This window comes from Spermophilus citellus, assembly GCF_964194105.1.
Source record: "Spermophilus citellus genome assembly, chromosome: 10".
In the NCBI taxonomy this organism is placed as follows: domain Eukaryota; kingdom Metazoa; phylum Chordata; class Mammalia; order Rodentia; family Sciuridae; genus Spermophilus; species Spermophilus citellus.
In genome coordinates, this window is record NC_138197.1 from 40,529,434 (window position 1) to 40,601,522 (window position 72,089).

The 72,089-nt window shown below is 40.1% G+C and overlaps 1 pseudogene across 1 annotated transcript; it reads right to left on the reverse strand.

Annotated features, from left to right (window-relative positions):
* Window positions 1–27,185: 27,185 nt before the first annotated feature.
* On the reverse strand, window positions 27,186–32,832 carry LOC308658195 (U2 small nuclear ribonucleoprotein A'-like; annotated as a pseudogene). The gene is made up of 4 exons: window positions 32,656–32,832; window positions 28,472–28,751; window positions 27,733–27,804; window positions 27,186–27,542 (listed from the first exon to the last, which is right to left on the reverse strand). The product of its transcript is annotated as a U2 small nuclear ribonucleoprotein A'-like (transcript).
* Window positions 32,833–72,089: the final 39,257 nt, after the last annotated feature.

A 72,089-nucleotide genomic window follows, 5' to 3' on the forward strand; every position in this document is an offset into this window, starting at 1 on the left:
ACACTGATTTAAATTCTAGGGAGGGGAGTACTGTTGAGAGCCACAGCAATTGCAATGGTACCAACCTAAGACAGGAGGCTGACGCCCTGAGGTCAGCTCATCCGATGACGGGTAAGAACCATATGTAGTATTGGACAACCTAAGACAGGCACGGTCCCTAAGCCACATGCTTGTTGTTTAATTAAACAGAATGGGGGAGATGTTGAGAGCCACAGCCGAGTGGGAATGGCCCCTGTCATTTTGCCAGAAGGAATGGTTGAGAGGTGACACCAGCAAGCCATTAAGATGATGATAATTAAATTAAGCTGTGTATAATTGCTGTGACTGGATGATGCTGGATTGAAACAGGCTGTGTATTCAATTGTAGATAGACCCCTGCTGTCCGGCAATAGGGCGGCTCCTGCTGCCTCGGCACCCGCTACTTTTGAGTTCTCCCGGGGTTCCCGGGGTTCCTGTGGAGTTCCTGTGGAGTTCCTTGAGTTCGGGTTGAGCTCTCACGGGGATTCCTGGAGAGTTCGTGTTGGTTTAGTGAAGTTCCGGTGGAGGGAGTTCCAGTTGGTGTGTGGTGTTCCTGGAAGGGCCGCATGGGTAGCATTACGGAGTTCGGGCAATAAAGGAGTTCCTGTTTGAACCTACAAGTGCGTCATGGCGGCTCGGTCATTTTGTGCCCAGCCAGACTGTGGCAGAGTACCAAGTCAGAGAAGGTTTTACTGGGCTGAGATCTGAAATGTGAGAAGCAGCTAACTAACCAAGGGGAAGGGGCAGGGAGAAGGGAAGCATTTCAGACAGAAGGAACTGCAGTATTGTAGGGCCTAGTAGTTTAATGAAGCTACCTATGAAAGCAGCCTATGAAAGGTGAGTGGAGTGACAGCCACATCATTCAGGTTGTTAGAGACCAAGATACGAAGTTTGATCTTTATCTTAAGAACAAGAGTAAGGGGGCTGAAGCTGTGGCTCAGCAGTAGAGCACTCACCTAGCATGTGTGAGGCGCTGGGTTCGATCCTCAGCACCACATATAAATAAATAAAATAAAGGTATAAAAAAATCACATCAATCATAAAAAAAAAAAGAACAAGAGTAAGTCTTGGTATTTTAAGCAGAGACCTGAGTAATCAGATTGTCATTTTAAAACATCATTTGGGCTGTAGTCTGAAATTATTGTTCAGAGAGAGGGACAGATGTTGGAAGAATGGATGCAAGAAAATGAGATAATATCCTGAAGATACCAACAAAGTTCCTAAAATATAATAAATAACAGAAAATTAAGCTAATATTAAGTAAATATTTGCTATATGCCAGCTATTTTATATGCTGGAATGTTAAGTTGATAATATGTTCTTTCTATCATGCACCCTCAGCAAGTATTATATGAATCCAATTTTTAAATAAGGATCAAATGGCCAGCATACTCATCAATTAAGTATTATAATATACTAAATTTTAATTTTAAAAAATTACTTATTTATTTTGGCACTGGGGATTGAACCTGGGGCACTTTACCACTGAGTTAGGTCTTCAGCTCCCCCTCTTTGTTTTTTACTTTGAGTCGGGGTCTTGCCAAGGTCTTGCCCAGGCTGGCCTTGAACTTGCAATCCTCCTGAGCCTTCAGAGTTGCTGGGATTGCAGGTGTGTGCCTCCATGACTGGCTATTATAATATACTAAATTTTGACATAACATAGGGAAGAGACAGGAAAAAAGTTTTCTAGTTGGGGTTTTCTAAAGAAAATAATTATTAACTCACTTTATTTGAATGAGGTAATGGTTCAAAAATACTTTGTGAAATAGTGATATACTTGTAATTTGTTAAACATGCTTTTAATTTAAGACAGAATAATTAAATAGAAAATTATAACTCAGTTTTTTGAAAGGAAGTTAAAATGGCCAGATTTGTCCCACATTGGACTAAAAAGCCAAGCCTTTATACTCCACCTCCATCAGAGGATATGGGTTCCCCTCAGTGGAGTGTGACCCGGGTCACACATACAGCTGAAGTGGTTCTTGGAGACACTGCTGTCTGGGAACCTTTCACTCACAGTACTCCCAGGATTTGGAGCAATAAGTCCTTCAACAAAGAAGAGTCACTATGCTCACTGTGTTTCCACAAAATATGATATCCTTTTAGATTTCTTTGTTGTTGGCTCTTTCTGTTTGGAGAGAGCCATTAATAAAGAAATTAAAAGGCACAGTGGGGCAACTCTGTAGTCCCCAAAACTCCAGAGGCTGAGGTGCGAGGATCCCAAGTTTGAGATCAGCCTTAGCAACTTAGCAAGGCCCAGTCTCAAAGAACAAAAAATAAAAAGAGATAGGGATGTAGCTCAGTGGTAAAGTGCCTCTGGGTTCAATTCTTAATACCAAAAATAAAATTAAATAAGTTTAAAGAAGAATGAGCTGAGGATGTAACTCAGTGGTAGAGCATTTGCCTAGCATTTATTAAGCCTAGGTACAATTCCTGGCATCACAATAAATATAATAAAAAATACCTATGCATGTGTGTGTGTAATAATAAATTAAAGAAGACTTAAGGACAAATTCAAAAGAAAAAGATGACAGACTCAACAAGCTGAATGTCTACAGTGTTAGAAAAGATACAAATGTGTAAAATATACAGAGTATATTTTATAAACATTGATAACAAAAAGTAGTATAATGATGTAAAGTGAGTGGTACTGAGCACTATAAAAATGGAAAGAATTCGGGGAGGAATCATAAGGAGGGAGCAGAGAAACCAAAATAAGGCTTTTCTGAAGCACTGGGAAAAGGTGAAAGAAAAAAGAACTTAGTGGTAGAATGCACTAAGTGTATTCTCTCTTATATCTAAATCCCCAGCATCAATCCCCTCTCTGAGGCTGTTCAAATAAATTCTAGAAATAGGGACTCCTCTAAAATAACCTTTACATATATAGGATCTCAAAAAAGGCTTTCTCCAGTCAAAACACTTTTAGGTTCTATTTTCCTAAATCCACAGCAATAACATTATTCTATAGAGGCCATGCCACCAATTATTACTGCTAAAAGTATATTAGAAAGAAAAGAATGAGGGTTATGAAGTTAGAGAAACTTGGGATTAATCTTCATAGTTGGTCACTTGCTGAATAAATTATACACTCTATGTGCTATAAAATTGCAATCATTTTACCTATCTTGTATCCAAAATGTATTATAAAATACATGAAAATATTCAATATCTAAACATAGGAACTCAATAGAAATGTGTTCCCTTTCTTCCTTTATTTTACAAATTATACCCACAATTCAGGAAGATGTAGCCTATGACTAACTACAGTCTCCGAAGACCCCAGTTTCCACAAATTCACCATATGTATAGATTCTATTTTCACATACCCTGCTAATGCCAAGTACTGGGTGCTGGAAATGCAAAGTTAAATAACACACAATCCTGACCCAGAGAAGCTTACAGTTTGGTGGGACACAGGTTGGAAGGGACGGGGTGTAGGCGCCAACCAGAACATCATTAGTTTAAACAGAGTATGGCTGGTGTTAGAAGTAAGCCCAGAGAGGGGTTCAGAAGAGGAAAGGCAGAGACTAGAGGTGCTGAAAAGCACTAGAGTGTCACCAGCTGGCCAGGCTGGAACTAAAAGAAAACACACAAATACAGAAATACCTTTTTGGGGTGTCAGGGATGGCTCTGAGACCTCAGGTGTCAGCTCCCATGCGGAAGGCAAGGGGAGCAAGAGAGGCAAGAGGCAAGAGAGAGAACACACCTGAACCCCCTCCCCCCCCCCCCGTTTATTGGGGGAAAGCCATTCATAGAATATTCCACTCAAATAAGGCAAGGGATTGGATTTCCAAGCGTGGAGTCTTGCTTGGTGATGCCTTGATGTCAGCAGGTTGATTGACATCTTGGAAAGCCACACCCATCTCAGGTGCTGTGTGGTATCACAGGCAGAGCTAGAAAAAAGTCACACATATGTGGCACACCCAATCAGGAAGCAATGTCAGGCCAGTCCCTTCTTCCAGCTGAAATGAGCATATCTCACACACAGCCCGTGGATGGCTCGAGACCCTAGAGAGCATTTAATTCATCACATCTTTTGGTTTTTATTTACTTATTATAATTATTAATATATTGTTTAAATTAATAGGATTTACTGTGGTATTTTCATTCGTGCATGTATCATACATAAAAAAATACATCCATCCACCCTTCTTCTACCCTCTTCCTACCTCTCCTATCTTCTCTCTCCCCTGATTCTGCGAATAGTCCCTCTTTTTCTTTTAGGTCATCTTTTTTTCTTTCTTTTTAGACTCCACATATATGAGAAAACATGAGGGCTGGGGATATAGCTCATTTGGTAGAGTGCCTGCCTTGTGTGCACAAGGCCCTGGGTTCAATCCCTAGGACCACAAAAAAAAAAAAAAAGAAAAGAAATTTCACCTATAAGAGAAAAACATGTGATACTTGTCTTTCTGCATTTGACTTACTTTGTTTAACATGATGTCTTTCAGTTCCATCCATTTCTCTGCAAATGACAGGATTTCATTCTTCTTTATGGCCGAATAATACTCCATTGTGTGTGTGTGTGTGTGTGTGTGTGTGTGTATAAGACATTTTCTGTATTCAGTGGGAGAGTTGAATCATACGGTAATTCTATTTTTAGGTTTTTGAAGACCATCTATGCCATTCTCCATAGTTATTGTATTAATTTACACTTCCACCAACAATATGTAAGCGTTCCTTTTTTCCTCACCAACATTTTTTTGTTTGTTTGGTCATAGCCATTCTAACTGGGGTGAGGTGGAATCTCATTAAAGCTTTGATTTACATTTTCCTGTTGGATAAAGGTGTTGAGCATTTTTTCATATATTTTTGGCCATTTGTGTTTCTTTTTTTTTTTTTTGAGAAGTGTTTGTTCAGATCATTTACCCATTTTTAAATTGGATTACTTATTTTTTGTCAAGTTCTTTCAGTTCTTTATATATTCTGGATATTAATACTCTGTCAGATGAATATCTGGCAAAGACTTTCTCTCACTCTGCAGGTTGTATCTTCACTCTGTGGATTGCTTTCTTGGCTGTGAAGAAGCTTTTTAGTTTGATATAATCCCTTTGGTTAATTCCTGTTTATGTTTCCTGTGCTTTTGGAATCCTATCCAGGAACTGGTGGCAAAAGTGTTTCTCCTACATTTTCCTCTAGTAGTTTCTAAGTTTCAGGTCTTATATTAAGGCCTTTTATCCATTTTGTTTTGTACAGGATGAGAAATAGGAATCTAATTTCAATCTTTTGCATGTGGATAACCAGTATTCCCGGCATCATTTGTTGAAGAGGCTATAAATTTTTGGTGTGTTTGTCAAAAATCAGTTGGCTCAAGATGTGTGGATTTATTTCTGGATCCTCTACTGTGTGCCATTGGTCTGTGCATCTATTTTTACAACCATACCGAGTTGTTACTACAACTCTGTATTATGTCTTGAAATTGGGTATTGTTTGTTTGTTTGGTACTGGGGATTGAACCCATGGGCACTTAACCACCAAGCCACATTCTCAGCCCTTTTTTGTTTTTTATTTTGAGACAGGTTCTCATTAAGTTGCTTAGGACCTTGCTAACTTTCTTGGACTGTCCTCAAACTTTCAATTCTCCTGCCTCAGCCTCCTGACTCACTGGGATAACAGGCCTGCACCACTCTGCCCAGCCAAAATTAGGTATCATTATGCCTCCAACTATGCTTTCTTTACTCAGGATTGCTTTGGCTATTGGGATCTTTCAGCTTTCCATATGGATTGTAAGATCCTCCCCCCCTCAATGAAGAATGTCATTGGTATTTTGATGAGGATTGCATTGAATCTGTAGATTGCTTTGAGTAGTGTGGCCATTGTTAAGAATATTAATCGTCCCAATCCATGAACATTGGAAATCATTCCACATTTTATTGTCTTCACTTTCTTTCTTCAGTGTTTCATAATTTACATTGTAGTTAGTTTTATATATGATTGTGTGTGTGTGTATGTGTGTGTGTATCTTTTTCAGCAAATTTATTATTGGCAAATAGAAAAGTTACTGATTTTTGTGTGTTGATTTTGTATCCTGATACATACTCAATTTAATAGTTCTAATAGTCTTTTGGTAGAGTCTTTAGGATATTCTATGTATACAATCATATCTACAAGCAGGGAAAATTTGACTTCCTCCTTTTCTATTTATATGCCCTCTATTTCTTTTCCTTGCCTAATTCTGGCTAAAATTCCTAGTACTATACTGAATCAAAGTGTGAGAGTTTGCTCCCATGCTTTGACACAGAAAAGCTGATGAAAAATAAAGTTAAGTGATAATGCAAAGTAACACATTTATTTATTAGTAGAGTCTAATTGAAACCAAGGACACATAAGCCCCAACGAGTGCTCCCTTTTCTGTTTATACACACTTTCTCAAGAATTGTGGGAGAAATTTTGACTTTTCTAAGTCAGATAATTTGTGTCTAAGGCCCTGTCATTGCAGATGGTCAAAGTCTTTCCCTGAATTTAACCTCCTCAACACACTTGCTTTCATTCCCACTGTGGACAGCAGTCAATATACCAAAGTAAGAAAAGTCTTCCAACATTTGCACTAGAAAGAAAATACATATTGGAAGCCTTTATGCTTTTGGCATTGAATTCTCTATGCTGAAAAGAAATAAAATTATCAGGACTATAAGAATGAACTATGATTTTTCAAGCCTAAATTTTAAGGCTTCAGAAGACAGAGGCTTAAGGAAACTTTAAAGAAGGCAAACAAGCATTCATGATCTTTTCCCTCTGCCTCCAATAAACTCTAAGTTATGGTAGTGATAAAATAGGTGTCTAGGTCATCAGTGGCAGTCACTATTAATGAGTATTTATATAAACTGTGCCTCACCTCAACAAGACAGTGGCAAACCATCTTCCTTTATAACAGTAGTTCAATATAGCATTCATGAATTGTCTAGTTAGCTTAGTGTTATATATTTCATATTTATTAAGACTAGTTTAGGAAGCACTGACAAACAGGTTCTGTATTAGCTTTCTGTTATTAATTATAATAAAATACCTATGACAATTAACTTACAAAGAGGAAAAGTTTATTTTAGCTCATAGTTTGAAGGTTCTGGTCCCTTGCTTTGAGCAGAACAAACCACACACCTCATGAGCCAGGAAGCAGAAAAAGAGGGAAGAAATGGATAACACAATCCTTTTTGAGAGCATGCCCACAATGATCTAAGGACCTCTCTTTAGGCCCCACCTATTAAGGTCCTGCCACCTTCAAAGAGCACACTCCTGGAACCAACCATTTAATATATTAACCTTTGAAGGACACTCATCCAAACCATAGCATTCCACCCCTTGTCCCCAAAGATTCATGTCCATTTCACAATGACAGATGTGTTAAGTCCATCTTCAAGAGTCCCAAAGTCTTAACTGTTCCAGTATTTCTCAAAAATTAAGTCCAAATTCTCCCCTGAGACTCAAGGCAATCACCTGTGAGCCTCTGTAAGATTTTAAAACAAATGGCAGGTGTGGTGACACATGCCCGTTATTCCAGCAACTTGGGAGGTTGAAGTAGGTAGGACACAAGTTGGAGACCAGTCTTGGCAATTTAATGAAGCCCTAAGAAACTTAGCAAAACAATGTCTCCAAATAAAAAAGGGCTGGAGAGGTTGTCCCATGGTCAAGCACGCTTGGGTTGAATCCCTAGTATCAAAAAACTAAAATTAAAAAAATGATTGGCTCAAGGCAAGACCTATACACATCAGGGCAAGCATTACATTCCAAAACTCCATGTCTGCATCTCGAATCCAGGGCACACTGTGGCAGAGTGCGGGCTCCCAAGGGTTTGGGCAGCCCTGCTCCTAAGGCTTTGCTAATAGCAGCCCATATGGCCTCTCTTTGGGCAGGTTTTGCACATGGCCTACAGCTTCCCTAGGAAGGTGTTGTACGTTACTGGCACTTCCATCTTCCTGGCATTTCCATTGTCACTTTAGTTTCACTCCCATGGCTGCACTACACATCACCCTGTCAAGGACAGCCTGAAGGATGCTCACCCCATAGCACTGTCTGGCTTTCTAGACTTTCCTTTGAAACCAACATGGAAACTGCCATGACCTCATAACACTTATTATTATTATTATTATTATTATTATTATTATTATTAGTTTGGTACTGGGGATTGAACCCCAGTAAGAATGGCTAGTAATAAAAAAGAAAGATAGCTGGTCACGGTGGTACACACCTATAATCCCAGTGACTCAGGAGGCTGAAGCAGGAGGATCAAAAGTTCAAAGCCAGCCACAGCAACTTAGTGAGACCCTGTCCCAAAATAAAAAAATAAAAGGGCTGGGATGTGGCTCGGTGGTTAAGGGCCCCTGGGTTCAATTCCTGGTACCCTTCCCCTTCAAAAGACTGAGGATAACAAATGTGGAGGATATAGAGAAAGGGAAATCCTTGTACAATGTTGGTAGGAATGTATATTATGTAAAGCTATTATGCAAAACAGTATGAAAGTTCCTCAAAAAATTAAAAATAGAGCTACCATATAATCCAGCAATCCCACTGCTAGGTATATATCCTGAGCAAATGAAATCAGTCTGTCCATCAAAGAGACATTGGCACTCCCTTGTTTATAACAGAACTATTCACGACAATCAAGATATGGAAACAACCTAAGTACTAATCAACTGTCTCGTGGATGAGGTGTACACACACACCATGGAATCCTAGTCAGCCATAAAAAGAATGAAATCCCATCATTTGTGACAACATGGATGGATCTGGAGATCAGTGTTAAGTGAAGTAAGCCAGGTACAGAAAGACAAGTACCATGTGATCTCACATGTGAAATCTAAAAAAGTTGATCTCATAGAAGTTGAAAGTAGAATGGTGATGACTGAGGCTGGGAAGGGGAGAGAGGAGGAGCTTATTAATGGTACTAAGTTCTGGGGTACTTTTGCACAGTAGTATGATTATAGATAATAATATTAATAATGTACTCTGTTTCAGAACTTTAGAAGAAAGAAATTTGAATAAATCACAATAAATAAATGATAAATATTGAGGAGATACACATGTTTAACTTGACTTAAACATCATACAATGTACACATGTATCAAAAAAACACATGGTACTCCACAATATGTACAGATTTAATGTTTTACATATTAATTATAAAATAAAATTTTAAATTTTTTAAATAATAAGAAATAAATTTTTAAATGTTTACTTCACACAATATTTCTAGAAAAAAAGTATATTTCAATATAAATATTCCATGTTGGAGGACTTGTAACCCCTAAAGGAATAGCAATTATCCCAGGACTGGGTTGTCCTTGTCCTCCATCACTCATTTTTTCCCCACTGTTTTTATCTCTCTCTCTCTTTTGTTAGTCATTGTTTCAGCAATAGTCAAGTTTTACTCTATTTATGACAAGGCTATGTGTCAGGAGCTGCTCTGGACAGAAGCTGTGTACACCCCGGTAAGTCCTGCTGAACAGTTATTGCACCCCGGTGGGGTTGAATTCCACCCACCTGTTCCTTGGTAATCCTACCCCTTTGCCCTTTGGGGGATAGAATGTTCCATGGAAACTCCCCTTGTGTGTCCCCTGTACAAGAATAAAGAATTCCAGTGGCTCTCTCTTTTTCCACAAACCCCTAAGTTCACAGAGCTGTCCCTAGATTTTGAAGAGGTACTTCTGTGTTTGCATGCTTTCCTCGTTGTTTTCTTAAGTTATTGTAATAGTCAGATTTTGTGAACCCCGCATTAGGTCGCCAGCTCGGATAGATGACAATAGCTATGTGTTGTTAGGTGACTTTCTGTCCCTGTAATAAAATACCTAAGACAATCAACTTAAAAAGGGAAAGGTTTATGTTGGCTCATGATTTCAGAAGTTTCAGCTCATGGTCACTTGACTGTGTTGCTTTTGGGCCTCTGGTGAGGCAGAAGATCATGGCATAAGCATATGGTGGAGCAAAACTCTTCAATTCATGGAAGCTAGGAAGCAGAAGGAGGGAGGAAAAGGGCCAGGGACCTAGGATCCCCTTTAAAGACACACCCTACAATGACCTAACTTCCTTACACTAGGCCTCACTTCTTAAGGGTTCCACCACTTTCCAATAGCACCAGCACGAGACAGAGAACAGAGAGACGTGATTGATGGGAATATGAGGTTAAGAGAATAATTCCATAAAATGGGCCCACTTTGCTGACCCTCACATGATTTCTAAAAGCAATTTACCTGAAGCCCTGCCTGACTTATATCCACAGGATATTTTACATTTCAGAGAAAACTACCTGTTTCCTATAGGGGAAATGCAGGCCCAAAATGTCAATGATAATAAGAACACAAATTACCCTGAAGGGGAGACATTTTTGATCCTTACACAGACAATAACCTGAAACTCAGAGAAATAAGGATAACTCCCCCTATCCATAAAATATGCAAGAACAGGTCCTAATTAGAACCAGTTGGCATTGGCCAAAGTGACCTAGAGTTGTCATGTCAGTAGGGACTTGAAAGTCTGATATCATCCTGCTGTCAGCCAAAAGTCAAGAGGTGGACCCAGGAAGAACTCTCTGGAAACTTCCCTAGGATCCCCAATAACACTAGAGGGCAGGAGGCCTATTGTCTCTCTCCTCTCTTTTGGAAAGGGAGTTTTGCTCCCCATTCCCCTTCCCTATTCCTTTTTATAATAAACTCATGTCTGTTACTCTGAGCAACATGTCTGAAATCTTTCTGGCCTGATCCCAAGAATCAGGGTGGAGGAGGTATTCATACTGACTCAGTATGGAGCATGAGCCCCATAACAACAAGAAGGATTTGGAAGAATGTTATCTTTTTTTTTTTTTTAAGAGAGAGTGAGAGAGAGAGAGAGAGAGAGAATTTTTTTTAATATTTATTTTTTAGTTCTCGGCGGACACAACATCTTTGTTGGTATGTGGTGCTGAGGATCGAACCCGGTCGCACGCATGCCAGGCGAGCAGCTTGAGCCACATCCCCAGCCCGGAAGAATGTTATCTTGAGTTGGGGGAGGGAGACTAACCACTTTCATCATCTAAAATCTTTAAGTGGGAATCAAAGCAGAACAACCTTGATTGTGAAGTAAAGGAAAGTATTCATAAAACATCTGCAGGAATCCATCAGTGCACTAGGCACACAACCCATCCTGTATACATTCTGCCTCCTTGTAGACTCGGTGCACACTCCATATTATCCTGGTCTGCTGCTGCTGAGGAACATGTGGGTAATGAAATGTCCAAACGCCCTTCACTGAGTCCTCCAAGTTCTTTCTTTGGGATTGGTAAACTATATGCTAGAAATTGAACAGAGGGGGACCTATAGGAAATATACTCAAGCTGGTTGATTTAAGAAGTATTTAATAAAATAAAAGGCTCATTTACACATGTATGAGCAGAATATAGGATAATCCCAGGGGACAGTGAAGTGCTCTAGGTTTCTTAACAATTTGGTACTGTACCACCCATAGCCCTTAAGGATATAGGGGGGAAGTGATTGCTACTTTTCTGAGATAGTGAGTTATTTTGGTAAGGACCTTGATTGGAAGATAAGACTTTAAGTTGAGGAATGGTGTCCTGTGATCAAATAGAAAGGGAGCTAGGGGAATAAGTACTCTAGCTCTACTCTTTTCTCCCTTTGATTTTCTTTGAATGCTTCCTATTGTCCTGATTCAATTTGAAGTGAATTGCCAGTGCACTCCATGTGGGCTGACTTCTGTCTCCTAAAGCATAAAATAGAGTAGAAAAGAGTGGCCGTAGATTTAAAGGGGCAAAATGGAGATATTTAATCTACCCATTTCACTCTCTTAGTGGTTCTGTACCGTTCCGTATTCAGCTGTAGGTGGGTAGAAAGGCACAAGCATAGTCAAGCACTTTACCAAAATAGAAAAAAATATAGCCAGGCCTTTTTCAAGCTAAACAAACAAAAAAGAATAGAAAAGAAAACAAAAGTTTTTCATAGACATATATCACATTACTTTTGGAAACCACAATATAAAGACTTGTAAGCTTCTTTGATTGTTACAGTGCTTAATAGCATCCAGGAGATGGCAGCATTGCTAAGGCATATCATTTAGAAATCAAATGTTCAAAATATTTTTCACAATAATCACTGATAGATAATAAACTTCCTAAATGGAAATAACTTGGTCTTAAGTAACTAAATGAAATACAGAATTATTAAATTGTTTTCAAATAATAGTAGGGTCTATGAAGTGGTTATTCAAGAGTACATATATCCTAATATTTGCCTGATAATGTACTTAAATCAGAGACTTAACACCTATAAATATGTATAGTTATATAAATTTGAATAAATCATAAAGTTTTAATATATTTTGTTATAGTTATGTAAGATATAATCTATGAATTGTATTCAAAAGTAAGTTGAGTAGAGGCAACTATTCACAAACAAATACAGAAAACCATGTCTCAGATGCAGTTACTAATTAAAACCTAGATATCAGCTATGAGAAAAAAAATCTATTTTTAAACTTATAAATTATCTAATTTCTAATTTCTAAACTAAACTTATTAACTGTCTTTTTTTGTTGTTGTTGGCAGTTCTGGAATTGAACCCAGCGCACCCTACCACTGAGCCACATCCCCAGCCCTTTTCATTTTGAGACAGGTCTTGATAAATTGCTGAGGCTGACATTGAGCTTCCCATTCTCCTGCTTTAACCTCGGCCTGACGTTACAGGTGTGCACCACCAAGCCCAACTTCTAAACTACTTTAATCATATCCAACATTAAAACTTGTAAAAATTTTAAATATGCACATAGATATTGTCAATATTCTGCACCCAAATGTTAGCTAGGTACAGAGGGTAAAATGTTAACCAACAAAATAGCTGCCCCTCTAAGCTTTCAGGGAGACAGACAAATCCAATCCATTGGAATACAATTGAATCTTATACGTATAAGGCAAGGCGTGGTGTAACTGGAAGAACCAGCTTGCCTAATGGCACCTTAGGAGTCACAGAAGGCTTCACCCAGGAAGAAGGATTTAGTAGAGACTTTGAGAAATGAGCAGGTGTTTGCCAGGATAACCTCAGGAAAAAGGTCACTCAGTGAAAAAAGAAAAGAAGAGCAGGCAGAAAGTGAGGGCAGGCATGAAATAGCATACTCCATCCCAGTGGGTAACCACAGGCAGTTTTGACCCTCTGGGAGATTTTTGCAATGTCTGAAAACAGTTTTTGGTTGTCACAACCGGAGGAGTGATAATGGCAGCTAGTGGGTGGAGGTCAGAGAAGCAGCTAACATTCTACAGTGCAGACATCCTCCCACCACAAATAAATTATCTGACCCAAAATAGTGTCACTGTGAGAAAATGCTCTAACCACAAAGTGCATGTCTTAGAATGACAAGGCTACAGAGACAGACAGGAAAAAGACAAGAGATGAAGCAACAAAGAAAAAGAGGGACAAAAATTAGGGAAGCTTCACTGACTCCCCTTGCCCCCCCCCAAAAAAAAAGAGGCGGGGATTTAGATTTTATTCTAAATATGAAAGAAAGCCTGAACATGGTCAGATTTTTCATAGTAGAAAAGTCTCTATGGCTGAAGAAGAAGATGAATTGGAGATAGCCAGATTGAGAAATGACAAAGAAAATGGTGTTTTAACAATTTCATTTCTGTTTTTTTTTTATCAAGGGAAATATCTTCAGAATGAAAAAATAGAAGAAAAACTCGGTAAAAGGAAATTGAAACCCAAGATCAATGACAAGATTGTAAGAGTGCAAGTAGCTGCTGTAGTGATTTAAATATTTGTGACAAAGATAAATTAGGATGCCGTGTCTATAGTTCATTTCCTGAATCCCTCCCTCCCACTGGCCTGTGTTGTATCCCCTCCTTCTTGCTTGGACTGGTGCCTCATTTGGCTCCATACCGTGGTTCCCATTCTGTATTTATCCTATTAGACTGGCAACCCAGATTCAACTTGTTCTTCCAGTTTTGTGTTGAAAAACAACCACTAGCCCTTTGTGCCAATGAGGAGGTTTAGAGATGCCCCACCCCTTAGCCTCAAGCATAGTCAGGGTGGTGGTAAGAGGACTGGGGAGAGCTCCACAAATTACCTTCTAGGTCTTTTTGTAGAGGGAAGTTATATTTTTTCTTCTTAGTTTGGCTCTCCTTTCTTCTTTCTTTCCTACCTCTATCAGCTCCTCCACCATACACCCTTGTCAACAATCTAATATGACCTGTCAAATTTTCTCCATGCTTGCCAAGTGCAGGGGTGCTGTAATCCCAGAGCTTGGGAGGCTGAGGCCAGAGGATGGCAAGTTCAAAGCCAGCCTCAGCAAGTTAGCAAGGCCCTAAGCAGCTCAGCGAGACCCTGTCTCTAAATAAAATATAAAAAAGGGCTGGGGATGTGCCTCAGTGGTTAAACACCTGTAGGTTCAATCAATTAAATTTTTAAAATTTATTTATTTATTTATTTGTCTTGCTTATTGTTATGATTTAGATATCAGATGTCTCCCAAAAACTTATGTGGTAGACAATGCAGGACAGTTCAGAGGTGAAGTTATTGGATGATGAGAGCCTTAACCTATCAGTGCATCATTCCCTTGATAGGGACTTAATCACGGAGTAACTACAGGCAACTAGGGTACGCCTGGATAAGGTGGGTCTCTGGGGGCATGTCTTTGGAGTATATATTTGTCCTTGCTGAGCAGAGCTCTATCTCTCTCTGCTTCCTAGTGCCATATCCACAGTTGCTTTCCTCTACCACACTCTACGCCATGATGTTCTGCCACATCTTGGGCCCAGAGCAATGGAGCTGGCTATCTGTGGAATGAGACATCTGAAACTGTGAGTCTCAAAATAAAACTTTCCTCCTCTAAAATTGTTCTTGTCCAGTCTTTTGGTCACAGCAGCAAAAAAGCTGACTGAAACACTTATGTAGACTCTTTAAGTAAATAAGAGAACACTAAGCAATAAATAGGATGTGCCTCAGTGGTAGAGCACTTGCCTAGCATGTGTGAGACCCTGGGTTAGAGCCCAAGCATCCAAAACAAAACAAAAACAAACAAACAAATAAAAACTAAGCAAAGTAAAAATGTAAGGATGATACAGTTTTATTCTTCATATTTTCATCATTTATATGTTTTTTATTCTTTATGCTTTATTCTTCTCCTCCCCTGCCCCATCTCCTTTGGCTACTCCCCACTAGCTAGACCTATTTGCAAACCTAGACAGCAAGTAACTCATGGATGCAGTTCATATAGATGAGCCTCTGACTCGTAGGAAGCAAGAGGAGAGAACTTTGAATCTAGGGAGAAAAAAAAATGAGCAAAACTTTTTTTCTAACCACTGTATCTGTGTTCCACCATAAAACTTAATAAAAAAAAAAATACTGATATAATTGAAGCTCCCAACAGAATCTTCTCAGATCTCCTTTCACTCTTTCTCTCTAAAAACAAATATCTTGAAGTATGTGCTCTCTTTCTCAAGAGTATTTTCTATTTCTACTACCCACACATATCTAGAAATTTACAAGATGTATGTTTATAAACTTTATATAAATGGTTGTAAACAATATGAATTATTCTTCTACTTCCAGTTTTGCTTCTTTATATGAGATTTATCATTTTATTCCTATAGCTACAGACCCCTCATTTTCAATGGGGTATATTATCTCTTGGTAAATATTACCACAGTAAGATCTAATTTGCCGCAGTCTGGCTGGGCAAAATAACGGGGGGTGGGGGGGGTGGGGGGGGTGGGGGGGGGTGTGTGACGAGCAACTTGTGAAGATTGATACAGCAGGAGTGGGAGCCGCTTTATTGCAGGACAGCAGAGGTATATATACTTAACTAATTACACACAGCTTAACTTAATTAACATAAACTAGATATAGCAGTCAACCAATAAGGAATCATCATCTTAATGATTACACATAGCTTAACTTAATTGACATAATCTAGACACAGCAGTCAGTCATTAAGGAATCTCTATCATCTAAATGGCTCGCTGGTGTTACTTCTCAAACCACTCCTCTTGGCAAAGTGCCAGGTGCCATCTTGACTGGTTTACGGACCTTAACACTAATTGTTCACAAATTTTCACTATTATAAATGAGACTATAACGAACATTCTTACAAATATCTCCTTATGTATATGTTAAGAGTCTATTTATGGCTTAGGAGTAGAGTAGTAAGTAAGAACTCTTAGCCTGAGTCCTCTAGGGGGAAAAATACCCTGAGGCAAGGTTAATATGCTGACACATTATTTAGAAGGCACAAGTTCAGGACAGCAAACATAAGGAAAAAGGGAACTAAGGCAAGAAAATCTACAAAGAAATATAATGCACCACATTACCGTGATGGCCACTGAATCCCAGCAAGCCACAAAATGATAGTAGGTCACTTGGAGAGAGGTTCACACAATGTGTAAATAATTTACAAGAATGTTTTAAAAAGAAAACACACTACAGCACAATCTACAGAATGCAAAAGGGATAGTGTATTTCTGCCATTTCTCTTCCTCTCTCTCTCTCTCTTTGCATATATCAGACTTCACCGCACAAAAGCTGAATTCCTTTCCTACCCTTACAACTCAGAGTTGCATCAGTTGGCTTCTTAGCAACTATTCAGGGTAGCCAAATCTCATACACTCTGTACAGGATGTGAGGGTGATCTGGCTGTGACATCTGTCACTCCACTTATAGCCAGGGTTGATTCAGCTAACCTGGCTGTCTTGGTGGGTGTCCAGTTCCTCCCTCACTGCTCTATGTGTGTCCCTCCTGAAGCTGGAAGCTGAGAGCTCAGTTGAAGAGGATGACCTTCCCCAAAAGAGGAGGACCCTACTTTGATCAAGGGCATATGAGTAGCTGCATTCCCCTGCTAGAACCTCCAAACAAGTTCTCAAACGGTGATAACATGATTTCCAAGTCTGAGAGTGGAAAGAACATTTCATAAGAACAGGGCTTGACCTAGACAGTATGAGAGCTTTGAAAGTACAGCTTTCAATTCAGATTCCAGCCAGCTCAGGGAGTTTGGCAAAGTCACCAGCAAAGAGAGCAATATCAGTGCATAATAGGAAGTAGGCAGTGAGTTCAGGAAGGAGGTCACAAGAATCTGAGGAACTGGTTTGTACCCAATACAGTTTGCATATTTTCAGGTTTACCGGGTGCTGCAAAACTGTTCTCCAAATAATTGTATTCTCACCAAAAAGCTAGAATTCCAGTTGTTCCATATTTTTGTCAAAACTAAATATTATTGTGCTAATGTAAATAATCTGATGGCTATGTAATGATATTTCATATTATCTTAATTTGCATTTAATTTATTATCAATGAGATTGAATTTTTTTTAAGAGAGAGAGAGAGAGAGAGAGAGAGAATCTTTTTTGTAGATGGACACAACACAATGCCTTTATTTTTATGTGGTGCTGAGAATCGGACCCAGGTCCCGCTCGTGCTAGGCAAGCACTCTACCGCTGAGCCACAATCCCAGACCCCAGACTGAATATTTTTCATTGGGTGAATTATCTACTCAAATATTTTCCAATCTTCTTTTAAATTATTTTCTTTTTGCATACTGATTGGTAGATATTCTTTAAATCCTCTAAATATAAAAATAATATAAATATTTTTCATTCTACAAACTTTTTCTTAGTATGTAGATTATATTTTACTTTGCATATAGTATCTTGATGAAGAGAAGTTAATTTAACACAACAAATGTATCCATTATTCCCTTTTATTTCATAGTCTTATTAGGAATAACAAATGAAATTTATCAATCACCTCTTCAAAATCTACTGATATTTTTTAAAACTTGTTAATATAGTTAGTTATATTGATAGTTTTCCTGATATTGAACTATCCTTGAATTCTTACATTAAATCCTAATTATTTTCTATTTTTGATACCTAATTATTAACTACTGGATTCTATTTGTTAATGTTTTATATAATTTCCACCTAAATTAATAAGTAATCATATTTCCTGGTTTGTTTTATATATGTCTTTATCTGGTGTTGGTATTAAAATCATCTGGATTCATAAAAATAGAGATTTCCAAATTTTACCTGTCTGAAACTTAACTGAATTTAACTGTATACAAACTACCTTCCTAGAATTATGTCCCTTTTCTGTAAATTTCCTTCCTCTCCCTTCATATTCCTCAGCTCTAAAAAAATGCTCTGTCCAGGACATACTTTGGAGACATCTTTGTGGCCCTAGTATAAAACATATCTACTAAGACCACATCCCTTCACCAGTAGCCTATGCAATTATACATGGCTGTTTGACTGGCTTTCAAAAACAAACAAACAAACAAACAAACAAAGCAGGATTTGTGGCATTTACTAGAAAGCCATCATGGCAAATTTTCAAGCTACCAATGTTATATCACTAAACATAGAATGGAGGAAAAACTCCCCCTGTTGGCTCCAGCATACTACTGAATCTAGATTCTTCTTTCATATCTGTTAGAAATCTATGCCAGATTGGGAGGAATTCTTTTTTCTTTTCTTTTCTTTTTTAAGGAATTAAAGTGTTTAAGAAGATTGACTTGACCCTGAAGGTAATAGGAAAACCAATACTGCTCTTAGACTATAGCAAATAGGGTTCCTTTCTGGAGCCCTGAGCCTCAGGGCCTTCCCTTTCCACACCCCATCTCAGTAATCCTTTCTCAAATTTCTCCAAGTTCCCATCCAGTTCTCAGGATCAGTCAACTGACAGGTCCATTTATTTTCTTTAGAGTACTTTTCAACATATTACCTATTATTTCTTCCCTCTCCTGCCCTCCTCCAACTGAGGTTGATCAGAGGTTGTGATATATATTTTTTTAAAAAATTTCATCCGTGGTTCATGGCTCTTAATTCCCTCTCCAAGGCAGGATATGAAAACTAAAATTTCTCTTCCACAAAACATGTCATAGAAACTCTAATCTTTCCCTGCTTTTCTCTCTTGAGGCTGGCCACAATGAAATTCTTTGACCAACCCTTATCTGACAGTAGGTCAGACCCTCCTCATTCCTGAGGCTTCTTGCCTCATACCACAGAGGGAGGAATGCTACATAAACAGGCCAAGAATGCTGAAGCAGACCGGCCTTGCTGTTTTCCCTGTTCAGTCTATTACCACTAGTTGAGACCATTTTTGCCCAATAACATTTTGACAGTTTCCCATACTTAAATCATGCTTATGAAATGAAGCCTCCATAAACTCCAAAGGGCAGGGTCCAAAGAGATTCTAGACAGCTGAACACATGGAGGTCCCTGGAGGTTGACACACCCAGAAAGAGCACGGAAGCTCCATGCTCCTTCCCACATACTTTGCCCTATACAACTCTTTTTCTGTGTCCTTTCTAACAATATTCTTTAGGGCTGAGAATGTAACCAATAGTAGAATGTTTGCGTAGCATGTGTGAGGCCTAGGATTTTATCCCCAGTATTACAAAAAAGAAAAAAAAAACAACAACAAAGTAACCATGTTTAAAAACAACAACAATAATAAGATCCCTTATAACAAACCAATAAACAAAAGTTTGCCTGAGTTATGTAAGCCTCTTAATTGAACCTGAGGAAGGAGTTGTGGGAATCCCAATTTATAGTCAGTGAGTCAAAAAGCACAGGTAAAAGAAGCTGTTTGCAATTGGCTTGCAATGGGGGTAGTCTTGAAAACAAAGCCCTCAACCTGTGGGTTATGATACTGGCACATAGTGTCAGAACTGAATTGGATTAAAGGACACTGGAGTGACATCTGCCACAGAACTGATTGCTTGCTCAATGTGGAGGAAAGAGGACCCCCACACATATGATTTCAGTGTTGACTGTTGTATGAGAGTATAGGAATATAGGCATTTTGTTTTTCCTGACCCACAAAGACATCCAGAGGAGTTCCTAGACTCAGATTTATAGAATTATTCAGGGGTCTCATGACAATGGCCATGGTCAGCCCACTTCTGGTAAGGTGCCCAGTATTATTTTGTGGGATACAAGACTGAGCTGCCAGAATAAGGTATACATGATGATTTTGAATCAAATTATTTATATGGATAGGAGACTTTGCATTTTTAAAATGTGCCTTTTACAATTAAACTAGGTATAAAGTCATAGTTTTAGAGCTAGCCTAGTAGTATAAAAGAAAGGAAAGAGAATGACTGAAATAAAATGTAGAGTTTAAAGATTGAAAACAAATAGAGTTTGAAAGCTGGAGTGTGGAGGGACCCTGACTAGTCATCTATGTAGAAGCAACATGAGACAGCTACACAGCAATAAGGAGCTTGTGGAGACAGGTTAAGGCTTAGCCTTAAAGTACAAACATACTTGAGAAGTGGGAAAGAGAGAAATTCAGAAAGGTTATGAAGAGTGGATAGTCAAAGATTAAGAACTGTTAAGGATATTGTTATGGTCTAGATCTTTAATGTCCCCCCAAAAGCTCATGTAGCATTGAAGGAATGTTCAACAGTGAAATGATCAGATCATGAGAGCTGTAACCTAATCAATAGATTAACACATTTGATGAATTAACAATTTGAATAGACTACTGGATGGTAACTGTAGTCAGATGGAGAAATAGGTCACTGGGGGTATGTACTGGACTATATCTATTCCTGGCCCCTTCTTTTTTCTCTCTGTTCCCTGCCTGCCATGAGCTGAGCTGCTTTCCTCCATGCTTTTCCACCATGATGTTCTGCCTCACCTCAGGCCCAGAGCAATGGAGGGCGCTATGCTGTCGGCTGACCATGAACTGGATCTCTGAAACCATGAACTCAAAATAAACTTTTCATCTTCTAAGTTATTCTTGTCGATTATTTTGGTCATATTGACTAAAACCTAACCAACACAGATATAGAGCAACCCTCATCAATGACTATTTTATCTTGCTTTGTTTTAACCAGATTTTCTTCATGGTTTAAATAAAATTATACAGCATATAAATGGTAAATAACGATAAACAGTTTCTAGGAGCATTGTTTGCAAAATCTAAAATCTGAAAAAAAATAAAATAACATTTAAAAAATAAGAAAAAAATAAAAAGTAAAACCTGGAAACAGTGAAAAAATGAATTGTGGTTATAATGCAAAATCATATAGCAATTAATATAAAAGTATATATAATAAGATAATTCTCAGAAATATAATGCTGAGTAAAAAAGGCCAGACACAAGGAATAAAAATCACATAAAGTTCCAAAATAGGCCAAATTGATCTATAATGTTAATATACAAGCTAGTTGTTTACTATTGGGAAAGAGGTAGCAGTGACTAGGAGGGGTGCAAGAGGAACTGGGGATGTTAATGTCCTATTTCCTAACTTAGGGTAGTCAGAGGAGTATGTTCCCTTGTGAAAATTCGTAAAATCATGTTTCTATATACTTAAAATGCATGGATTTAGGGGAGTATAAATTATATTTTAAAGTTTAATCCTAAATTTTATTTTATTTTTGGTGCTGGGAATAGAACTAAAGGCTTCTTATATGCTACACATGTACTATACCACTACACCTCCAGCCATAAAATTGTGTTTTTAAATTTTATATATTTATTTACTTTGTTTGTTTTCCAGTTTTGGAGATTGAATAGTAGAGAAAATCCTATTACTGAGCTACATCCCCACCCCATTTTTATTTTTATTTTGAGATAGGATCTTGCCAAGTTGCCCAGACTGATCTAGTGTGCACCAACAAACCCAGATAAAGTTTATTTTTTAATGTAAATGGTACCACCAATTGTTGGGTATGGAGATGCATGACTAATTCCAGTGACTCAGGAGGCTGAGGCAGGGGGATCACAAGTTTAAGGCCAGCCTCAACAACTTAGTGAGACTCTGTCTCAAAATAAATTAAAAATGGTTGAGGATGTAGGTCAGTGTTAAAGTACTGCTGGGTTCAATCCCAGTACTAAAAAAAAACAAAACAACAACAACAACAACAAACCACCACCCCCACCAATTTTCTAGATGACAGGAAGTCCTATATTCTATAAGGTTTTTTCAAAGATGTGTAACCCTCCATATAACTTATGGTCCTCAAAACTATTTAACTTCTATCTCATGGTTTACCCTGGTGAAAAGAATACTATATCATATATATATATATCCTAAATTCTGGATTTTAATAAACATTTCCCTACTGCCATGAAGTGTTAAAAAAAAAAAAAGTAAGCATCATGCAATAGGGAACATTTTTGCAAAACAAAAAAAATATAGTAGCAAATATCCATGGAACCTAAAACCAGAAGCTGGAGCTGGGAAAAAAAAAAAAAGTATATGTGCACACACACACACACACATACACACACATACACACACACACAATGACATTTACCTACAGAAATGAGCACAGAGATTTTTCAGAAAAATAGAGAAATCATTTTAATAGACCATCTGTGAATATAGGAGATAGCATTTTATTCAGGTGGCTATTTCTTTGTTTATATAATTCTATTTTTATGGCTGAAAACAGAGAACCATTTTAGAAAATAATCCTCTTTAAGTGGGGATCCTTTATAGTTAAGTCCAACTTTGTACTTCTTAGGTGGCAGCTGATGCATGGTACCTCTAAGAGTCTAATTTATCTTTTTTAGTAGAGGAAGTTACTTCAATATACTTCTGTAGTTTTAAATTCACTACATGTTTTCTTTACTCTTGCAAAGATTATGGAAAGAATCCTTAATTTTTTAAACAATAGCAGCAAGGTCATATAAAACAATGGATTAGTACGATTCAAAATACTCAGCAACTCAGGATTCATATTGAATTTGATATTCAAAGAAAATTCAGATATTATGGAGTGTATTTGCTGGATTTTACCTACCATCACCTGTTCCTCATTCTCTCCATAACAATTCGGAAAAATATCTTCTTCCCTACACTCCGTTCCTGTGATATAAGTAGGGGCACTTCATCCCTATCCTGGATCCAGGAGTGGGCACATGACCCTGGATTGGACGCTCAACATATCCCATTGTTCTGGATCTAATAATTGTTCCAAAGTCGTACACATTTTCCACCCTACGCCATAGAAAGCAACTGCAGAGTTTTTTGCTAGAAGTGTTGATAAAAAGATGTTATCTTTCCCCTGGAGTTATTAAATAATAAAAATGTAATCTAGAGTTGTGAAGGGCTAGCACATGAAGGTCTGCTTGAGCATGAAACCAATTTGTTTGTTTGTTTGTTTTAGTACTGGGGATTGTACCAGTACTCTAATACTGGGACACTACCACTGAGCTACATTCCTAGTCTTTTATTTTTGACTTTTATTTCTGTTTTAAGATGGTCTCATTAAATTGCTGAGAGTCTTGATAAATTTGCTGAGCCTGGCCTTGAACTTGTGATCCTCCTGCCTCAGGCACCCTAGTCTTTGGGTTTACAGGTGTGTAGCATGAATCTGGCTGGACAGAATCATTTTGGCTCTTAATTCAAATGCACCTGAAGATAATGTTGTTACAGACTAAATTGTTCCTCTCCCAAATTCATATGTTGAAGCCTTAGTCCCCATTGTGAGTGTATTTAGAGATAGAGCCTTTAAAAAGATAGTTAAGGTTAAACCAGGCACCATGGGTCTTGCCTATATTCTCAGCACTTCCAGAGATTGAGGCAGGAGGATTGCAAGTTCAAGGCCAAACTCAGCAATTTAGCAAGGTTAATGGTTAAGAGGCCCTGGGTTCAATCCCTTGTATCAAAAACAGAAAAGGGACTGGGGATATAGCTCAATTGGTAGAGTACTTGCCTCACATGCAAAAGGCCCTGGATTCAATCCCCAGCCCAACAAAAAAAAAAAAAAAAAGAAAAGAAAAGAAAGACAGAAAAGAAAGAGAGAGGGAGAGAAAGAAAGAAAGAAAGAAAGAAAGAAAGAAAGAAAGAAAGAAAGAAAGAAAGAAAGAAAGAAAGAAAGAGTTAAATGAGGTCACAAGGATGGGGCCCTAATCCCATGTGACTGTTTTCATAAGAAAGAACACTAGGGATGCACACGCACAAAGAATATGTGAAGGTACAGAGAAAAGATGATCCTCTGTGAGCCAAGAAGAGAAGCCTCAGAGGAAACAAAAGGTGCTGACACCTTGATCTGCAGAATTGTAAGAAATAAATTTCTTTTATGTTACCCAGTCTGTGGTATTCTGTTATGTCAGCACTAGCAGGGTAAGACAAATGCCATCCCTGGACATTTTGGTTACAAGAGTCAATTTTTTTCTTTTGGTACTGAGGATTGAACCCACTGAGCTACCCACTTTTATTTTTTAATAAAAACCCACTCATTTTTATTTTTTATTTTGAAAAATAAGTTGCGGCAGGTCTGGTTAACTTGCTGAGGCTGGCTTTGATCTTATGATTGCCCTGCCTCAACTTCCCAAGTGGGATTATAGGCATATGTCACCACACCCAGACTTTTGTTGTTGTTGTAGATGGACAAAATATCTTTTTTTTTTTTAGAGAGAGAGAGAGAGAGAGAGAGAGAATTTTTTAATATTTATTTCTTAGTTTTCGGCAAACACAACATCTTTGTTTGTATGTGGTGCTGAGGATGGAACCTGGGCCGCACGCATGCCAGGCGAGCACGCTACCGCTTGAGCCACATCCCCAGCCCCTGGACAAAAATATCTTTATTTATTTATTTATTTATTTTTATGTGGTGCTGAGGATTGAACCCAGGGTCTCACACCTGCAAGGCAAATGCTCTACCACTGAGCTATAGCCCCAGCCCAATTTATTACTTTTGTATACCATAATTTGAGTTGGAATATTGACTCTCCTAAAACTGATATAAATGTCAGACTTGGTATCAGAACATAGTATTAAAAATAATGCATCCCAAATGTGGAAATGACTATGAGGTAAAAAAATTCCTCATAGTTAAGAAATAGTGAAAAATTCCCTTATTCCCTAAATAGAAATGATTATCAATTCCTCTTTCTCAGTAGAAAATACCTGGTTAAATTGTTGTCCATTTTATCCTAGGACTTTCCATATATCAAACATATAAGGCCCCCCCAGGGTATAGCTCGGTAGTGGTAGAGCAATGCTTAGCCTACACAAGACCCTGGGTTTAATCTCCAGCACCAAAACATCAAAAACAAAAATGAAACAAACACACCAAGTCTAGATGTTTAGAGACTTAACACAAAATTCTTTATGTTGGAATGTTTACCTTTGGTTGGGCAGGGGGCAAGTTCCAACAAGAAAGAGGAAAACTTTGTTTGAAGCTGTTTTTCTAAAAACAGAAAGATAAAATACAACTTTGCCTGTGGTTAATAATCTAAGATGGCTGAAAGTCAGTCTTGGCTTTCCAGAGTGTTCAAATTCTGCACCCTCCGCTAAAGGGAATGATAACAAAGTCAGAAGACTGATACCCACAGATCATTCCCAGTCACTTCCTGTTATTCATTCCTGGCTGACAAAGGGGGTAATTGTTCTAACTGCAAAGAGCCAGTCATTGGAATAGAGCCAAAAAAAATTCACACTAGCTCCCTACCTCTGATAAAGCCAGGGTAGAAGTCAATGAGCTACCAGGTGGTAGTTGGTCCTAGCAGTCAGCAAGGTTTGTTGTTGTTGTTTCTTCTTCTTCTTCTTTGTAGTGGGGATTGAACCAAAGGGTGCTTTACCACTTAGCTACATTTACCTCAGCCGTTTTTATTTTTTATTTTAAGACACAGTGTTGCTAAGTTGCTTAGTATCTCACTAAATTGTGCAGGCTGGCCTTGAACTTGCCATCCTTGGATTACACACGTGTGCCACTGCACCCAGCTAAAGTCTGTTTCAAAGATAAGGAGGGAAAATGAAAAAGAAAAAAGAATTCTGATTTTGGTCACAACCTCAGGGGAAAAAATGCTAATATTACAGGTGAGTTGTATTACCATAGAAACCCTTAGGCCTAGCAAAGCCCTGTGATTATTCAACATCTTAGGCAATAAATACTCAATCCCCCAAATCTACCAAAAGAAATTTGACTGCTAAAGCACACACACACACACAAAAAAAAAAAAAAAAAAAAGAAAGAAAAGAAAAGAAAAGAAAAAGAAAGAAAGAAGAAAATTTACTCTTCCATAATATAGCAGGGAAGATTTTTTTTTTTCAGATAGTAGAGCCCATGGAAATAAAACTAGCTGACCAAGGAACTCTTGCCAGGGTAAGGATTTCTGCTATTCTTTTCCTTCAGGGTGTTATACCATGGACCAATGATCATTATATATGATCTCCTTTCCATTTCCTCATTTCCTCTCATAATTATTCGAGTGATGTGTCAGGATGATCAAATGTATTATTTAGCTTTAGGATCCAAAAATCACAAAGGGATAGATACCTCCAAGTCCAAATAAGAGGAATTTTTGTTGTTGTTGTTGTTGTTACTAGGGATGAATTCAAGGGCACTCAACCACTAAGCCACATCCCCAGCCCATTTTTGTATTTTATTTATTTTTTAAAATTTTTAGATGTTGATGGACCTTTACTTTATTCATTTATTTGTATGTAGTGCTGAGAATTGAACCCAGTGCCTCACAAGTTCTAGGCAATCACTCTACCACTGAGCCAAAATACCTGCCCCTTGTATTTTGAGACAGGGTCTCACTAAGTTGCTTAGTACCTCTGTGTTGCTGAGGTTAGCTTTGAACTCATGATCATCCTGGCTCAGCCTCCCCAGTGGCAAGAGGAATTTATGGTACCTAGATACCATGAACTTTGAGTAACTGGAATGGCAATTATTCCTTGGAGATAATTTGCTTTTTATTTGCATGAATATCGTATTAAATGTGGAAACTGCAATATGCATGATGGTGAGCACCCGAGGAGTTGATTATTGTGTGTGGGTTTTTTTTGGTTTTTTTTTTTTTTTTTTGCTTTTGTGCCTGTCAGGAAAGCATACCTCCACTCTGCCTTCAGGCAGAACCAAGAGTTCCATGATCTTGATTCCTAATAAAGTCACTGCAGTTGAAAACTCTAGCTGTACTTGAAGCAACTTTTACTTCTCTATTTTTTAGTTATATTAATCAACATATGTTTTTTTCTTCTTTAAGTCACCTTGGGCAGTTTCTTTCTCCTCCCCCCCGGCCCCCCAGCCCCACTCAAAAAATGAGTGGCCTTCATTTTTTACCATTTGTAAAAATACTGACATTTAGACTTTAAAATTTATAATACAAAATTATGGGCAGCAGTTTAAAACATTTCAACAATGGTGAGATTCCACTTTGCTGACACAAACAAGGCAATTATCCCATGTTCAAAAAGTAAGATTTGTCCCTATTAGTAGACATCTACTACCTTGCTCAGGGCCTGTTTGTGACTGTGTCTTCTTCCATCTCTTCTTCACCCTCATCAGTGGGCCCTTATCTGCGCTCTCTTCCAGGTATCTGACCAGATTGCAGCAACCCCTTCAGCTTCTCCACTTTAGCCAGAGTTGATGCATTTGCTATGGCATTCTTGATTGCTTCTACATCCCCTGGAGATGGCCCACCTTTCTTTTTGTCAGTTGGCAAACTAGCATCTGGATTAAAATTTTAGTTTTACTTTCTGAAAATCCAGCACTCTGATTTGTGGGACTTTATAAATCACATGCAGTCTAAAATGCTTCTTATTTGTTACAGGATTTCTTAGAATGCTTAGATAAGTCAGTGATTTAGGGGCTGGGGATGTGGCTCAAGCAGTGGTGCGCTTGTCTGGCATACATGCTGCCCGGGTTCGATCCTCAGCACCACGTACAAACAAAGATGTTGTGTCTGCCAAAAACTAAAAAATAAATATTAAAATTTTCTCTCTCTCTCTCTCTCTCTCTCTCTCTCTCTCTCTTAAAAAAAAAAGTCAGTGATTTAAGAGATGTCAAAGGGTCCAGATCACCCAGTTCCACAAGACTATTGTTGGTGAGAATGAATTCTGACAGGGCAGAGCCTGATTAAGTCCTGTAATGCCAGATTCATGGGACCTCAATAGACCTCCAAGAGCCGAATCTGATGCAATCACAAGGAGTCTTTATTGCAAGCTTGAGCCTGGACTCACAACCCATTTCCGAGGTCCCAGGGAGTGAGCCCCGGTCCTTTGTTCAGTGAGATTTTATAGGTTTTGGGGGGATACTCTATGCATCACAACAACACACAGCAAATCATCTCACACCATGGGAAAATCAAACAACAACTCTTAACATTGATTAGCACATTCACTGGCGGGAACGAGTTGGGTAGGGGTGATTGATTAGTACAAGAGGAGGATTCCTTTGAACTGATTGGTTTATGCCACGAGAGGTGTATGTGCTGAACTACATGGTTTCCCAACATGTTATCACCAACCATAAACTACTGGGGGTCATCTAGCATCCCAGGTATTTTCCCTGTCTCATGCTGATTGGTGGTTGCTAGGGGGTTGCTATGGGTCTCCACCTAGCCTAATTGAGTCAGGGACACCTGGCACCACAGATCTCTCCTGTTATTTGCAGACAAACAACTCAGCAGGGTGGGTATGTGCCTAGGAGTGCTCTGTGGGTTTTTCCAAGGACAAGGGTCACTCCCCCTTCCTTGGACAGGCTTTGAGGTAAAAGCTGGTTTCTCAAAAACGGAGTCACATCAGTTTCTCAGTCCCTCACCTATACGGCATATTCTGTTGTTCACTAATAATATCATCAGTCTTCTTAGCAAAGGAAAACCATACAACTTCCTGATCTCATTGTCAGAAGAATCAACAGCATCAAACTGTTGATTTTCAATGATTAGAATCAAACCTAGATTTTCAATGATTAGAATTTTATATCCCCAGAGGTCCAGCTCACGGTCCCGTACAGCATTGGTGTACTGCTCCGTCAGCTCTGCCGTCAGCTTAGTTTGGGCAGTTTCTGATACTTGTAACTAAAAAAGGTGTTGCTTAGCACAGACAAAGCTTTCACCCAGTGCTGTTGAGCCTGTTAGTATTTAGACTCAAGGTCTGTTTGCACGAGTTAAGATGGAACTCAGAGCTGACAGTTGAAGGACTAGCAGAGCATTGCTAAGAAAAACTGTGAGGGAATAATCTAGATACGTGCATTATGACTTGCCATTATATCTGGCATTGTTTATTGGTCTGTGAAGTTCCCAGGAATCAAGTACATCAAGAGTCTACTGAGCTCATATGGAAGTTGCAAAACCATTTATGTTTCAAGTTTGGAAATCCCTAAGATAATTCTCTAATCTTGATAATTTTGCTAACAGCAAGTAAGTTTCAAAAATAGTACAATCCTTGAAGAAGAATCCTTCTTACTATCTTTCTCAATGCAGTCAAAGAGAACACAGGAGGCAGAACATGAAACAGCAAGATTTGAAGAGCAAGAAAAACTAAAGAAGTTCTTACTATCCTTACCAGCAGTATTTGTTACATGCTATTATGTGACCCCTGCCATCTTCCTACTTCTTTTAGGAAGTTTTTATTGTTGTGATTATATTTCCCCCTCTTCAGTGTATATTTGGTACCTTAAGGAATTTTAAGCTTATAATTAGCTAAAGGTTGTCAGACTAGATGAACTGGCCCTGAGGAATGCATATCAGTCAGAAATCCTATCCTAGAGCTGTTGACAATAACCAGTTATGGAGAAAAACTGTGCTTGAGTTGATCGTGATAGTCACATGATGATTGAAAAGGTTTTTTGAATTATAGAATAATACAGTTCAAGGAAGATGTATATATGTGTAGGCATGCATACACACATAAACATTTACTTCCCATTCACAGATTTTCTGGTCAGCTGCAGATTGGCAGGGTTGGGCTAGACTCTAAGTTTTAGGTTATTATTTGTTCCTTGCAGGACCCATGCTAAAGAAGTCATGGATCTCTGAAATAAGCCATTCTCATGACAAACTCCAGAAGCTCAAGGGGTAAGCAGAAAAAAAAAAAAGCAACAACTCTTAAAAGCGTCCATCTCTCCACCTATAACTGGCACAAAATCATTTGCACCCACATTCCATTGATCAACCATCCATGTCTAAAATCATTGGGTGAGAGAGAACACTGTGTCTGCAGAGAAGCCACACCATGGATAGAGAAGACAAAATGGTTGTAAACAAATGATACTTCCTAACATAATTTTAAGGTAACAAGAGTCATTTTTTTTCTGAAGCAATTTTAAATAGTTTCTAACACTAAGTAATAGATAACCTCCATGCTATAGTGATTGAACCAGATAAGCTAAAAGAAGCAAAATCGTCAATGACTCATTTAATAAGATTTACAAAGTCATGAAGCTATGATTTCTGGCTTCATTCTTATCCAAAACCTAATTATAGATATTGTTATAAACATGCTGAAAGAGTAGAGATAAAACAATAACAAAAACAAAAAGTTTAGGTAGGTGCAGACACCTATAATCCCAGCGACTTGGGAGGCTGAGACAGGTGGATCATAAGTTCAAGGCCAACCTGAGAAACCTAATGAGACCATGTCTCCAGGAAAAAAGCCTCTAGGTTTAATCCCCAGTACCAAAAAAAAAGGAAGGGTTTTGATGATTTTATTTTTTGCTGTGCTGGGGATTGAACCTAGGAAGGAAGGGAGGGAAGGAAGGAAGGATTTTATGATATTTATTTATTTATTGCAGTACTGGGATGGAACCCAGGGCCTCACACATGCCAGGGAGCCACATTCCCATCCCTTGATGGTTTTATGATCCTTCATTCTATTGTATGTTAGGACAACTTCCTCTCCTGTACTTCTTGAAGTTTGGTTATGTAAACTAATAAAAATCCATTTTCTCTTAAGTTACTGTGACTTAAATATGCGTTCCTTGCAGCTAGAGAATCTTAACTATCTAAAATGGCATGCTATTATTCCCATCCTTGGCTGGCCACAAAACTTTCTTTTCCAATCTTATTCCAAACTACTTTCTTTCTTTCTTACTAGCCTCCAGCCACACAGTCCTCTGCAGCTCCTTACTACCCAGCACCCTTCCTTGGTCCTGTACATGCTCATTCCTTCTCCTAAAATGGTGTCCTCAACTCCCGATAAGCCTTCATATTTCAGCTTAAACATCACATTGTGGAAAAAGCTTCCCTGATCTCTCAATCCAAATACTATATTTCTCTTTTTATTTGTTTGATTGTTTTGCAGTGCTGGGAATCAAACCCAGGGCTTTCTACTATCTTACTATCTTTGTTTGTTTTTAGAGCACTCATATTATTTATAATATATATTTTATTACTTATCTTTTTTAATTCATTTTTAGTTGTAGATGAACACAATACCTTTATTTAATTTTATTTGGTGCTGAGGATTGAACCCAGTGTCTCACACGTGCTAGGCAAATGCTCTACCACTGAGCAACAACCCCAGCCCCTATTACTTATCTTTTAATCAGCTTCCTCCCTTTCCAAACTGTCAACTCCATATTAATTTCGTTCATCACTATATACCCTGAATCAAGCACAGGCACATAATAGGGATGCAGTTAATATTTCTTGTATAACTACCACACTTTTCTAGAGAGTAATTAACACTTGCTGCCACCCTTTTCACAACTCTGACTGTATCAGGGAGAGTTCAAACAGGTAAGTAGAACCACTATGACATAGATATGTAGAGGGATCAAAGAATCACAGACAATAGATGAGGAGTAATGTGTATATACACTCAAAATATGGGATTTCTTGCAGGAATTTGATCTTGTGTAATTGTGAGATCTAGGTAAACAGTCTTTGTAGGCTTCTGTCTTCATCTGAAACTGATGCTTGACAACTGCAGGCCAGGCAACTGGAAAGAGAAGATGAATATAAAGTTGAGAAAACAAGTCCACACTGGCCTGTCCATTCTTGCTGCCTCTAATCTCAGAGACATCCATGCAGGAAAAAGTGGCCTTCTTTATTACAAAGCTAAACACATAGCTGACCCAGGAGGGTCTGGTAGAAAGTGGAGTAGTTGCAGGCCTGGCTGATGCCACATGCTGTTAAAGTTTGCTTGCAGATATATCAGAGTCAACCTGCATAGCTACAAGAAGTACCTGCCCCCACCTTTTTTATTAGGGGGGATCCAGGGATTGAACTCAGTGAGATCCAACCATTGAGTCACCCTATTTTGTATTTTATTTAGAGACAGGGTCTCACTGAATTGCTTAGCACCTCACTTTTGCTAAGGCTGGCTTTGAACTCATGATCCTTTTACCTCAACCTCTGGGATTACAGGCATGAGCCATGCCCAGCCCCTACCTTCTAAGCATTAGAGGAGGAGGAGGAGGAGGAGGAGGAGGAGGAGGAGGAGGAGGAGGAGGAGGAGGAGGAGAAAAATTGACTGCTATTTCATTTTGGCCCTCAGAATTTTCCATGATGTTATCTCACAACCCAGCTTTAATGAAAACATAGGGAAGGAAGTTCTGAGAAATACGGTTTAGCCTAGGCAAGTTGACTTTACAAAGCCACCAAACCCCTTCAGTCCAAAGTCACTTTGGCCTGAAACAATTCACTGACAATCTCCTAGCACTCGTGTCAGTGATCTTCTCAAGGCCCTCATTGTCCTCAGCTTCTACCAGGCTGGACACTTGGGACCATCTTTCCCATTTTATTTGATTAAATCACCTTTCCCGTTTTATTTGATTAAACCACACTTTCCTGACTTTTCTCTCTTTCACCCCATCCCACCCATCTTTTTGTGTCATTTGGGATATGGCTTTTTTGCCTTCCGATCCCTAAATGTAGATATTCACCAATGTTCTGTATTTTTCCCTCCTTACTCTAAATTTTCATTCACCCTTTCATTTTTACACGGCTTTAAGCACAGTGTCTCTTGGTCTCTGGATACCTGCCTTGAGATCTTGGATAATACAGGCCTAGATCCATACCCCGGATGGCCAGTTACTGCTTCATGACCTTCAACTCTCTGAGTTTCAGTTTCTCTGTTAGTAAAATAAGACAAACAATTCCTAGCTACAACACCAGGAAGGCATGGAGCACTCCTCTGGATCACAGCATCATTCATTAATGGTCCCTGGAGCTTCTTCCCTTTGCTTCCGCATTCTATTCTCCAAACATGTCATCAGGCTAGATGTCACATTCCTGCCTAAAACTAGAGCGGCCAATTTATTCATCTTTTAAAGCTTAAAGTTCCATCCCAGTGGTTCAGGAGGGTGAAGCAGGAGGTTTGCAAGTTTGAGGTCAGTGTGGTCAATTTAGTGAACTCTATCTCAAAATATAACATAAAAAGGGCTGAGGATGTGGTTCAATGGTAAAGTAACCTTGGGTTCAATCCCCAGTATTAAATAAACACATGTAAAACCCTTCAAAGATATTATTTGTCCTACCATAAATTTTACAGTGTTTATTAAGCCTCAATGATGCACTGTAAGAGTGTGAAAGTGGCTTCTTTAAATAAAATTTAATTCTACAAAATATGTAACTTTTTTTAATTAGTAAAATCCCACGGATAGTGGGGCACAGTGGTGCAAGCCTGTAATCCCAGAAACTCAGGAGGCTGAGGTAGGAGGATCGCAATTTCAACGCCAGCTTCAGCAACTTAGAAAGGCCCTGAGCAATTTAGCAAAATTTATTTTTTTCTTAAAGTAAAAATAAAAAGGGCTGGAGATGTGGCTCAGTGGTTGAGCACCCTGGGATTCAAATCCCTGGTACCAAAGAAATTTAAAAATTAAATTAATAAATCCCAGGCTTAGGGCTGGTGTGGTGGCTAAGTGGTAGTGTGCTTGTTAGCATGCATGAGGCACTGGGTTTGATCCTCATCACCACATAGAAATAAAATAAAAATAGTGTGTCCACCTAAAACTAAAAAAAAAATAAATATTAAAATAAGTAAATAAATAATTAGATTCCAGTCTTAGAATTTAATTCAAATTTAATTCAAATACCACGGCACTGCCCCAAGAGGGTTCATGATCTAGTCCCCGTGTCTCTCTGGCCTCATTTCCTCCCTCTTCCCTCTTTCTACTCTATACTCCATTCAGAGGGCTTCTAATATTTCCTAGCTACAACATTCTATTTCAAAATTCTGCGCCTTTAATACTCCATTCCTTCTGACCACCCGTGTCCTTCTCCACTTCACTCATCATTAGCACAAACTCCATCTCCTCCTCCAATGCCCAATTCCACCAACACTTCAGCTAAATCTTCCTTAAATGTCTTGCCTTCTGCCTGTTTGGCTCTTTATCTGAGGTAATTACTACTTACATTGTGACATATTATAATTTGTACTTATCTCTGTTACAGCCCTTAAAACAATGAGTTACACATTTGGGTCTCTTTCTGCCTCTCTTGGTAGCTTATAAATTCCTAAAAAGAAATGTTTCTCCTCTGTACGGGCTCTCACAAGTGGCCTAAGCCTTAGTTTACCCATCTGTCAAGCTTTGTGTAATGATTATATTATACAGCAGATGCAAAAACAAACAAACCCTGGCACATTGTACAAAGTCAGTAAGTGATTCTTGTTTGTGGTACCAGGCTTTAAACCCAGGGGTGCTTAGCCACTGAGCCACATCCCCAGCCCTTTTTATTTTTTATTTGAGATACAGTCTCACTAAGTTGCTCAGGACCTTGCTAAGAGGCTGAGGTCTTGAACTTGAAATCCTCCTACCTCAGTCTCCTGAGTCACTGGGATTTCAGGCTTGCAACACTGTGCCCCACTAGACACCACAAGGCTTAAGACCTCGCTAAATTGCTGAGGCTGGCTTTGAACCTTGGATCCTCCTGCATCAGCCTCTTGGGAAGCTGGGATTACACACGTGTTCCACGTCATCCAGCTGATTTTTTTTTTTTAAGTATTGTTAAAGCTGGGCACTTTGGTGCAGGCCTGTAATCCAGCAACTCGGAAGGCTGAGCCAGGTGGATCACAAGTTTGAGGTCAGTCTGGGCAATTTAGGAAGAACTGTCTCAAAAATGCAAATGCTAGGGGTGTAATTCAGTGGTAGAGTGCCCATGGGTTCAATCCCAGTACAGCAAAAGGAAGGAAGAAAGGAAAAAAAGGAAGGTTAAAATCAGGAACTTGAACTATCATGCATCAATCAATACTGGTGTCCAACCAGTAACCCCCTTTAATTCTTCAACGTCCACATCAAATCAAACTGCCAAGAGGAAGAATTTTTTTTAAAAAAAGACTTAATGTACTCTTCTGTGATTAAACATACATACACACACACACACACACACACACACACACACACACACATTTTGAAGCTTATATTCTCTGTGTTTACACATAACATGCACACTGTGACCTTTTAGAACACTGCTGTTCCAAGACTGTAAAACCATGTAAAACTTCTTCAACTATAGACATTATTATGTAATGCTTCTCAGAATTTTTATTTTAAGCCAAACAAAATAAAGCAAACACCAGGATCTCGTGAGCTTTGTCATAGTACTTTTTCATGGCCCAGTCAAAATTCTTGGAGAAAAGATAACAGGAAAGGTAGTATTTTATTTAAAGCTAATAAACTAGTCTAGAATGAGTTAACTAAATTATGAAAAGGCATATATTGAGTAATGGCACAATAAAGGCAGGAATTCAGGGTTTTTCTGTTTTCATTCATCTGGGAAAAGACCATGCAGCTAATGACAACCTAGCTCACCGCTCCCAACTCTGTACGTGCTTGGATTTTGACTAGGGTTACTACTGCAATAGTCCTACACTCCTAGTAAGGGAAGGGAAGAAAGAGCTAGAGCCAGAAACAAGGAAGGAGTCCAGAGGAAGACAGAAGGCTGGGGGTGTGGCTCAGTGGGTAGAGCACTTGCCTAACATGCAACGTTTTTAAAACACTGTTTAAAAGACAGAGAAATGTGTGCTAATTTTCCCCATGCTCACCTTGGCAGCAGCTAACACTTGTTCTCTTTCTTGTGTGATATGGCAGAATTGGGAAGAAAAATACTTACTGGGTGCAGTGGTGCATGCCTCTCATCCTACAGACTTGAGAGGCTGACGCAGGAGGATCACAAGTTCAAGGCCAGACTCAGCAATTTAATGACATCCTGTCTCAAAATTTAAAAATGAATAAATACAATGGGCTAGGGATGTAGCTCTCTGGTAAAGCCCTATTGGGTTCAATCCCTGGTACCAAGCAAACAAAAAAACACCTCTAGGAAATAGATGGAGCACATTAATATGGAAAACCATTATTCCCTCCTAGGTTACTTAAAAGAGCTAGGGTCTAATCTTATGCAGCTACACAGCAAAATGGCTCAAGTTCTTTGGACTTCTATTTCTTCATCTGAAAAAGCAGGAAATTGGGTTGGCTTTAAATTTCTATGGATTTGTATTAAGATCTTTTGAAGAAATAATGACTTATTTTCATGGACATAAAGGAGGAAATAAAAAGAAATCAATGTTTTAAAACATTCATCATGCTGGGGGCACAGTGGTGCATGCCAGTAATCCCAAGGGCTCAGGAGGCTAAGGTAGGAGGATCAGGAATTCAAAGCCAGCCTCAGCAACAGTGAGGCGCTTAGCAGTGATACCCTGTCTCTAAATTTTAAAAAATACCAAATAGGGCTGGGGATGTAATTCAGTGGTGGGGTGCCCCTGAGTCCAATTCCCAGTACCCTCCCCCACAAAAGAAACATTCATCATGTGCAAGACAAATAGCACAAGGGTTTTAAAAGGACAGACTCAAATGGCCTTTGTGTGTGTGTGTGTGTGTGTGTGTGTGTGTGTGTGTGTGTGTGTATACTGTTATCTATTAAGCTGTGTGATCTTTGGCAAGTAACCTAACTTCTCTGGGTCCCCAGAAGTAAAATGGGAACAGTGGTACCTTCCCTAAAGGGAAGCTGTGAGGATTAAATGAATTTATGTGTGTGTGTGTGTGTGTGTGTGTGTGTGTGTGCGCGCGCGCGCATACAAGGTTCTTTATACCTGCATGTATATCAAAATAGTAACTGGCACAAAGTAACTGTTCTATAAATGCTACTACAAACATTATCACAACTTGGTAAGATAGATCTCTCATTAAAAAAAAAAAAAAAACTTAAAAAAAATGGACCAGAAAAGCTAAGCTTCAAAGCTTTTAAGTTTTTTTAAACTCCATATTCAGTATCTTAAGTATTATCCTTTTCCAGTTAAAGAAGTGAAAGACACAGCATTTTGTAGGCAATTAAGGAAATTTTACCAGTTATACAACCATCAGTTAATCTGTATTCAGTGAATACAGAATAAAACCACATCTGGGGTGGGAGTTGTGGCTCAATGGTAGAGCGCTTGCCTAGCATGCATGAAGCACTGGGTTTGATCCCTTGAACCACATTAAAAAATAATAAATAAATGGTATTGTGTCCATCTGTAACTAAAAAAAAAAAAAAAAAAAAAAAATCTGGAAAGTTCTCCAACCCTGTACAGTTTTGGAAAGTGTAACAGTATCTAATCTGCCCACGTGAAGGAACGCCCAATGCCCAAAGGGATTACCCTTCTGTTAGGAAGTCCAGTGAATGCGTGAATGACATCTCCTCGTATGAAAGTTCTCAAGAGATGCAAATCGCCTACTTGAAATTCTGGGGCATTTAAATCTTCCTGGAGAAGTCTGTCTCTGGCCAGCAGGAGGAGACTTCTTTTAGGAGGAGGAATCCCTAAACCCTCTCTCCCAGAGGATAGGGAATGTTTTTAAAAAGGGTGTGAATGGGGAGAGCACTCCAGATTCAGGTATCAAAACCCGAGCCGAATCCCATCTCAGAGTGAAATCAAGTATTACAGAGGAGAAAATACAGACGGTAGGAATTATGGAATCATTTACTTTTTAGAGAACAACGTGAAAATCCATTCAGCCGCTTTCACATTACAGGAAGAGGAACCCTGAAATAAATTCAGTAGTTGCTGAGAGTTCACAAGAGAAAAAGAAAGCAGGCTGAGTCTTAAAAGAGCCACATGGAATTAAAGGAGAATCCAGAAAAGTAGTGAACTGGAGCCAGAAAAATGGTATTTGAATTCAACTCATCTTCTCAACGAATATTTATTTCTTGCTTTTTGTCAGGTAGTGTGTCAAGAGCTGGTTCTACAGTTTTGATCAAACAGACATGACCTGAGGGGATTTAGAAAGCTAGCCCAAGGAGTCAGAAACTATACATTTATTTTTGGTGTTTTTGGTGTACAGTGTATATAATCGCATAGCGGTGCTATAACAGTTAAAGAAGGGTCTTTCAAGAAAGAGGATGTCAGGGTAGAAGGTGTCTGCTCTAACCCAAATTTGCAGGAAGGCTTCTCTAAGCAGGTAGCACAAAAGGCAAATCTTGAGGGTGAGTAGGAGGAGCTGGGGGGGAGGGGCACTTCTACCCGGGAAACAGAAAGTGTGAAGGTCCTGAAAGTAAGAGCCGATTTAACATTAGAAAGGCCAGCCTCAGCAACTCAGTGAGATCTGACTCGGTGATAGGGCCCCCGGGTTCAATTCCCAGCATGGGGTTGGGGGGAGGGGACAGTGGTGGGGCACCAGTCCGGGTTTCTTGACCTCCAACCCTCTTGGATTTCCTTTGATACTCAGTATTTTGGAAATCTCTAATTAGCATATACTAAGTGCTTTCCCACGATAATTATTAATGAATCTAAACCTCATGAAAACAGATTCGCCTGATGGATTCACCTCCTTCTTACGTACCTTTCAAATATCACCTTAGCCCAAACTGTACCAGTCTTTCTCAGGGTACTGACTCAATAGACAAAGTCGATCCTTCCCCTCCTGCATATAAAAATAGCTTTTCCGAATCTACTGCTGTAATTGGCCTTTTTCCAGGGCTTTATGCTCCGCTGAAACAAAACACTTAAATGAGCAATTTAACTCTCGGTTTTAAACATAGGAAAATGACATTTTTGTCTGTTTTGAGAGGTGAATTTTAAATTGTTGACTTATAGCTAATCCCATGTAACACCACAGAAGCAAAAAACACTTCTGATCCCCTTTCGGTGCCATGCATATGAGTAAGACAAATAAAATGCACATCGAACCAGGTGGGGACAGTGACTTCGCAAACCAGCCTAGTTTTTGTGCTTCAACAGATAATGGAGACTGCTCAGAAGGCCTTCCGGCACCTTGACACATTGCCTAATTTGGCCAGCAGAGGGAGACCGGTGAGTCCTCAAGCACCACATGGAGCCACACCCAGATTATGGTTGCTTATTATCCAAGTGTCTCTCCTCTCAATGTTCAAGAAACCCCACATGAGATAGTCTTCTCAAGAAAGGCATTTTTTTTTTACTAAGGTAAAATTCACATAAATGAAAAATTACCATTTTAAAGTGAACAATTTAGTGGCATTTACCACTTTCATGTTATGCAACTGTCCCTTCCATCTAGTTCCAATCTAATAAATGCTTACATTTTATATAAGGACGACTGACAAAATCGCATCCCTGTTCTACCCTCCTTATTTCGTCACATTCCCAGTTTCGTCCCCCCACTTTCCCCAGCCAGCCCTCTTCACTATACGATTCGATTCACAGAATCTGACTCAGTGTTAAAATGACATGTTCGAAAACCAAAAAATCTCAATTCTTTACTTCTTCCTCTAGGAACTGCACAGTCGCAATCGACAGACAGTATGGGTGACTGTTTTTACAATTCTCTACCTTACTACATTGTCATTTCCCAGCAGTTAATAAATTATTTTAATTTAAATATAGTTACAAAGCGGAAATGAATAATGGACTGCACAAAACCCCTTCAGTCTTTGATGGGAAATTTGAAGTTATTTCTAGGTTAGCATGAAAACCAAGATTTTAAGGGCACCATGTCAACTGGTGAGATAACAACTAGGAGAAAAGCAGAACCAAAGGGCTAATATAACAAAAGCTGAAAGTTTACAACCTAGATTTACTTTTTAAAAAAAATAAAGAATTTAATCTAATTCATGGGGTCTTGGCCCAGGAAAGGGTAAAAAATGCCAAACTGGAGAGGCAGGGGGAGGGGAGTAGCTGTTGATGACTGGGAAAGTGGGAGGGAGGGAAACGAGCGGGAATGAGGCCGGTTCCGCCCTAACAAAGAGGCAGAAACTATGTCTCAACAGCCACCAGATCCAGTTCAGGGCGGTTTGAGCCAGTTTCTGAGCTGGATTGAGAACAACAGCCTCGGCAGAGACTTCACTAGGGTGAAACATAAAATGCAAAATGGATTTAGTCGAAAGAACCGGATTTGGCCTGGACTCGCTGAAGCCTAAAGCTGTTTCCTGGAGTAGCAAAGTCAGATAAAATATGAGGCCTGGACCAAGAACAGTGACCTGTTAACGGAAGGAAAAATTACAGAGCACAGTCCCTGTGCCATAATCCAGTCCGCATTTTCCCCCTCACTGCTCTTCATTGTGGCTGGTAAGGGAAAAAGGGCCTCAGGGTATCAGTTTTCAGAGAAAGCTGGCTGCGGTGTTGGGGGAGGGGAGGATAATGTGTCCTGGGTAGTTTAATGTGTGTGCCTGGTAGGTGTGTGGGGGAATGTATCAGAGGGTCTGAAAGAGAGGGAAGAACACTTCACACCCTGTTCACACCACCTTTCCACACTTTTGCTGCATTATTGCACCACAGCAAAATATGCTGCACTTACCGTGTGGTGGGAGCACCCTACATACAATTAACACTTGGATAGTCAATGATAAGACCTCTTCCGCCCTGTGCACTAAATGACAATACATGTGCTGTAAACATGTTCATTTCCTCTGTGTTCAAAAATATATAGATTGTACATACCTTCTCATTTAAGAGAGGCAAGCAGCTAGGTAATTTGGGAATAATTCTGTCCTCGCATCCCCTCCCCTAGGTGCCAGAACCTCCAGATGTCAGATTTAGTCCCACCCTGAATGGCTTCTCTAATTGAATGGCTCCTAGTCTTAGCTGTGGTCCGCAGCTGTCTAGGGTGTCCACATCCTGCGGCCAAGTTCAGCTCAGCCTACACAGACTAGTTACAACACTTTTCTCTTTTGCACCCCGGGAAAAAAACTGCAAAGGCTAGGTCTGCTGGGAGTAGGGGTGGGGCGAATTCCCTCTTAGTGTCCAAATGTGTTTAGAATCTTCCAGTCACCAGGTAAGTGCCTCCTGATTCCAGCTTTCTCAGATTTGGAAGCCAGCCCTGGTGCAGGGAGTGGGAAAGGGGGGCGGTGGAGCTTATAGATCTTACAAACAGTTCCTGTTACCAGCCCAGATTGTGTAGGTTTAAGAATACCCTGAGAGATTGGTAGAGGGGGAAGGGAGGCAGTCAAGCTGAAAGATGTCAAAAAATTCTATTTTATCCCTTAACCATAGATACATTGATGGACAATTGGAACCAACCCACTTTGCATTATTGCATGGGACATTCTAACGTATAGGAAACTTGTTACTACTGGTGTGTTCTAATTAGGAAGCACTTCTACATTCATTTCATTAACTATTAGACCTGGGCTGCTATGGATTCTGCTACAAGATTTTTTTGTTGTGGTTGTTTTTTGTTTTACTTAGGGAGGATGTGTCTCCCCACATGAAGATGCAGTAAGCTACCAAGGAGATAATAACAACAGTCATAATATTGACAGTGCCTAAGCCAGACATTGTATGAAATATTCACATCATAACTGATCTTAATTTAGTACTCCTCCTAAATCTGAGTTATTACTGGCCCCATTTTAGAGATGAGGAAAATGAAGCTTAGAAAAATAAGGTATTTTATTTACATTACACATCTGTAATGTGGCAGGCAAAGTTCATGGCTCCAGAATCTCTGCTTTTAACTTGTTACTATGCAGTGGCAAATGATTTACAAACTCCTTTTCAGACCCTACTGTGTGTCAGCCTACTTTGGACTAAGGGGAATAACGTCATAGAGACAGGGGAGGAATTGATTCAGTGATGAGAAGGTGATTCCTGCCTTCAACAAGCTTTCAATCTAATAGCTTTTTTTCCCAAGGACAATTCAGCACTGTCTGACAAAGCCCCCCCATCCACACACACACACATACACCCTGCCTCTGGAGTTTTGAGGCCATCTGGAAAATACAGTTTGGGATTCTCCTGCTGTGTGGGGAGGAACATATGAAATAGGGACTGATCTGGTACTAGCAGGCAGCACAGGCAGGCGAGTAAAAAGGGGCAGGGCGAGGCCTCTGGGGACACGTAGCCATGGCAACCTAGCCTGCTTTCCAGAACAATGTCTCTAACCAAGAAAACACTAGAGAGAGCTTTCCCTTTATAATCCCCAAGGCCTGTCGGGCCAGTGATTGCACAAAGGGGATTCTTTCTCTATAGAGAAATGACACTTACAAGGCCCAGAAACAAAGGGAAACAATTGTTGTATAGGATCCGCCTTTGTATTTGGCTGGAGGAAAATCAACAAAGCAACTTAGTTCCTTTTCCACTCTTCACAGGAAATGAACACTGCTTTGTTCTGAGAGATTCCTTTTTTTTTTTCTTTTTATATAATATTTGTTGTAATTTTTCTTTTATCCCATTTTACAGATGAGAAAGATTAATAAGCATGACTGGATCTGATGACTGTAAAACTATAATTTTCAAAGCCCAGTTACCCTTTTAGGTTTTGTGCTTTTAGGTGGCCCTGCCTCTGCCGATTTTGTGATAATCCTACCAGATGATGTGAAGAACGTGTGTGTCCACGTGCTCGGGCCCAAGGAGCCACTGGCACTGCTGCTCTGGTCCACCAGTGCTTGGCTTGATGCCACTCGCCCCTCCCCCGCACCCCGCTGCAGCCTGGAGGAGGAGGAGGAAGAGGAATGCGGAAGGCATTCCAGCTCCGCCCCTGCAAGCCACCACTCCTGCCGCGGGTTTAGGAAACTCCTAAGTGGGCTGAAAGAAGACAGCCAGCTGGTGACTGTACCTCTCCAGATTTCCAAATGATGTGGTCTACAGCCGCACTACACCCTGCGCATTGATGGATGTTGGTAGCTGGGCTGAGCCGGGTGGTGACCTCGTTAAAGATGAGCACCGGGTCTGTCGCAACTCGCAAGGCCAGGAACAATAGCATAATAATAAACGATTTTCCGTAAACGCCTACCTATGTAAATAATGTAATTTTTTTTAAACAGTTATATGGACCAGAAGGAGTGAAATATCTCCTGATAGTGAAAGTCTTGCTCTACGGGTGCAGTGGCGCACGCTTTTAATTCCAGCCACTCAGGCTGAGGCTGAGCCTTGGCAAATTCAAGGCCAGACGAGACAACTTAGACCCTATCTTAAAATTTTCAAAGGGGCTGGAGATGTAGTGCAGTGGTAGAATACTTAACGAGCACGTGGGAGGCCCTGAGTTCAAACCTAGAGCCTCAAATTTCTGCTGCTGGAGCACCCAGTCCATCATAAAATTGGCAAGATCGAAATAATGACCGAGTCCTCATCTTCAGTCCTTTTGTGCAGTAACGAATAAGGGAGGTAAATAGGTCACATTCTCCTATATGTGAATATAAAGAAATGCCTGAGGAGATTTAAACTACACTTTCCATTTCAATCCTAGAGATTTTGTTGCCACTTAGTGATAGTGTCTGGCCCAACAAAGATGAGAACCACTTCCAGAGAGCCCTTACTAGGAGTCATTTGGGGGCTGGGGGTGTGACTCGATGGTAGAGTGCTTGCCTAGTATTCACAAAGCCCTGGATTCTCTCTCCAGTATCTCTCATATCTCTTCATTCAATATTCATTTAAATGCTTCCTAACAATTAGGCACCATGGTACTATTTACTGTGCTAGACCTGTGAATCTAAAAAATCACAAACAGCATGGAACTTCTTTTCAAAGAGCTTACAGACTCAGCCGAAAATCAGCAACTGAAAGTGTGATGTGACATATGCTTTATAAAGATAGAGGCAAACTGAGCATGGTGGTGCATGCCTGTTATCTCAACAACCCGGGAGGCTGGGGCAGGATGATCGCAAATTCCAGGTCAGCTTCAGCAATTTAGGGAGACCCTAAGCAACCTTGCAAGACCCTGTCTCAAAATTAAAAGAAAAATGGCTAGGGATGTGGCTCAATGGTTACGTGCTCCTGGTTCAATTCCTTGTACCAAAATGAAAAGAAAGGAAAGACAGGGGCAAGACGATGTGCTTGAAGAGCGAAGAGCGAAAGAATATGAAAACGGTAGACAGACTCCTCCAAAAGAACTGCAAAAAGAGATGGAGTTAGCTAGAATTATATCAGACCCAGGGATCATAAAAACTAGGTTTTCATCACAGATTCAGCTTTCAGGCAGAAATAAAAGCATCCAAATGATAACAGAAAGCTAAGAGTTGAGGTCCCAAGGCTGGGTCTTTTCAGGACATGAAACAGGAGGATGACCATAGTCAGGAGAATTCATCTGTTTCTTTACCAGGAAGCTTCCAAGTGTCCTCATAGGATAATAACTAGTGCACAAACATGAAGAATCCTGAAAAAAATGTAAACATTTGACATGCAGATTTCAACACCCAAAGTACTTTAAAATTTCAATGTAATATTTGTAAATTTAGAATTATTAGCATATTATTGGACCTAATATAAGATTTGCAATTAGAAAAATGACATTGAGTCAATACTAATGTTTTCACTGAAGATTCCAAGTGTCCATTATTGAGACCTGTTCACACATTTTAGGGTGTGGTCTAACATCAGCATTTAAAGTAGGGCCTATGCCCATGCTGTGGACCCTAACATCCAAACGATTTAACCATTTCAGGTTTTAAAGGACAAAGTCAATGGGAGGGGGGAGGCGGAGAGAAATATTCTTTAAGAGATCTGGGGAAATGTGAAAGGTGGATTGCAGAAAGTCTGTTATCACACTACCACGCCAAAATATTTGCAGACAAATCTTTTCTTCTTGTATTGGTCTGTTTTGTGTCGCCTTGAAAAAACAAACTACAGCAGCCAAAAAAAAAAAAAAAAAAAAAAAAACAACAACAACAACAACAAAAAAAAACTGAGGCTGGGTGACATAAAGTAAAGAGGATTATTTGGTTCACGACACTGGGTGAATATAGGATCTAAACAGCATAATATTAGTGACCTGGTAAGGGACCTCTGGCTGTGTTACAACATGGCAGAAACCTGAAAGGGAATTTACTGTGTGACGTGTAGAAGGAAGAAAGTATGTGGGGTGGTCTCATTTTAATAAACCTCTTGCTCAACTAATTCATTCATGCAAGTCACAACCCACTCTTTTCGATCAACACTAACCATTCATGAAGGTGGAGTCCCTCTGACCTAATTAACTTCTACTAGGCCCACTTGAAGGTTCTAAACACTGGAGACCAGTTTCTAGCACATGAATATTTGGAGAACAAACTATATCCAAATAGGATAGGTCTTCAGTTTGGAGTCACAATGTACTATTGTATTGTCTAATCTCTGAAATTACAATTTACTTTGGTCAATAAGAAGGAGGTGATATGTACCATTTTCAGGAAAAACTGGGATCTAATAAGCATATACTGCTCTCTTATACTATCATTGGAGAGCTCAAAGAAGCATGTTGAGTTGACATGTCTTTCACCCAGAGTTGTCTTGCCAAGGCACATTAGACATGTAGTATGAGAAAGAAACAAATTTTTCATGTGTTAAGTCATTGAAAATTGGTGGTTATTTGTTCTGTGGTACAAACTAAGTTATCTTGATTAAGTCATCTTTTAATAACCATTCCCTATCCTAATTCTTCCTATAGACAGTCTTCTGCTTAAGAAACAACTCACAACAGCTGGGCATGGTGACACAGGCCTGTAATCCCAGTAATTCAGGACACCGAGGCAGGAGGATAGAAAGTTCCAGGCCAGTCTTGGCAGTTCAGTGAGACCTTATCTCAAAATTTAAAAAAAAAAGGAAGAAAGAAAATTAAGGACTGTCCCACATTCTTGGGGTGCCAATTGCCACGTTTCTTTTCCGGTGACTAAAAGGCTCAGGGGTCACTCTAGTTGAACTGGGCTAACTGGGCTGCACGAAATAACCACACAAGAGACACAAATACCTTTTTCTTTGGGGTCGCTGTGACGGCTCCTCTGACCTTAAGGGTCCGCAGAAAGAGAGAGAGCGAGAGCACGCTCTGACCCCTTTTATTGAGGAGAAGCTATTCAAATGAGGCAAGGGGTCAGGTTTTAGGGGGCTGAGTCTGTCTTCATGATGTCCACTGTCAGCAGGTTGACTGACACCTGGGTAGGCCACACCCAAGGGCACAGTAAGAGAAGGGGACACACACAAGGCACTTCCATGGAAGATTCTATCCTAAACAGGGCAAGGGGTTATATTACAAAGGAACAGGTGAGCATAGCTTCACCCATGGGGCTGTAGCAAGATACACTCATTTCTGTGACTGAGCGCCTCAGCACCCAGCTGGGGAGTGTAACTCAGTCACCCGTAAGTTGGCCTCCCAAAGGACTGGAGTTGGAGCTCAGTGTCAGAGACCTCTGAATTCAATCACCAGCACCACCAAACCAAACCAAACTGACTCCAGCTCCAGTCCCTGGGTTTGGATCTTGTTAAGCATAAATCAACTGTGTTGATATTATTCTCTTAATGATATTTGTTTAGTAATTGGAATATGACCCAAATCTGCCCATTGAAAAGTGAAAAAGGAAAAAGATTTCTCAACAGGAAGACTCAGAAAAGTTTCTCAAATGAAGAAGAAAAAGAGAAAAGATGGGAATATTGGGCTGGGGATGTGGCTCAAGCGGTAGCCCGCTCGCCTGGCATGCGTGCGGCCAGGGTTCGATCCCAGCACCACATACAAACAAAGATGTTGTGTCCGCCAAATACTAACAAATAAATATTAAAATTCTCTCTCTCACTCTCTCTTTAAAAAAAAAAAGATGGGAATATTTATTCTACTTTATGGAATAAAGTGTTGCCCAATTCTGTAATGAAAAATAAAACCAATTAAAATCTTTGAACTAAAAAAAAAAAAAAGCTGGACACCAAGGCAGAATCCCAGCAGCTCAGGAGGCTAGCCTCTGGGTTCAAATCCCTAGTACAAAAAAAAAAAAAAAAAGAAAAGAAAGAAAAGAAAAAAAAAGAAAGAAAAAGAAGAGATTCACTTTTTTATTGTTGTTCAGAATGTGGTAAGGGCCCTTCCAGAACAATAGGCTCTCCTAGAGCAAACAAAGAGGAGAGGTGGCATACTCAGTACCTATGTGTGCATGCACAACTTTGTTGCTTCTCTATAATACAGAATACCCAAATCAGAATGTATGTTACCATTTAGGGGAAACAAAGGGGCTAACAGAGGCACCTGGGAGAGACTTCTAAAGTATAGAATCTTTCAACCCTGCCAGTTGTCCTGGAACACATCTCTCCTGCCAGTCCAGAAGCCAGGATGAATAACTAATTGTCAGTCCAGGACCTATGAGCAATAAACCAGGCAACCATTGCCCTACACCCAGTTGTCCCTAACCACTATATTCTCCTGGGTCTCATCCCTGCTGAATCTGCCGTCTTCATATATCTGGGCCTCAAGAATGACTTCTGTATCCACCCAGCTCCTCAACCAATCTTTGCCTTCCAGGGGAAAAATCCTTAGAATACAGACAAAGGCCAGCTGACAAGGACTAGACTGCCTCAAGGGTTTAAAAAATTTCCAACCACTTTTTGCACCATGTTAGCCTCTGATTTAAAGCCTTCTCAGTGGACAAACATAGTTATATGCTGCTCCAGGATGTGGATGATCTACTGCTGGCCAGACAGACACAGGAGGATTGTATGGGAGGGACACAACAGCTCCTCCCTATTCTATGGAAAGCTAGCTACAAGGTTTCAAGGAAAAAGGACCAAATCTGTCAAGAGAAAGTCAAATACCTCAGTTTTCACCTATCCTAAGGACAATGTTATCTCAGTCTAAAAAGAAAACAGGTTATTTACTCAACCCTAGTTCCATCAATTAGGACTGACCCCAGGTTCAAAGAGTTCCTTGGGTTTCAGGTTTCTGTAGAATCTGGATACCTAACTTCTCTATCTTGGCAAAACCCCTCTATGAGGCCATAAAGGGGGGAGTATCAGAATATTTTTTATGAGAACAAGCACAACAAAAGGCATTTGAGGAGATTAAACAGGCCCTCACCGACGCACTCGTGTTGGGACTCCCAGATGTGTCCAGTCCTTTCTTCTTGTATGTACAGGAGCGAATACTGGTGTTGCACTGGAGTTCCTGACCCAAACGCTGGGGTCATGGCATTGTGCAGTGGCATACCTCTCTAAACAATTTGGCCCTGTATCTGAGGCTGGACCCCTGCCTTTGAGCACTCGCAGCCGCAGCCCTCTTAGTGTCAAAGGCTGACACTCTAACTTTGGGACGAGAAATAATGGTCAGAGTGTCACACTCAGTACTGACAGAAATTGAGTACAAGGGGCAATATTGGCTGAACAATGCACTGATGGTCAGATATCAGGGTATGCTGTACGAAACCCATGTATCCACCTGGAAGTAGAGCAGACCTTAAATCCCACAATGTAGATCATGACTACATTGAAGTCATGGACAACATATTTTCCAGTTGATCAGACTTAACAGACCAGCTTCTCAAAGATTCTGATGCTGAGTATTCACCATTGGTAGCATTTGTAGAAGAGGAAGAACACCTTGCTGGGTACTTATAAATCCAAAATTGAGGTGAAACCTCTGCCAAAAGTAACCTCAGCACAAAACACAGAACTCATCATGCTGCCCCAAGCCCTTCAACTGGCAGAGGGATATGTGTCAATATATATACGGATTCTAAGTATGCTTTCACTACCCTCCAAGTACACTGAGCTTTGTAAAACGAAAAAGGCCTAATTAACTCAGGAGGAAAATATGTAAAATACAGCAAATCCTTGAACTGTTGATGCTATATGGGCTCCTAAAAAGGTGGCAGTCATGCATTGTTGGAGACATCAAAGGGGGAACACCAAGTCACTGGGGAAACCGTAAAGCAGATCGAGAAGCAAAGCTTGCAGCCTCCAAGGGGGCAAAAGAACCAACGGCTCTGACTGCCGCCCTGCTTCCCAGTTCACTGCAGAATGGGACCCTAATTGCTCACAACATAAGAATACCTGATTTAAAACTGAAAATGGGAGCTACTTCCCAGGGGAAGGTGGAGATTTGAAGATGGTGGAATAGCAATTCCTGAGGCCCTAGCTCCATCATTTGTTAAGCAATTTCACCAGTATAGACCCACATTGACTGGACAGCTCTTGAAGCCAACCGGGCTGACATTTCTACATTCCCTGGCTCTCCTGCATAGCTTGAGCAGTACAAAGTGTTGAAGGGCCCACATTCGAAAAAAAAGTTGTGGTCTTCACTGAGCTCTTCTGGGTCTTGGGCTATAAATATTTGCTAGTCTTTGTGTGTACTTTCTCAGGCTGGGTAGAGGCCTTCCCTCCTCACGTAGAGAAGGCACATGAAGTGGCCCAATCTCTCACAAAGGAAATCATTCCTTGATTTTGAATCCCAGTCACCATGGGATCAAATAATGGGCTGGTGTTTATGGCTGAAATGGTGCAGTTAGTAGCAAAGGGGTTGAAGATTACCTGGAAGTTACACACTGAATACCATTCTCAGAGTTCTAGGAAGGTGGAGCGAATGAACTGAACACTACAGTTAATACTAAAGAAAGTGTTTCAGGAAACTCAACTGCACTAGGACCAGGTGTTGCCAATTGCTTTGTTGAGGATTCTGTCTAGCCCTACTAGACAGGGTTTTCCCCTTATGAGATTCTTTGTGGACAACCTCCTCCCATTATAAGGGGTATAGAAGGAGATCTAAAAGGCAACATTATTCTGAGGCAGCAGATGCAGGCTGTTGGCTCAACTCTGACCACTGTAAACCATTGGATTAGGGAACGACCACCTGTGATCCTGACCATAGATGTCCACCAGGAATTAAACTTAGGGGTACTCCACCACTGAGCCACATCCTCAGCCCTTTTTGGTATTTTATTTAGAGACAGGGTCTCACTGAGTTGCTTAGTGCCTTGCCGTTGCTGAGGCTGACTTTGAACTGGTGATTCTCCTGTCTTACCCTCCTGAGCTGCTGGGATTACAGGCGTGTGCCCAGCAGATGTCCACCCCTTTAAGCCAGGAGATGCTCTACGGATAAAAGCAGGGAATGTCAACCCCCTAAAACGTCTTTGGAGGGGCCAATTCACTGTCATTTTATCCACCCCTACCTCAGTGAAGGTGTCCAAGGTGGTCCCCTGGGTTCACCAGAGCAGAATAAAACTCTCATGACTTGGGAGTGCATTCTGATGTAGCGGCATCATGCAAATTGATTGTCCAAAAAAAGAGAGCTGCATCCTAAGAGACTCTTGAGGATGGCAGCCCTGCTTTACTGACCCTGGAAGCTACACATGGAAGAAGCTGGAGGAATTGACCACCTGTAAGGATAAATGGACTATTCTTATTTCCAATATTGGCCTCTTTACTGAAATGTTTTGGCACTGCCACCCCTTACCCATCTCTGTTGCTTGGCCTTAGTTTCAATTTTTGCAGTAGGATTAGTAGAGACTGCTCTGGCCAACTAGCACAGGGTTGAAAAAGCTTCAATTAGTAGTCTTTTACATCCTATTGATAGGGTTTCATTGCTATTGGCTGTGTCTGATCTGGTTCCCATTCGTAGACTTCATTTCCTCATCCTATAACCCATGCCTTCCTGTGACTCAATCATGCTGAAGCATGGCCACAACCCTACTTTACCATACCCATTTCAAGGAACAATTTCAGGGATCTGTAAACACAATAGACTACCTATTCTATCTGCCAGCAAGGGAACTAACACACATGTTTCAACCCACAGTACTCCCCAACAGGTCCTAAGCAGTGATAATATAGGTCAAATAATTATTGACCCCAAGCAGCCAGTGTCAGTTCTCTTTGATATGTGTGAAGTCATAAATAAGTATTGGTCATGGTGACCTGCCAAGGCTAGTGGAGGGCTCTCTTGGGGATGGGAACACAGACTTTATGATAAATATATGTATGAACAACTCTTACCTCAACCCAGATGCACCAATAACAATGGTAACTGCCCCTACTGGAGCTGTGTATAATGGTCCACCTGGCAAGGGAAGGATAAAACAACTCTCCTCCAAAAGGGTGTTGCCATCTCAAGCTATATGTCAGGGGCCCATAACCCTGTTAATTTCACTATCCTTAACCTAGAAGACTTGAGATGGAAAAATGGTCACAAAATTGGCATGGCTATATATGGACAGGGCACAGATCCCGGCCCCAATACACATTAAAAGGGTTAGAACTCCACTTGAGTCTTTATTTAAAGAGATAAAGACTGGTTTACCCATTTCCACCACAATCAGAAACCTGTTCCTAACCTGTGTGTGAAGGAACTAATGTGGGGGATCAATGACCATGGAAAGCTAAAGAGCTAGATCATCATGAGCCCTCTCCCTGTTCAATTACTGGTGTTTGGTTCCTCAAAACCTCAATTATTGGAAAATATTATTTTGCTCAAGAGGGAAAACATTTTAACATCTCAGTTGGGAATTTAACATGTCTGGGCCAAACATTCTATAACTACCCAGAAAAAAATAATGGTGGGGATCCTCAAATTACATAGAACTGTCCCTTGTCAAACTTCTTTAACCTAAAAAGGCCTGGGACATGCTGCCACAGAAATTGAATGTCAAGCCCCTGGTGGACTATACTGGATATGTAGAAGGGCCACCAATGCCAAAATCTGTACCTCTCTGAACAGATAATCCACTATTGTGGCCCTGCCACTAGGGCAGGTCCTATGGGTACCATACTGCCATCTATGTATTAAACTGTATTATCAGGCTACAGGCTGATGTTGAAATTATAATTAATGAAACTGCAAGAGCCTTCAATTTATTGACCAAACAAAGAACTGATTCTGGTCCAGATCTTCTTTACTGGGGATGATTCACCCCTCTCTTTTCCTCCTTCCATTAGCCGCAGGGGAACAATTGGGAGTCCCAGTGTATGAAGACTGACGAGCCCAAAGGAGTGGTGAGCACTGGCAATTGGTAACTAGAAAGATGACAAACGCCTCTCTGAACAGATAATCACAATTATGGCCCTGCCACCAAGGCAAGTCCTATGGGTACTGTGTTCCCATCTATATATTAAACTGTTTTATCAGGCTATAGGCTGTTGTTGAAATTATAACTAATGAAACTGAAAGAGCCCTCAATTTACTGGCCAAACAAAGCACTAAAATTTACAATATTATCTATGAAAACTGTTTAGCCTTAGACTGTTGCTTACTTCTGAAGGTGGGGTACGTGGGAAACTTAACCCGAGCAACTACTGCTTACAAACTTATGAAGGCAACATCATAGAGGAAATCATGTATCTTGTGAGAAAGATTGCCCATGCCCCAGTCCATACCTGGAAAGTTTGGAACCCCAGGGAACTATATGGGAGGTGGGTTTTCAACTTTTGAGCGATTCAAAACTCTCATAAGCATTGTGGTTTTAATACTATTCTTACCATTCCTGCTACCTCTGGTTATAAGAGCTGTCTCCAGTCTCATGGAGGCTATGGCTGAAAGGAAAATGGCACATGTTAGGATATTATGGAAATATGAGCCATTGAATCAAGATGATGCTCTTTGACCCTGAGAGGATATGTGCCTCAAAGGGGAAATGTGATAATCGCCCTCCCAGATCAAAGGGCTCTCCCAGAACAAAGAGAAGACAACATGGCCCACTAAGTACCTATGTGTGCGCACAACTCTGCTGCAACTCTATAATATAGAATACCCAATCAGAATGTATGTTACCAAATAGGGAGACAAAGGGATGACATGTAAAGGGGAAACCAACAGAGGATATATATATAAGACAATGTTCTGCTGAGTCCCAGAGCTCAGCCTTTTTGTGTGAATCCCCTGGGTAGGTCAGTGCTGGCACAAATACACTGCTTCTTGGCTGAAAGCCTCAGTGTCCTGTCTCTCTGTGAGAGAATCCTGCAACATGTTGTCATACATAGGTATTGCATTAGTTATATATTGCTGTGTAGCAATTTACAACACGTATTTTATTATCTGACTGTTTCTGTGAGTTAGGAATATAGGAGCAGTTTAGCCAGACAATTTGAGTCCAGAATCTCTTATGAAGTTCCTGTTAAGACATTGGCTATGCTACAGATATCTGAAGACTTGACTAGGGCTACAGATCTCCTTCCAAGGTGATGCATTTAAATGGCTATTATAGAAGTGCTCAGTTTATTGCTGGCTCCTGGCAGGAAAGCTCAGTTACTTGCCATATGGACTTCTCCATAGGGTTACTTGAATGTTCTCATAATAAGATAGCTGGATTTACCTTAGAGTGAGTCATCTAAGAGAAAAAACAAGGAGGAAGCCACATGTATTTATTATTCTAATTTTAGGAGCAAGACACTATAATTTCTATTGCATTCTAGTCATCAAAAAGGAATTGCTAAGAATAGCCCACATTTAAGAGGAGGAAAATTAGGCTCTACGTTTGCAGGAAGAATATTAAAAAATTTGTGCACATAACTTAAATCACCACAAATGTGACCTGAGGAAATACTGTGGCCATATTGAGATAATAAAATCTCAATATGAGATCCAGCCTCAGGGTAAACCCTCATACTGAGGAAAGAGGAATGGATACAGAAAGAACCTTGATAGCCAGTGGTAGTGGCTATTGCATGCCTACAATCCCAGTGGCTTAGGAGGTTGAGGCAGGAGGATCACAAGTTCAAAGCCAGCCTCAGCAAATTACTGAGGCCCTAAGCCACTTAGTGAGCCCCTGTCTCAAAATTAAAAAAATAAAAATAAGGGCCTGGGGTTGTAGCTCAGTGGTAGAGTGCTTGCCTAGCATGCACGAGGCACTGGGTTCAATCCTCAGCACTACATAAATGTAAAATAAAGATATCGTGTCCACCTAAAACTTAAGAATAAATATTATTAAAAGAATAATAAAAATAAATATAAACAGGGCTGGCTGGGGATGTGTCTTAGTGGTTAAGTGCCCCTGTTTAATCCCTGGGAAGGAAGGAAGGAAGGAAGGAAGGAAGGAAGGAAGGAAGGAAGGAAGGAAGGAAGGAAGGAAGGAAGGAAATGAAAGAAAGAAAGAAAGAAAGAACTTTCATTATTGAACCTCTGATCTTACTATGTCTGGAACCTACTCTTGACTACTAGATTTTTGGGAGAAAATTTTTTTTCTTTCCTTAACATCTCAATTGATTAGAAACATGAGATTTGTCAGTAGTTACCGCAAAGGGTGATAGTCAACATATTTAATCACCTATATACCATAATTTAACCTGTGTATTGGTATATAACTGTAAAAAACATTTAAACATAGTCTCCATTTCTAAATTATAAAATTCATATATTTATAAAATTATTTATTCACTTAAATATGCATATATGTGTATATGTATATAAAAACTTATTTTAATTTTTCTTCAAATTATTCTAATAATTTCCAAATAATTTGATTTTTTTAAGCCACGGTTTTACAGAAACAACTGCAGTAAACTCTTATGACAACCCTTAAATTGACTTGATAGTCATTAGATGGTTTTTACTAAAGTTTTCAATTTGTCTTAATGATAGCACTGTTATTCATGGTGATGATTTCTCAACTTCCAATGAACTAAAAGCACAAAAACAGTTTCATTGAAAATTTTTCTGTTAGCTATTACAAAATTAGATTTTTATAGATGTAATTAATAATCAAATTAAGACAAAGGGAGCTGGGTGATGTGGTGCACAATTCCAGCAATTCAGGAGGCTGAGGCAGGAGGATCACAAGTTTGAGGCCAGCTTCAATAATTTAATGAGGAACTTAGTGAAACCCTGTCTCAAAATAAAAATTTAAAAAGGGCTGGGGATGTAGCTCAGTAGTAGAGCATCCGTGGATTAAACTCCCAGTACCTCAAGAAAACAAAAACGTTTAAAAAAGAGATTTCAGTTCAGGCAATCATGTAAGGATCACTCAGTAAGATCATAAACAGAGAATGGATGACCCTAGTTCCAAAGTCCTGGTGAACCCTAGATGTATGACATTGGAGTGCATCACAGGCTTTCTCTTCCCCAATGGGGTTTGGATCCACTCTTAGGCAAGCAGGGGAAATGGAATAGATATTGAGAGTCAGAGCCCCCCACCATGGACATCAACTAATCAAAAAGGACATTGGTCACAGTACTGGAACAGAGTCATTAACCCCTTAGTTGTTTGGATTTAGGAAGGTTTAGGAAGGTCTAGGAATGTGAATGGGTCAGAATAGTCAGGGCTACAAGGACAGTATAGGAGAGGGACTCATTGGTCTAGGGTGGTGCTTTTTTTAAACAAACAAAAAAATTGGTACTGGGAATTGAACCCAGGAGCACTCAACACTGAAACACATATCCAGCCCTATTTTGTGTTTTATTTTAAGACAGGGTCTCGTTGAATTACTTAAGGCCTTGCTCAGTCTCTGAGGCTGGCTTTGAACTCACAATCCTCCTGCCTCAGCCACCTGAGCGGCTGGGATTACAGGTGTGTGCCACCATGCCTGGCAGGGTGGTGCATTTTATTCCTAAAAAAATATTTAAAAATCAAAGAGTTTGATATAGAAGAAAATTTGTTTTGTCTTCCTGGATAGATTTTTCTTTCTTTTCTTTCTTTCTTTTTCTTTTTCTTTCTTTCTTTCTTTCTTTTTTTTTTTTTTTTTGTATCAGGGATTGAACCCAGGGGTGCTTAATCACTCAGTCACATCTCCAGTCTTTTTTTTATTTTTTATTTTGAGACAAAGTCTCACTAAGTTGCTTAAGGCCTTGCTAATTTGCTGATTCTGGCTTTGAGCTTGAAATCCTCCCGCCTGAGCTTCTAGAGCCACTGGGATTACAGGAATGCATCACCACTCCAGCATTGATATAGATTTTAATTTTCTTTCCCCAACCCTTCACCTTATCTCAGGCTACTGATTGGGAAAAACTGTATTAGGTGAGATATTCTGGATGATGTCCACATGGCCTTGTCTATGTTATTTTTCATTTCTTATTTTGTTTATTTATATATTAAACATTTATAAACAAGAAGTACTAAAATATGAGGACAGTTATTCTTAAGTAGCTCAAAGTTATAGAGCCCTTTCTTGGAATATGGTTGCATATCTGCACTAAGGGAGAATAATCATCTATGCAAACTCATGCTATTTATCTAAAGCAAATATCTTTCCAGAAAAAGAAGACAGAAATGTGTTCCTTTATCTGCCAAGTAGAACAAAAGAAAGATGCCCTGAGATTTCACTATGGGTGGAATATTAATTGGATTCCACTATGAGAATATGCAGTTAGGAAAAAAAAATTTTTTTCAACCAGAAGAGATTAAATAAAGAAATCAGTTAAGGTTATTGGAAGACTGGAGAAAAAGGGAAGGTTATTCAATAAATAATATCTACTGCCATTCCTAGATTAAAGAAGGGAAATCATTATGTAGAGGCCAAGGGTATGTGGTCTAAGGCTTATATTATTGGAATCCAGTGTAAGGGAGGAATAAAGAAATTTCTTTATCCCCTTGTATCATCACAAGCTGCCAGAGTCACTGTAGCTTCCCATGCCACAGATTTACTACTACTGTGGCCTCTGTCACCAACGTTATTGGCATTTCCACTTTTTATCAGTGATGCAGTCTTTGTTTAAAGTGATGGAAACAGCTACTCTTTTAAGTGCTCAAAACTGGAAAAAGAAAGTCATATCTTTACTCCCTCTTGCCTGTTTTTCTTCCTTTTGGGCTTTTGAGGCTAGCCTCAAATTTTCGATCCTCCTGCCTCGGCTTCCAGAGTTGATGAGATTATAGACTTGTGCCACCAGGCCAGCCAAACTCCTCCTGATTTTAAATCTCCATCCATTGCAACATATCACCAAAATCAGCCAGGAAATGTAAGATATAGAATCCAAGCACCTTACAACATATAGCAAAGAACAGAAGTTTGAGAATGAAAGTTGAAAACAACAACAAAAAAGAAAGTTATGTCTCATAACCCTGGGACAGTAGAGAAACTCCTTCACCTTTCTGAGGAAATATCATCGTGGAGTCTCAAAGGTAAACCTATAGACAGCCACTCAAGTCTCAGGCACTGAGGGATCTGAGCTATGTGTGGGGGACAAGGAAACTTCAGACAAGGGATAAGGGACAAATCCTTAATCCTTGTTAAAGGATACAGGAAATATTTAATTGTGTGTGTGTGTGTGTGTGTGTGTGTGTGTGTGTGTGTGTGTTTGTGTGCAATTATCTATGATAGCGGGCAAAGGATATATGAAATCCTCTGCCCTGTTTCTCTAGATGCACTCACTAAAAATTCCATATCACCAAGATTAAAATAATCAAAATGCAATCTTGTCTAGGAATGAAAAGCATCCAAATGTAATTTGGAACTCTAAAATAAGGTGTCATTTGTATAAGGACAATGTGGATGAAGAGAATAAGGTACTATCCCAAAATAGAAAGTTATGGGGATGGACAATCTGTGGAAATAAAGTAAGACAATCAAATGAAAACCAGCAAAGTGTATTTATTTAGAGTTTGCTATAGCAAGGGCATCAACCACTGTTACTTGTCTTTGGACAGAGCCTCAAAGTTGGGCAGAGAAGCAGGAAAATTTTGTAGTAGAAAACAGGGAAGGCTTCAGATATGCCCTAATTAGAAGCTAGTGGCATGGGGCAGATATAGGCTGGTAAACTAGAAGCAAGATGTCCCATGTTATTGGTTAGGGGCATAAACTTAGCTTTCTCTGGTTGATCCCAAGCTGGAAGCAAGGACAAAAATTGGGGAAGCTCTCAGTTATTAATCAAGTCCTGACCACTTGGGGCTTTATCACAGGGGACAACTGTTATTGTTTGGCTTCCTGGACTATATCTAAAGATAGAGTCTGACTTCCCACAAATTTAACTTATAACAGACTGTCTTTCTGAGATGGTTATAAATAAATTAATGGTTGCTGCATATTGTCAGTGTAAGGGAGGAATAAAGAAATTTCTTTATCCCCTTGTATCATGTACTTGGGGCCTGCAAATTTTAAGCTGACAGATGGTAACAGGACATGGTGTTACATGCCTGTAATTGGTGGAGGCAGGAGGATCACAAGTTCAAGGCCAGCCTCAGCAACTTAGTGAGATCCTATCTCACACACACAAAAAAAGGGATTAGGGATGTACCTCAGAGGGTAGAATGCCCATGGGTTCTATCTCCAGTACCATAGAAAAACACCTGGCAAATTATACATCATATGAGAAAACATACAATTTTATTTGATGTTAATAATTTTACATAGCAGAAGGGCTTCATAGAGAAGTAGAAATCTCAAAAATGAAGATAAAGTTAGGTATGGTGGTGCCTGTAATCTCTGGAAGTTGAATCAGGAATATGGAAAGTTTGAGGCTAGTTTGGGCAATTTAGTGAGACCTTAAATAAAAAGGGCTAGGAATGTAGAGTTCTTGCCTGGCATGCATGAGACCCTGGGTTAGTTTCCAAGCACTGAGGTTGGGGGTTGGGGGAAAGGCAGTCAGACTCAGGGGCTTATACCATTTTAGCAAAGGGGCTTGGCTTTTAAGGATTGTTTATTATGAAAAAAATTACTAGGAAATATTGGAGAAACTAATGGAATATAAGGATATAAAAGTTATATTAGTAATGTTTGTTTGTGCAGACTCAACTTGGTATCAACTTCCTATTTCCAGTGGTAAGAATATTCTCTTTTCTGATACTAGGAAGGCACCTTTCTCATGGAAAATTTATTACGCAGAAAGAGGGAGGAGAGAGAACATTTGCTATTTCTCCATTGCCTTCAGTTCAAAATAATCAGTATGTTAAAACAGCATATTTTGGGGCAGCATGTTCTGATCCCCCTCATGGGTTCTATTTTTATATACAATCTGGCCATTGTCCATTTGTATATTCAGTCTTTCAATTCTAAATTGCAGATGTAGACTTGAGATCATACTCCTCTTGCCTGCTACAGAATGAGGCAGTGGGAATTCACTTACTTCATGATATCAATGATTTATTTGAGCAATACTGAGGCCAGGTTGAATAATCAGAAGAGCAAAGCAATGGAAACAACTAATTTTCCCTGGAAAAATTAAGAGAAAATTTATAATCCTGTAAGGGTATTTGAACTTCCTGAGTTAGTACCATATATCCATATGCATCTCTAGTGGATAGAATTTTATTATATCATTTATGTATTTATTTATTTATTGGTAATGGGAATTGAATCCAAGAGCACTTTGCCATTGAGCTAAGTCCCAAGCCCTTTTTATTTTGTATTTTGAGACAGGTTCTCACTAAGTTGCTTAGGGCCTCACTAAGTTGCTGTGGCTGGCCTCAAACTTGCAATCCTCCTACCTCAGCCTTCCAAGTAGCTGGGATTACAGACATGTGCCATCATGCCCAACTCTAATGGACCAAATTTTAAACTTAATAATATGGAGAAATTTAGCCAATTATTTTGAGTCAGGACTGCTTTCCCAGTAACTGGGCTGTCTTAGGACAAACCCCAATCCTTGTACATGTTAGGCAAGTGCTGTACTACTGAGCTGCAACACAGTCCTTTTGTTGTTTTGAGACAGGATCTCCTTAAATTGCCCAGGCTGACTTCAGATTTATGATGCTTCTTGAGTAGCAGGGATTATAGTTGTGCACCACCATGCCTGGCTCAGGCCACATTTTTTCAGAAAAAATCTTTTTAGGCAAAAGATGTGACTGCAAATAGTTTGATAAGGTAATTCTCAGAAGCACTGATAAGGAAAGGGAAAGTAAATCAGGGTTACTTCCCTGACTTACTTCCCTTACTTGGGAAGCCTAGCCTAGTCACATTAATTAGCAAGTTACCCCTGGGGCAACTGAGGCTCAATCATATGCTGGGAATCATATGAGTGTTGTCCTTCTTGAGTGGGGAGAGGAAGCTGGAGTATTTATCCTCTAATTCCTTTCAGTTATTAGTTTACTATTGCTCCCAAGAGTGTTACTCTTCAGTACTTTGGATCTGCTCTGTACCTAGGCTTAGAGAAAGCCCTCAGGCAGAGGCATGAGCTAGCAATAAGCATGCTGTCTGCATGAATGGAAAAAACCGTTGCAGGGCTCAGAGCATGGTACTGATATCTTCCACACTGGCCAAGAAAATGAAAACTAGGACTTCCTATAAAGCACTAAGATCTAAGAGAATTCAAAAGTACATTACAACATCTGTACATTATGCCTAAGTTTTTGTGTATCCTGTGGGTATGTTTTTAGTAAATCCCAAAAATATTCCACAGGTCTGACTTCATTTTCATTTGCACTTCAATATCAGGCTCTGACCTGTCCTTTTGTTCTTTTAGAATTGACTGTTGGCAACTTAGCTTGAAGTCTCTGCTTTCAGTAGGCAATATGCCGAGGGTGTGGCATTAATCTTTCCTCAGCTTTGAAATATTAAATAAAAGCAAAAAATGGACCTTAGTCCTTGCCTGGGAGTGGAGCTCTGCTTGACCAGTGGTGAAATGGAAAGAGATGAATACATAGTGAGTAAAACTGATCCTTTCCAAAGGTATTAAGTAAACCCTGATGATACATTAGCCATTAGCAGTCTTTTTTTTTTTTTCTCCTCACATCATCATACATGTATTCTGTATACTGATGAGGGTCTCCTTCCATCTTCCGTGCAACTCCCCTTCTCCCTCCTTTTCCCTCCCACCTCTCTTCCCTGTTTAGTGGTAATCTTCTTCTCATGCTCTTCCTCCCTAACCCATTAGCAGTCTTTTTTGTGTGTCCTCTTATTTTATTGCTGTCTGACCAATTAGCATGACTGGTTTTAAACACACACACACACACACACACACACACACACACACACACACACTGAAGCAAGAAGGGATAGGGATCAGAGTAGAACTCCAGGACATAGGTGCTTGTATGTAAAGGTGCAGTGGTTAAGCTTTGGGGCATTGGCAGGAGGTAGATCATTATAATCTGACTTTACTGTGCACTTGCTGCACAACAGTGAGAATATTGCTTCTCTAAACTCATTTCCACATTTGTAAAATGAACAAGATAACAGTGACACCTTCTCATGGTTCTTTGGATGATTTAACAGGATGATGTATTTGACTCTGTTGGCATAAAGTAATGGGCATATGTCATAAAATAAATCAGTCAGGGTTCAATGAGAGAATAAAGCCACTACAAGTGTTATTAACAAAGGGTTTTTATGGTGTAGGAGTACAGGGGACCTTGCTTCCATCCTCTGAGGGTTCAATAATTGAGTTTGCTGATATAAACTGACAAAAGACAGATTAACAAGAAGAAAGGCATATAAATTTGTTGTGTGTTCAGGGGCATCACAAGAACAAAAAGTAAGTACTCACACCCCAGTAAGATTAAAAATCTTATATATCTTTCGTCATATGGGAGAAGGAAGTGAGGGCTGTAGGCACTTTTAGAGAAAGAGTAAATGATTTTTAGTGGAGATGAATGAACTCAAAGAACAAATAATAGCTTAGGACAAAATTAACTGGGCTATGGGTGTGGGGTCAACTCTTGCCTTTTCTGAGAGTGAATCTCTTTGATGAGATTATAGGGAGGAGGTTTGAGATAATTACACTCCTCCAGGAGGAATTTCCTTTTTTTCAGATAAGGGAACTTCAGAGAGAGCCTCCCCCTGTCCTTTTGGGGGAGAAAAATAGGTGAGACAAGAGGAGGGTAGTGGTGGGGAGAAGTCAGAGAGAAGTTGGTTTTCAGACTGCTTTTCTTAGTTGGAAGTACTCAGCATCTCAAAGCACTTTATTTTGAGATATCATTTTCTGAACCCAAACAATAGGAACAGAGCTTATGACTGAGGGAGGAGATCAGGAAGTAAAGATCCAAGAAGAAGTTGAAGAAATGACCATGAAGAAATTCTCCTGAAGCCCTGGGGTGAGTGAACAAGTTGAAGCTTATAAAGAAATCTGAGAAGCCAAGAACATCCATCATCTAAATCGAGACTGTGAATTGGGAGCTTGTGAAGCACTTGATGGGAAGTGATGCCTCTCCTATGCACATATCTGTGTCAATTGCTGTGTGTCTGGTATTGGGCCTGCAGCTGCTTTTGATCATCAGGGCTGGCAGTTGAGAACAACCTAGTGCAGAACAGAGGAGAAGAGACAAATTGGACATGCTGGGTATCTCAACATCTGACTTACCCCACATGACACAATGAAGACTTCTAGAGAGGCATGTTTCACTTCTGCTTGGCAAATTATAAACAAGCTCCTCGAACCTGGAGCCAAATGGGAAAGGGAATTCTGGGAAACGCACTGCTTAGTTTAGCATGTTGACAACAGAAAATCCAGTATACCCCAAATGATTCCGGTTTTAATTTCTGTCTTATGTAATAAAATCCTAGGAACCTAGCTCTTTAGATTTTTTCTGCAGTGCTCTCTTCAGTAGGCAGCTTTACTCTTTTTTTTTTTTTTTTTTTTTTTTTAGAGAGAGTGAGAGAGGAGAGAGAGAGAGAATTTTTAATATTTATTTTTTAGTTCTCGGCGGACACAACATCTTTGTTGGTATGTGGTGCTGAGGATCAAACCCGGGCCGCACGCATGCGAGGCGAGCGAGCTACCGCTTGAGCCACATCCCCAGCCCCAGCTTTACTCTTGACAGTGGTCCACTTCATGCTTTGAATATAGCCTTTGCTGCTCTGCCACTGCAACTTATTTTCAAAATGGACATGTTTCTGTCTCTTCCTCTTTCTCCGCTTCTCCCTAATCTCAGAGGTGAACAGGATTACCTTTCTTCCCTGTCCTAGGCTGAGTTATCTGTCCTGGAGTATACACCCACATAGGAACAAAGTAATCTAGATTTGGGGGCTGGTACCAGAAAATCTCAGCAATGATTATCGCCCAAATTAGGAAGAAAATTACAACTCCAAACAGAGAACACATGGAATGTAGCCATTGAATCATCTCTTTAAAAACCCCCTCTTCCTGCTGATGGGCAGAATCACAGACATTGTGACAGGTGTCCCCTGTGTTTCTCCTTCTCTTGCAAAGCAATAAACCTTCTTTTTTCTTTTTCTCAAAACTGTTTTCCTTGTTATTAGATTGGCATTAGGAACAAGGGCCAAGGTTTCAACACCAACTCCAGAGTTTAAGATGTCTAATGAAGTTCCAAAAATGTTGTCCTCATTCCAGCCAGTGGGAAGGAAAAAGAGTTTGTCCATTATTTTAAAATTTTTGCTGTGGTACTAGGGATGAAACCCAGGGCCTCACACACACTACTGAGCACATTTCTTATTTGTGCAGACTTGGAGATTGCTTTAAATGTTGAACAGGCACAGACTTTGTGAGCAATGTAATTCTGTCAAATAGGAATTCTTTTTTATTAACTTTCAGTTAAGTTCCTTTCTTTGTAATCACAGCCAAAGATCTTGTCTAGAAATAGTTTTGTTTTGTTTTAAGGACTGAAAACTGGTCTTTGTTGGTTACACTATTCATATCCATCCATTTCTCTTTCAATTTAATGGCAGCTATGCTGAAGTCATTTAAAATAGATTGAATGGGGAAAAGTACACTTAATCTACTCCTTGCCATCGGGTAAATGCTTTCTATGATGAGACACTAGTTTCATCTACCTAAAGGTGCAGGGTTTTTTTTGTTTGTTTGTTTGTTTGTTTTTGTTTTTGGTGGTGGTGAAATTGAACCTAGGGCCTCACACATACTAGGCAAGCACTGTACCCCTGTTATTTTTATTTCATTTTTGATACAGGGTCTTGCTAAGTTTCCCAGACTGACCTCTATAAGGTTCTTGCTTAGTGACAGCCACCATTTTAAGGAAATAGTTTCATTTTCCGGCCCAAGGGCCTTTCTGATAAAGGCTCACCACTCCCCAACACCAACCCAACCCTTAATCACCTGCATTAGGATCCGCCCATCTCTGATTCCTGAGCTTGTCGTATAAAAATCCCAGAATCCAAGCTGTTTTGCCTCTCTCTCCTATAGAGAGGTGGCCTTTATTTGTCAGCCCTGACACATAAACTCTCATATGTATCTCTGCCTGGTCTCTGTTTTTCATTTCTCTGAGTTCTGGGGGCCCAATACTCCTTCTATGACCTCTGTTGTGGGGGTAAAGGGCAAACCTTACTAACACAGACACCTAGCCTTATTTGCACTATGGGCTCTCCAATTTTTACCCACTCCTTTTTGGTCATTCCACAGGCCCTGTACCCCTTATGGGAAGGGACATTCTCACAAAGTTCGGGGCTAACGCTTTCCTTCTCTCTTCACATATGCTTCCATCCAGACTTGCCTGCTGCTCCCCTGATCCTCACCCTTACCTTAGGACCATCCCCTATTCTGTCTGCCAGTGCCTTCCCATTACCTCCTTCCAAGGTGGATCCTAGTCTGGGAAGTTTCAAGTCCTATGGCCTCACCATGAGCCCATTCACATCCGTCTCAAAAACCCCCTCCATTTTCTGGCCCAATCACAATACCTGCTTTCCCTCCTTGCTGCTGCTGTCCCTCTTTTTGCAGAGCAGCTTTGATCACATTCTCCCATCAGCTTTGCTGTCCCCTCTGGGGATTTGAGCTGCTTTGGGATCCTGGCCTGAGGGCCCAGGACAATTACCACATATCTTCTTGAGGGCCCAGGACAATTACCACATACCTTCTTCCTTTCAACTAGCGCTCTTCTTCTTCATCCACAGACCCGCCTCATTTGGGTAAGAGATTTTGCCCTTCCCTTCCCCTCCTCCCCACAAGTCTACTCCCTAGAGACTGGCAGTGACAAGTCTGCTCTCTAGAGATAAAAGTTAATTTAGATCTTGGCCCAGCACCAAGATTCTTGACCTTCTCATCCCTTCCCCTTGGTGAGTTCACTCTCGGGTCTTGGTTCTCAGCTCCTCAGCAGAGCTTACAAAAGCCCGGGCCAGGTAACCAAGACTCTCTACAGGCAAAGCCCAGAACTAGGGAAGTAGTGGGTGATGAATCCCTTTTCTCAGTCCCAGAAAGGCTTCAGTCCTGGGACCAGTGAATTGTGTGGTGATGACCCCTTTTCCTTCCTGTCCCCTCTCTCACTCTGGTTTAGCCTAGAACTGGGGACACCTGCCTTTAGCCACTCCAGCACTCCAACTCGCCATGGGGAACTCACAATCCAGAATCCCATCTGACTCACCTCTCGGCTGCCTCCTGGCCCACTTAGCCCCACTCCATTTGGCTCCTAATTAATTCAACTTTCCACTCAGTCATGGCCCTTCTCTGACTTGGACAATGGCCACCTAATGGCACTTTTGATCTCAATATTTAGATTCTCAATGGAATCTTCATAACTTTTGCAAGTGCTCAGGAAAATGGAAGGAAATCCCTTACATGCAGGTTTTCTCCTTTTTCCATTCTAAGCCTTCCCTTTGCCCCTCTTGCTCCCCCAACCAACTTGTACTTGTCACTAAACTCTGGATTCCTCCAGAGACCTTACTTCTAGACAAACAAGGGACCCAGAACCCTCTTCCCTTATTCTATTGGCATAGTACATTGTAAAGCCCTAGGCAGCAATCTCCCTGGCCAAGACCACACTGAAGCTAACATTGAAATACAAAGGACAGACTCAGCAGTTGATAAGAGGCCTAAGACTAAAAAAAGAGTGTCAATTTAACTTTTCCCTTGGCTGAAACACAGAAGAATGGCTTCAAATTTTTTTCTCTCATCTCCCTGATCTCATACACCCATTTCATCTTTATGTGGCTGAAAATCAGGGATTTGCTCTAGGGGTCCTTGGACACATGCTGGGGCCAACCTTTGCCCCTGTGTGGCTTTTCTATCGAAGGGTCTTGACCCTACTATTCGGGGACGGGCCCCTTGCTTACCAAAGTTGACCGCAGCCTCTCTACTCATTAATGAGTCAAAGAAACTCACCTTTGGGGCCCCACTAACCATCCTGGCTCCCCATCACCTAAAGGAACACCTCACCTATCAGGGCTTACATTCTTTATGCCTGAGTCGCCTTTCATCTCTACAGGTTTCCCTGGTGGAAGATCTCAGTCTTACTTTCCACACGTGTTCACCTTTAAACCCTGCTACTCTCCTCCCCACTCCTCAGGAGTCTTCCACCTCTTCTCTTACCCATTCATGCATTGAAATTCCAGAGGAGCTTCTTCTATATCCCTCCCAGATACAGGAAGGCCTCTTGCTCCAGGCAACATACACGTGGTTCACAGATGGCTCTTCCTTTCTTCAGGCAGGGTATGCTATAGTCTCTCTAACCTTGGTTGTGGAAGTGGCTCCCTTCCCCAATAATACATCCTATCACAGGCTGACCTTGTTGCCCTCATCAGAGCCTTCACTTTGGCAAAGGGAGCCTCCCTTAATATCTACTATCCCTTGAATTACATTTAGATTGAACTAAACTCCTTCCTTTGGCTCTTCTTAGGTTACAGGCCCTTCCAAAGAAGCCACTCAACATCTCTCCTTTTGAGCTTCTGAATGGACGGCCTATCTCCCTGCTCAGCTCACCACCTTCTGATTCTCCACTACCCCTTGCTCCTCATCTTTTCTGGCCCCTTCTTGCATATATCAGAAACCTTCTTTGGCAATACAGTGATACTATTCTGGCAAAGCCTAGTTCTGCCTCTTCCCCTTCTCCCACTCTGTCTCCTGGCAACCTGGTACTTTTTAACGCTCCCAACAGACCCCCCTGCTCCTCTCAACTCTCCATAAAATGGACTCTATCAGGTCATTCTTACAACTCCTTTGGCAGTCCGCCTTGAGGGCATCCTATTGGGTTCATAACTCCCATTTAAAACAGTCCTCTATGCCCTATTATACAGTGAGACCCACAGGCCCTCTCAAGCTGCATGTCTCCAAGGCCAGAACCTCCAATCTTCCTTAGGTCTCTGAGGAGCACAAGGACACTGCAGAACCATGAGTACCATCCTTCCCTTTTTCATTTTTGCCCTCCTCCCTCATTCTGCACTCACCTCCCAGGGGTACTACTGCCAGGGATTATCCTTCTGACTTCAAGGAAATTTATAGCAATTTGCTCAAGCCATATTAATTATGCAATCCCAGCTAGATTCCTTAGCTGCTGTGGCAGGATTGAAGGGGCCTTGATCTTCTTATGGAGAAAAAAGGCGGAATTTGTACCTATAGGAGGAATGCTATTTTTATGTCAATCAATCTGGTATAGTAAAGAACAAGGTAAAACAACTCCAGCAGGACCTTGAACGTGGGAAACAACAGTTCTCCTCTGCTGAAGGAATACCAATCCCTCACCAAAACTGGACCGCCAGGTACAGCATTCCACCACCACTCAACCTCTGTCGTCCTTGTTCCAATGATTCAAACCCACCCCTTCCCAGCAGGAAGCAGTTATAGAAGATAGACCTATGTCCCTGTTCCCTAAGGGGCCCAATAAAAAACAAAAAAAAAAAAGGGGGAATATAAGGTCCTTGTTTAGCGTCTGAATGGCCATCTTAAGTGACAGTGTTGGGTGTGTGGGAGACCTTGCCTTTTGGTTTTATTTCCCCCATCTGGTTTCTCCCGGCTGAAGTTATGTTTTCATCTCTCAGGAATAACATCATGTAATCCCTTACCCGTTTCCCTCCTCTCTAAAGGGTGCCAAAGTCAAAAGTTTTCTTGACCAATCCCGGGGGACACAGTGTCTGCTCGCCTGTTCCTGAGTCACCCTGCCAATGAGCACCTGCCACATCGCCAAAGCAAGCCTTCTTTTTTTTTTTTTTTTTAAAAAAGAGAGTGAGAGAATTTTTAATATTTATTTTTTAGTTTTCAGTGGACACAACATCTTTGTTTGTATGTGGTGCTGAGGATCGAACCCAGCGCCACTTGCATGCCAGGCGAACGCGCTACCGCTTGAGCCACATCCCCAGCCCAAAGCAACCCTTCTTAAGCCAAAGCTTGCAGGCTAACACTGCTGCCCTCTCTTCTTCTCCTTTTCTTCCCCTTTGGGCAGCTCCCCAATAAAATCTCTTGGTTGAATTTCTGTCTCGGGTGAGTCACTGGCCTTTCAACAGCCACCATTATAAGGAAAAATTTTCGCTTTCCTGCCCAAGGGCCTTTCTGAGAAAGGCTCAGCACTCCCTCATACCAACTCAACCCTTAATCACCTGCATTAGGATCCGCCCAGATCTGATTCCTGAGCTTGCCCTATAAAAATCCCAGAACCCAAGCCTGTTTTGCCTCTCTCTCCTATAGAGAGATGGCCTTTATTTGTCAGCTCTGATACATAAACTCTCATATGTATCTCTGCCTGGTCTCCATCTTTTGTTCTTCACTTTCCCATCAATCTCAGACTTTGATCCACCTGCCTTAGACTCCTGAGAAGTTGGGATTATAGGCAGGCATTACCAGGCCTGTTAAAGTTTGCAGATTTTTAGCCACTATTAACAACTGGTTGAGATTTGGTTAAAAAAGCAGTTGTCCTTTCATCTTGGCAAAGGTGCAAATTATCAATTTCAAGTGTAGGCCTTAAGTAGCTCTTTTAGCAAAGCTGTAATACCTTCCTCTCTGCTTCTGTGTTGCCTTTTTCTATCTTGGAAGATCTTCTGAGAGTATTAAGAAGAAGCAAATACATAATAAAAAAAAATCATTAATCTTTTCTATCATTTCCCCTAAAGCTACAACATCAATCAGCATGTGGTCTCCTTTTTAAGCTAAAGCAGAAAAATATTTGTCAACAAAGTTATAGTATTGTGATATTGAGCCTATACCACTTGCTGTCCAACTTCTAAGTCTAGTACCATATTTTAGTTTTTCATGAGGTATAGTCTCCTACTTCCGGGTACTTAATCCATAATTATTAGGACTTCATTTTATTTTATTTTATTTTATTTTGTGACAGGGCCTGGAGTGTAGCTCAGCAGTAGAGTGTGTGGTAAGTACATTTGAGGCCCTGGCTTCAATTCCTAGCAAAACACACACACACACACAAAACACACAAGAAAGAAAAAAAGTAAAATAAAAAACATAAGAAAAAAAATCAGTACAAAACACAGAAACCTAAAACAAAAGCCCAGATATTAAAACAATATGGAAGGTTTTTGTTTTGTTTTGTTTTGTTTTTGTACCAGGGATTGAATCCAGGGGTGCTTATCCACTGTGCAACATCCCCAGCACTTTTTATTTTATTTTTTATTTTGCAACAGGATGTCACTAAGTTACTTAGGGCCTCACTAAATTGCTCAAGCTATCTTTGAACTTTCAGTCCTCCTGCTTCATCTGCCTGAGCCACTGGGATTATAAGCATATGCCACCATACCCTGCTGGAAGGGGTTGTTTTTGTTTTGTTTTGCTTTGTTATGTTTTGTATTTTCCCCTGGGATTGAACCCACAGGCACTTTGCCTTGCAGTTTTAGCCTCAACCTTTTTTGTTTTTTCTTTTGAGACAGGATCTCAGATCCTCCTGCCTTAGCTTTCTAAGTAGCTGGGGTTACAGACTTGTGCCTCCACCCATACCAAGAATAATCTTTTACATATGTTAACTTTGAAGTAGATAAAGCATGACCTGAAAATAGTTCTGCAGTCCTACTTTTCCTCTTGCTATTGGTTAGAAATTAGTTCTATGGCCACATGTTGCTGAAGGGGCTGCTTTTATGGGAATATAGTTTCATTGCCAAGCTAGTAGGAAGAAAGTGTAAATAAAAGATACCTCTCTTGGGCTGGGGATGTGGCTCAAGCGATGATGTACTCGCCTGGCACACGCGGGGCGCTGGGTTCGATCCTCAGCACCACATAAAAAAATAAAATAAAGATGTTGTGTCCACCGAAAAATTAAAAAAAAAATTAAAAATTCTCTCTCTTTCACAAAAAAAAGAAAAAGAAAAAGAAAAGATACCTCTCTCCCCACACTTTCCAGAAAAAAATAAGAGTTTCAGTTGTGCCCCTATTTCTGTTTCAGAAATTTAGTCACGTGGCACACCTATCTATAAGAGTGTTAAAAATTAAGGGTTCATACTAGGAAGCCAAACGCCCAACTAAAAAGTGAGAGTTTCATTACTATTTTGTATGTAATGAGGATTGAATCCAGGAGTGCTTTAGCACTGAAGTATATCCAAGCACTTTTTATTTTTTATTTTGAGACAGGGTTACTAAGTTACTAAGGGCCCTCTCTAGGTTGCTGAGGCTAGCCTCAAACTTGTAATCCTCCTGCCTCAGGCTCCTGAGCCATTGGGTTTACAGGCAGGCCTGTCCAGAAGGACTTGCAACTAATCAGGAGACAAGAACAGATATTTGTTAACACAAATTAGTCTTGGGTCTAGCAGGTGAAATCACATAGCAAAGAATCTATCATATTGTTAACAACTCAATAATATGTTAAATGTTGGGCTAAGGATGTAGCTCAGTGGCAGAGTACTCTCCTGGCATGTGTGAGGCCCTTGATTCACTCTACAGTATTACAAAAATAAATAAATAAATAAAGCTTCCTGTACTCAAACAACAATTTTGCTGAGAAACAAATCAGGAAAACTATAAAAAAAAAAAAAAACTGAAAGAAAGAAAGAAAGAATTGGAAGTTAATTTACCCAAGGAGGTGAAAGATCTCTACAGTAAAAATTATACAACACCGAGGAAAGAAACTGAAGACCTTAGAAGACAGAAAGACCTCCCATGTTCTTGGATAGGCAGAATTAAGCTAAAATGGCCTTACTATGAAAATCAGTATATAGATTCAATGCAATCCCCATCAAAATACCAATGGTATTATTCACAGAAGTAGAAGAATCAGAAACCCAGAAGAGCCAAAGCAATCCTGAGCAAGGAGAGCAATGCAGGAGGCATCAGAATACCTAAACTCAGATTTACACTACAAACCTACTGCAACAAAATCAGAATGATATTCACATCAACACAGACATGAAGAGCAATGGGATAGAACAGAAGACACAGAGACAAACCTATATACTTATAGTCATATGGTATTTGACAAAGGGGCCAAAAATATATATTGAAGAAAAGATAGCTTTTTTAACCTATAGTGCTGGGAAAACTGATACCCATATATAGAAGAATGAAATTAGATCCCTATATCTAACCTTGCACAATAGTCAAATCAAAGTGGATCATATGTTGGGCATGGTGGTACAATGCCTGTAATCCCAGTGACTCAGGAGGCTAAGGCAGGAGGATTGAAAATTTGAGGTCAGTCTCAACAATTTAGTAAAATCTTTCTCAAATAAAAAGGGATAAGAATACGGCTCAGTGGAAAAGCACCTCAGGGGCCTGGGACTATGGCTCAGCGGTAGTGCACTTGCTTGGCATGTGTGGGGCACTGGGTTCGATTCTCAGCACCATGTATAAATAAATAAAGATCTATCAACAACTAAGAAAAAAATTAAAAATAAAAGGGACTGGGAATGTAGCTCAGAGGTAAAGTGCTCCTGGGTTCAAACCCCAGTACCAAGAAAAAAATTTTAAGAAAAAGCACCTCTGGGTTCAATTCCTTGTGCCACCCCACCCCCTTCCAGCAAAAAAAAAAAAAAAAAAAAAAAAAAAAAAAAAAAAAAAAAAGCTGTACCAATAGGAATTAGACCATAAAATAGGGTCAATACTTTATCATGTTGGTGCAGGTACTGAGTTCCTTCATCAGATCCCTAAAGCTCAAGAAATAAAACCAAAAATTAATAAATGGTGTGCCTTCAAATTAAAAAGTTGTACAGCAAAGGAAATAATTAAGAGTATGATGAGAGAGCTTATAGACTGGGAGAAAATATTTGCCAGCTACTCCTCTGACAGGGGATTAATATCCAGAATATATAAAGAACTCAAAAAACTTAATACCAAAAACCAAAATAACCCAATCAATAAATAGTCAAAAGAACTAAATAGACATTTCTCAAAAGAAGAAACACAAATGACCAACAAATAAATGAAAAATGTTCAATATCTCTAGCAACCAAGGAAATGAAAGCCAAAACTACACTAAGATTTCATCTCACTCCAGTCAGTATGGAAATTATCAAGAATACAAATGATAATAAATGTTGATAGTGGCACATACTTGTAATCCTAGTGACTTGGGAGGCTGAGGTAGGAGGATCACAAGTTCAAAGCCAGCCTCAGCAATTATCATGTCCCTTAGTGAGACCCTATCTCAAAACATAAAAAAGACCTGGTGATGTGGCCCACTGTTTAAGTGCCCCTGGGTTCAATCCCTGGTACCATAAGTAAATAATAATAAATGTTGATAAGGATGTGGGGGAAAAGGTACACTCATACATTGTTGGTGGGACTAGAAATTAGTACAACCACTCTGGAAAGCAGTTGGAGATTCTTCAAAAAACTAGAAATGTAACCCCATATAACCCAGCTATCCCACTCTGGGTGTTTATACAAAAGAACAAAAATAGGCATAATATAATGACACATCATATCAATGTTTACAGCAGTATAATTCACAGTAGTCAAA